The 72,089-nt window shown below is 39.2% G+C and overlaps 1 protein-coding gene across 1 annotated transcript; it reads left to right on the top strand.

Annotated features, from left to right (window-relative positions):
- The first annotated feature begins 36,376 nt into the window (after nt 1–36,376).
- LOC107825612 (imidazole glycerol phosphate synthase hisHF, chloroplastic) lies at nt 36,377–49,626 on the top strand. The gene is made up of 19 exons (XM_075223138.1): nt 36,377–36,763; nt 36,948–37,030; nt 37,615–37,709; nt 38,167–38,270; nt 38,699–38,868; nt 38,987–39,101; nt 39,507–39,562; nt 39,649–39,687; nt 39,779–39,877; nt 40,570–40,632; nt 40,715–40,777; nt 40,895–40,977; nt 41,179–41,287; nt 41,410–41,463; nt 41,762–41,849; nt 42,186–42,223; nt 42,373–42,478; nt 43,232–43,398; nt 49,370–49,626. Exons 1-19 carry the CDS (start codon nt 36,550–36,552, stop codon nt 49,427–49,429), a joined length of 1,806 nt encoding a protein of 601 aa, XP_075079239.1. The 5' UTR covers nt 36,377–36,549; the 3' UTR covers nt 49,430–49,626.
- Nucleotides 49,627–72,089: the final 22,463 nt, after the last annotated feature.

Raw genomic sequence — 72,089 nt, 5'->3', positions numbered from 1 at the left:
AGCCTTTGATACCCTTTCTTTCTAACCCTATCCAAAAGCCCACATTACGGTCCAAAGAAAGACCTTTCGATCAGTCTTCGAGAGATTCCAAGTCGAGCAAGTAAAGGTAATTCATATCAAGGGCAACACTCTGGTTCAAGCAGAAAAATAAAAAATGAGAGAGTCTTATTGGTGAAAATTTTTGCGGGCACCGTAAGGCGACGGGAGCTGAGCGAAATAAAAAATGAGAGAGTCTTATTGGTGAAAACCCTCACGGGCACCGTAAGGCGAAAGTGAGTTAAGAGATGAACAAATGAGAGAGACTTGTTGGTGAAAACCCTTCAGGGCACCACAAGCCGAACAAGGTCAAGGTTTTGGTGAAGAAATCATGTTATGGAAACTCCGGGGTAACAAAGTATGACAACTGAAAGTTGATTGGTTGGACAGATTGGGCTGATTAATCCGAAATGCATGTCATGATCATTGGTGCCAGCTGCTCCACTCAGATAAGTCTCTTTTCTTTTTCCCCTTCAGATAGTCTTCCAGTTTTTGATTTTTCTTATCCTTAACTCTGAAAGTCATTGCATTTCATTTCTTTTGGGTTTATTTCTCTAAGATGTTCCCAATGAGTTCTATTTAAGCAAATAAGAAGAAATTTCAAAGCTTACTCCCAACTTCCAAAGTTGCACAAGGCACAGGGCGGCCAAGGCATTGCTAGAGATAGTATCATTTGAAATGGGGTATAAAAGGTCAGAGGAAGTTCCATCGGTGAAATGGTTTGGTAATTTCATGGGAAATGCAGAGGTTCAAACAGATGGGCAGAGATGTAACACAACATTTTGGGTATAGAACACTCGGGTCATCCAATGTCAAGGGGTTTGAAAGTCAGTCGGGAAGTCAAGCGGTTCTTAGCCAGTTTAGGAGAAGTCAGTTAAATCAAAGCACGACAGCGGGGAGGTCATTTTCAGCAAGAATGCCACAAACTAACCACCACATTTTAAATTGACAAGATTTTTCTTTGATTGAAACAGGGGCAGGAAATTTTGATTGTTTCGGAGAAACCTACCGTAAGGAAAGGCAAGCACCAAACAGGTTTGACTGTAAATTTTCAGGATCCTCCTGGAAAATGGGACCTAGTTTAAAATTCAAAACAATCATGAGTAGCATAATCTAGCATAAATGTAACCCTAAGGAATATAAATTGGCTTCAAAGTTTGCATGTTTGAGATAGTATTCAATTAAGAGCTGTCAGGACCCTCCTGAATAATGGGACCTAGCTTTAAAATTTCTATTGGGTAACAAAATTTAGCGTAAGTTCTAGTGTAGGGTAATATAATTTAGCCGTAAAATAGTCACTCTTAAGATAAAACTTGACTTTTGATTTTCAGGACCCTCCTGGATAATGGGGTGTAGTCTAAAGATCGTCTTAGATAACAAGATATAGCAAAAGTAATACCTTTAGGAGATATAATTTAGATTTAAAACTCTCGTTTAACTAGGAGCTATCAGGACCCTCCTGGATAACAGGACCTAGCTTTCAAATTCTTAGTAATATTTGGTAATATGAGTCAGTTTAATACTAACATATGTACCCAGCTACCAAACTGGGGCAGAAAAATTTTCTTTGTTTTGTCTATTTTTGTTGAAATCAGGTACCCACTTAGAGAACAGGGAGAAACAGTTCAAGTTTAGAAGTCAGGCGCCCACCTGGAGAGCACGGGAATATGATTCAAGTCAGCAGTCAGGCGCTCACCTGGAGAGCACGGGAATACAATTCAACTTCAGCAATCAGGAGCCCACCTAGAGAGCACAGGAATACAATTCAACTTCAGCAGTCAGGAGCCCACATGGAGAGTACGGGAATACATTTCAAGTTCAGCAATCAGGTGCCCACCTGGAGAGCACGAGAATACAATTCAAGTTCAGCAGTCAGACGCCCACCTGGAGAGCACGGGAATACATTTCAAGTTCAGCAGTCAGGCGCCCACCTGGAGAGCACGGGAATACAATTCAAGTTCAGCAGTCAGGCACCCACCTGGAGAGCACGAGAATACAGTTTAAAGTTCAGCAATCAGGCGTCCACCTGGAGAAAAGGGAAAGCATATCAGATTACAATTCAAGTCGGCAAGATCAAGTTTGAAGATATAGTTAGGATTCTTGTAATTCATAGATCCTAGTCTATCCTAGCTTCTTTTATCATGGTGTAATAAGGAGTTCAGTAAGCAGCAGCAACAACAACAGTGAAATCACAGCGCATGGTAGTCCCAGCTACCAAAACTTCCCGAACTACACTGACCTGATTCCTTTATAGCCAAGGATATGTAGGCAACCTCGGAAGTAGGGTGCGGTCAAATCTTTCAGAAAATGTTTTCCACGGAGTATTCAAACGGGCAAAAATCGCTCGTATTCGCTCACTTTATCATTGCACAAAAACTCTTCATGTTTCCGAGAAAAGAGGGGCAGCTATGAGCACGTGATTTTTGCCCTATATGAATTACTCCCACAAATTCAAAACAAAATAATTTTTCCCATTGTTTGCAATTTTGTGGATTTTTGTGGCATTTTCTGTCAATTGTTTGCATTTGTCTGTACACGTTTGTTTTATTTAATTAATAAAAAATATAAAAAATATGTTGCATGTGCATTTAGGATTTAACTTTGCATTTTTAAGAATTAATTAGTAATTAGTTATTTTATAAAAAAAAGGAAAATCCCAAAAATAGTTTAATTTGCACTCTTTAATTTTAATTCTGAATTTGAGAAGTCCTATTTTAATTTATTTTTAATTAATTGTGATAATTTTTATTTAGGTTTAATTAGTATTTTTCAGGTTAATTAGGTTCTAGGTTTAATTTAGATTTTAATTTAATTTTGAAAAAAAGAAGAAAAAGAATTATTATGAAAAAAAAAAGAAATGGGAATTGAAAAGTTAGAAAGTTGGGCTGTTTTGTATTAATTTATCCAAGCCCAATGTGAATTCCCTCACCCCAGCCCAACTACGCCCAGACCCACGCCCCAAACCCGCCTACAGCCCAAAAAGACCCGTCTCGATCTGGCCCGAACCCAGCCAATACACATTCCAGCCCCACTTTCCAACCAAACGACGCCGTTTCGGAATTCCTTCATCTCAACCGTTGATCTCATTCGATCCAACGGACCGGAACTCGACCCCTTCCCCGTATAAAACTGTCCAAACCTAGCCCTACTCCCCTCAGACGCTCTTCCTCCCATCCTCGTCTCTGAACTCTGAAACCCTAGAAACGTCGCCTTGAAACCCTACGCTGGCGGCGCCGCTGCAAACCACTCCAATCAGCACCATCTTAACACCATAGAACCCTCACAACCCCCTTTTCCCCAATCTTTACTCCTTCTCCTTCGAATCACCCTAGATTCCGTCGAATCTTGATTCGAAACGATGAACCCTAAAACCCCGAATCGCTTTACCCTCAATCTGCGGCATGCATCAGCCTATGCTTTTGATTTTCACGTTTTGAAGCTTGATTCAATGCAAAATCGATGTTGTTCATTTGTTCTTGACAAAGAACAAGTGGTTAGCATCAATTTCGTTAAATCGAGGGTTCCAGTGCTAGTTTCGAGTTTTACTTGGTGAGTTTTCTTTCATTTTATGTCCGTTATCGTTCGTTTCATCTCTTGTTCTTCTTCTTTTCTTGTACGTCTGTTTGAGTGGCCTGTCCTCCGTCTGAAATTGTTCAAGAGTTTCGAACCTAATCTTTCCCTTTAGATTAACTTGGGGTTCATTTTTGTTCCGTTGGATTTTCAATTTTCTTTTTAAGTTCTTAATTGTTGTTCTCCATTTTTTTATGACATTTTCTGATAATTAGCTTAAGTTAGATTTTGTTAATTTGGTAACTTAGCTCCGGCTCAGTATTTAGGTCTAAAAGAAATCAATAGCTTAGTTAGATTTTGATGCTTAAAGTCATTTAATTGTTTCTCTTTTCTGTTTCTCATAGGTTTAGCTAAATGAGTTTTTTTTGGGCCTTAGGTTCAATTCTGGACTATTCATTTGGGGCTTAAACCATTGGGTCAATTTGACCCATGGCCCGTTTGGTTGCTTGAAAGTAAAAAGCAGGGGTTTAAGGGGTATTCTAGGTAATTGGCTTAGGAAATCTTGATGTAACAGCCCAAGGAAGCTTCCTAGAAGCTGGGGTGGGGGATTGTGTGAAAATTTGAACTTAACACTATGGGTGTCTAAGCAAAAATGAGAATTCCAAAAGGATTTAAGTGCAAAAACTGATTCCTCTAGGCTGCCCTAGTAGCTTGCCTATAAAGGCATCATTACTTGAGTTTCAAGGGGGATGTGGAAGAAAAAAAATCCTGAAAAGCTGAAATGGCTGAATCTTTTTAGAGACTCTGAAATTCCTGCATTCCCTTATGGAAGAACTATCAAAATTCTGCTCGTTTGGATTTCTGATTTCTCTCTGTTATCTAAAACACTAAAATAATATTCCTAGCTATACATCTGGTTGAGAAATGGCTTGAGCTTTGGTTTGAAGTTGGTTTTGCATTTGTTATTCCTCTACCGTTCCATCAATTGTTCTTGAGCTGATTTCACTGTTTCATTGACTGAATCTGGGTTGTTTTTCTGCTATTGCTGTGACCTTTTTCCAACTCATTTCATTTGTTCTGTTTGCTGTAACTAGGTACTCATCCAACCTCAAGTGGCATGTTTAAAGTGGGAATGAAATGAAGATGATATCATGTTTCATATCATTTTATTTTAGAGTTTTTGGTTTCATGTTCATTAAAGGCTTGTTATATGTCTATATGTCTATTTAATTTGTTATCATAGAGGTATCTATAAAGCTATTAAGTTCATATGGTAATTGTGTTTTGAGTTGTGGGTTGATATAGATTGATGTCAAATATATTTGACCTTTACTTTGGTCCTGTTGGTCACATGAGGAGTGTGGTATTCAGAATCTGAGCATGAGGCTTTTGTTAAGTGAAATGATGGTTGTCTTCCTTCGTTGGATATTAAGTTTAGGCCTTTGAATAAACTCAGCATAAGGGATTGTATTTTGATATGTAGACTCGAATGGTTGTAGTATTCTGTTGAAACCACTAAAGATGCTGCTTCAAAATGATAGTTAATGTTAGAGATATCCATGCAGTAACTACATATTTTCTTTCAGCTTTCTCTTTCTGTCTTCATGTGTTAAAGGAACATGTCCATGTGATTAAGAATCTGAATGTGATTTTAAGCTCCAAGTAATTTGTATGCTAGTTTTCTGGGGGTTCTGATAGTACTGAAAAGATGCTTGTTTAAGTTTAAGTTTATTAAGTAGTAGATAGTGTAAGAAATGCATGTGAAAAGAAAAGGGAAAATGGTCGAGATTAATTTTTAAGGTTAAGGCACGCATTAATTTACTTTGGTTGGCCTATGAACATGTTTTAAATTAAAATTGGTATCCGAATTTTCGAATGCTTGGTCAGTCTATTTGGGATTCAATTAGTTAGAAATGCAGAAGTAAAATGTCATGCCCAGTAGCATGTTTCATATATTCTTGTTGGGTTTACATTCCAAGTGGCTTGGTATCATTGTTTGGTTCTGAACATTGGGCTTAGTGCTGGCCCAATTGTTAAAAGTTCCACTTCAGGCACATGTGCCATTCCATGGGCGCCCCTTGCTTCTATAAAAAAAATGGGTTCATTTGAGCCCAAACCTGAATGTATTTGCAAATGCATTATTTTACCTTTTGGACTTGTTTCGTTTCAACAAAAATGCAGTTCTTTCATTTATTTGGGCTTTGGCATAAGTGCAATTAAAGTCTCTTTAGTTCTTTCTTTTCCTTAATTTACTAGTTTCTTAAAATGAATCTGAGGCGAGCCATATTAGATGAGTTATAATTTATGGCCCTCGAAAACTACGTTAGAAATACTTTGATAGAACAATTTGAGGTGTGTCATGCCAAATAAAACCTCAAAATGCATGGCCCTCATTTAATTATTTCTTTTAAATCCTTAGAATTCGAGGCGTGCCATTTAGCAAATTTTCCATGGCCCTCGCAAATTTGAAAGAGCGTAGTTGCTTTAGGCGCGTAATTTTAAATTAATTTCCTTAAACTTGGGTGTGCATTTCATGTGACCCAAATCCAAATCTCAACAACGTTAAATAAAATGTGTCGCGGACCGCGAGTGCATTTCATATGACGTGGTTCGAGGCGTGTTTTAAATAATGTTGAATCTTCCTAATAATTAATTAAAGCGGTTATAAAGTTAAAATTGAACCATATGTTAAAACATGTATTAAAATTAGATAATAGGCCAATTATAACAGTTGAGCGACCGTGCTAGAATCACGGAACCCGAAAATGCCTAACACCTTCTCCCGGGTTAACAGAATTCCTTACCCGGATTTCTGTGTTCGCGGACTCTAAAACAGAGTCAATGGTTTCTCACGGCACTTCAGGGGGTCATGGTTCTCATATGCAGTATTCGGATAAGCATCCCTACAGTGCACCACCAGCTTCTATCAGTGCACCTCCGCTCCAGAGTTTTTGAGGTGGTCATTTAGGCCGCCAGGGTCAGTCTCAGTTTCCTCCGCCGTAGCATTCTGGTGGATGTTTTGAGTGCGGTGAGTATGGTTATATCCGAGATTGGTGGGTACTCAGTTGCAGCAGCAGATTTCCCGTGCTATGGTTCAGGCACTAGGTGTTCCATCACCCGCTCCGCTAGCCAGGGGTGGGGGTACATGTGCTAAAGGTGGAGGTAGAGGTGTTAGAGGTGGAGCTCAGACAGCTAGAGGTGGAGGCCAACCTGCTATAGGCTGTCCCAAAGATGTAGTCTAGGGTGGTGGGGCCTAGCCCCGATGTTATGCTCTTCTAGCCAGGCCTGAGGCTGAGTTTTCAGATGCAGTCATCACATGTATTGTTTTGGTTTGTGGCAGAGATGCTTCAGTTTTATTTGATCAAGGGTCTACCTACTTCTATGTGTCATCTTATTTTGCACCGTACCTGGTCATGCCTAGTGATTCCTTGAGTGCCCCTGTATATATGTCTACACCGGTGGGTGATTCTATTGTGGTAGATCGAGTCCATCGCTCTTGTATAGTTGTGATTGGGGGTCTTGAGACTCGTGTAGATATGTTGCTTTTGGACATGGTTGATTTCGATGTCATATTGGGGATGGACTGGTTATCACCTTACCACGCTGTCTTGGACTGTCATGCTAAGACTATAACATTAGCCTTGACGGGTTTACCTCATTTATAGTGGAGAGGGACTCCTAATCATTCTACCGGTAGTGTTATCTCTTATGTGAAGGCTCGACGTATGGTCAAGAAGGGGTGTTTGGCCTATTTGGCATATGTTCGTAATTTTAGTGTCGAGGTTCCTTTTATTGATTCTGTGCCTGTTGTTCGTGTGTTCTCGGAGGTATTTCCTTCAACCTTGCCGGGTATGCCACCCTACAGGGATATTGACTTCTGCATTGATTTGGCTCCGGGCACTCAGCCCATTTCTATCTCACTGTATCGTATGGCCCTGCTTGAGTTAAAAGAGTTGAAGGATCAGTTGCAAGACTTTCTTGAAAAAGGTTTCATTAGAACTAGTATTTTGCCTTGGGGTGTGCCTGTGTTGTTTGTTAAGAAGAAGGATGGATCGATGAGAATGTGTATTGATTACAGGCAGTTGAACAAGGTTACAATTAAGAATAAGTATCCATTGCCGAGGATTGATGATTTGTTTGATCAGCTTCAAGGTGCCAAGGTCTTCTCGAAGATCTATTTAAGATTTGGATACCATCAGTTGAGGATTAGGGCATACGATGTCCCTAAGACAGCTTTCTGCACTCGGTATGGACATTATGAGTTCTTGGTGATGTCATTTGGGTTGACAAATGGCCCAACAACTTTTATGGAGTTGATGAACCGAGTGTTTAGGCCTTACTTAGATTTGTTCGTGTTAGTCTTCATTGATGATATTTTGATCTATTCCCGTAGCTGGAGGAGCACGGACAGCATCTTAGAGTGGTTCTTCAGACCTTGAGGGATAGTTAGTTGTATGCCAAGTTTTCGAAATGTGAGTTCTGGTTGAGTTTAGTTGCATTCCTGGGTCATATTGTATCCGCATAGGGTATTTAGGTTGATCTGAAGAAGATTGAGGCAGTCAAGAACTGGCCTAGACCAGCATCAGCTACAGAGATCCGGAGTTTCTTGGGTTTGGCAGGCTACTATCGTCGGTTCGTGGAGGGGCTTTTATCTATCGCAGCCCTGATGACCAGGTTGACCCAGAAGGGTGCCTAGTTCAGGTGGTCGGACGAGTGTGAGGTGAGCTTTCCGAAGCTCAAGACAGCTCTGACTACGGCACCGGTGTTGTTTTGCCCATAAGTTCAAGGCCATATACCGTTTATTGTGATGCGTCTCGTATTGGGCTTGGTGCGGTGTTGATGTAGGATGGCAAGGTCATTGCTTATGCTTTGGGGCAGGTGAATATTCATTAGAATAACTATCTGGTTCATGATTTGGAGTTAGCAGCCATTGTTCACGCGTTGAAGATTTGGAGGCATTATCTGTATGGCGTGGTATGTGAGGTGTTCATGGATCACAAGAGTCTGTAGTACCTGTTCAAGTAGAAAGAGTTGAATTTGAGGCAGAGAAGGTGGTTGGAGCTGTTAAAGGAATATGATATCACCATCTTATATCATTCGGGAAAGGCCAATGTGGTGGCCAATGCTTTGAGTAGGAAGTCAGCCAGTATGAGCAGTCTTGCTTATATTCCGGTCGGTGAGAGGCGTGCTTTGGATGTTCAGGCTTTGGCCAATCAATTCGTGAGGTTGGATGTTTCTGAGCCAAGTCGTGTATTAGCTTGCACGGTCGCTCGTTCTTCTTTATTGGAGCGTATCTGTGATCGGTAGTATGATGATACCCATTTGTGTGTCCTTAGAGACACAGTGTAGCACGGAGGTGCCAAGCAGGTTACCTTAGGTGATGATGGAGTTTTGAGATTGCAGGGTCGAGTTTGTGTGCCTAATGTGGATGGACTCCGAGAGTTGATTTTAGAGGAGGCCCATAGCTCCTGGTACTCTATTCATCCGAGCGTCGCGGAGATGTATCAGGATTTGCGGCGGAATTATTGGTGGCGGAAAATGAAGAAGGATATCGTTGTATATGTGGCTCGGTGTTTGAATTGTCAGCAGGTTAAGCATGAGCATCAGAGGCCTGGTGGTTTGTTCCAAAAGATTGTGATTCCTGTATGGAAGTGGGAACGGTTGACTATGGACTTCTTTGTTGGACTCCCACGGACCCAGAGGAAGTTCGATGTAGTGTGGGTTATTGTTGATAGGTTGACCAAGTCAGCGCATTTCATTCCTGTGGCAGTCTCCTATTCTTCCGAGAGGTTAGCCGAGATCAATATCCGGGAGATTGTTCGTCTTCATGGTGTGCCCGAGTCTATCATTTCGGACCGAGGTACGCAGTTAACTCGCATTTCTGGAGAGCAGTTCAGCGAGAGTTGGGCACACGGGTTGAGTTGAGCACAACATTTCATCCTCAGACGGACGGGCAGTTCGATCGGACTATTCAGATTTTGGAGGATATGCTCCGAGCTTGTGTCATTAACTTTGGAGGCTCGTGGGATAAGTTTTTGCCTTTAGCAGAGTTTTCCTACAACAATAGCTACCAGTCGAGTATTCATATGGCTTTTTATGAAGCTTTATATGGTAGGCAGTGTCAGTCTCCGGTTGGATGGTTTGAGCGGGGGGGAGGCTCGGTTGTTGGGCACGGATCTGGTTCAGGATGTCTTGGACAAGGTCAGGATTATTCAGGATAGGCTTCGTATAGCTCAGTCCAGGCAAAAGAGTTATGCCGACCGCAAGGTTCGAGATTTGACTTTCATGGTCGGTGAACGGGTATTGCTTCGAGTGTCGCCTATGAAGGGCGTGATGAGATTTGGGAAGAATGGCAAGCTTAGCCCTAGGTTCATTGGTCGGTTTGAGATTCTTGATCGAGTGGGAGAGGTGGCTTATAGACTTGCATTGCCACCGAGCTTATCAATCGTGCATCCAGTGTTTCATATGTCCATGCTACGGAAATATCACGACGATCCATCCCACGTGTTAGATTTCAGCAATGTCCAGTTGGACAAGGACTTGTCATATGAGGAGGAGCCGGTAGCTATTCTAGATCGGCAGGTTCGTCAGTTGAGATTGAAGAGTTTTCCTTCTGTTCATGTTCAGTGGATAGGTCAACCTGCTGAGGCATCGACCTAGGAGTCCGAGTCCAATATGCGAAGCCGTTATTCCCATCTTTTCCCCGACTCAGGTACTTCGTTCTTATGTCTGTTCGAGGACGAACGGTTGTTTTAGAAGTGGAGAATGTGATGACCCAAAAGGTCATCACTTGTTTTTAAAATGAATTTTGCGTCCTGAGGCCTTAAAGACCTCTTTTTGTCTCACCTCAATTTGCGTGCGCAATCTGGGCGCGTAACCGGAATGCCAATATGTGAAAATCTGTGAAAAATGATAAATTTTGACTATAAAATGAATTAAGTTGACTTTGGTCAACATTTTGGGTAAACGGACCCGGACCTATGATTTGACGGTCCCGGAGGGTCCGTAGGAAAATATGGGACTTGGGCATATGCCCGGAATCGAATTCCGAGGTCCCAAGCCCGAGAAATGAATTTTTAAAGAAAATTGTTTTCTGAAATTGTTCATGAGTTTGGAAATGAATTGTAATTAAAACTTGATGGTATCGGGCCCGTATTTTGGTTCCATCGCCCGGTACAGGTCTTATATGTGGTTTAAGGTAAGTCTGTAAAATTAGGTAAGAAACGGACTTGAAACGACGTGAATCGGATCATTTTTTAGAAAATTGGAAATTTAAAGTTCTTAAGAAAATTTTATGATTTTGAAGCTAAATTCATAGTTGTTGATGTTATTTTAGTGATTTGAATGCACGAGCGAGTCCGTATGATGTTTTTAAGTTGGTCTCCATGATTGGTTTGGAGCCCTGAGGGCTCGGGTGAGCTTTGGATAGGTCACGGGGTGGATTTTGGACTTGGGAAATTGCAGATTCTCAGCTGGTGTGATCAGGTCTGCAGGCTTCGCAAATGCGAAGCCTGGCTCGCAAATGCGAAGAGTGGACCTGGCAGCCTGAGTCGCAAATGCGACTGTATTCTCGCAAATGCGATGATGGCTGGAATGCTGAGTGTATCGCAAATGCAACATATGTTTCGCAAATGTGAAAGGTTCAATTTTCTGAAGGGTTGCAATTCCCATATCTACAACCTGCAATTTTTATACTTACCCAAAATCAACCATTTTTCACATCTTTTCAAAACATAAACTCTCTAGGGCGGTTTTTCAAGAACAACTCTTCCTCCAAATCGATTGTAAGTCAATTTTAACTCGTTTTCTTCAATCATTAACATCTTCTAACATGATTTCAACTCAAAATCAATAGTTTTCATGGGGGAAACTGGGTGTTTTGGGTAGAACCTAAGTTTTTCCAAAATTGGGAATTTGGACCTCGATTTGAGGTCCGATTTCAAAACAAATTACATATTTGGGTTAGTGGGGGAATGGGTAATCGGGTTTTGGTTTGAACCTTGGGTTTTGACCATGTGGGCCCGGGGGCGATTTTTGACTTTTTGGGTAAAACTTTGGAAAACTCATTTTCATGCATTGGGGTTGATTCATTTAGCGTTTATTGATGTACTTAAGTAACTTGTGGCTAGATACGAGCGAATTGGTGGTGGAATCAAGGGATAAAGCGATAATTGAGATGTGAATTGTGTTCGTGGCATCGAGGTAAGTGTTTGGTCTAACCTTAGCTTGAGGGATTAGGAGTTATGTCCTATTTGTTACTTGTTTCTTGTTGAGTACGACATATAGGCATGGTGACGAGTATCTATATGTTGGTGTCGAGCATGACCGTGAGTCTTAAATTGAACTTGTTGTGTTCTTAACAATTACTACGAATGCCTAAGTCATTGATTCTATGTGTTGAGCAAGGATTATGATTATCCTCGTGGAAATTACTTATGACTGAGTATTGGTGTTAGTGGAGGTAGTTAGATGTTGGAACAAGTCTGGCTATAGCTGTTGATTCCTTTGTCGGGACAGTGTAGTTCTTTATTAATCCCTTGCTGGGACTCTTGTTGTGATTGTTGTTGATTGTATATGTGGATCGGATTGCACGCCACAACAATGATATATTTGGATCGGGTTGCATGCCGCAACAATATTATATGTGGATTGGGTTGCATGTCGCAATAATGATATAATTGGATCAGGTTGCACGCCGCAACAATAATATATTTGGATCGGGTTGCACGCCGCAATAATATTATATGTGGATCGGGTTGCACGCCACAACAATGATATAATTCGATCGGGTTGCACACCGCAACAATAATATAACCAGATCAGGTTGCACGCCGCAACAATGATAAGCGATATGGATCGGGTTGCACGCCGCAACAATGTTGTTATAAGTTGGGATCGGGTTGCGCGGCGCAACAATTGATGATATAAAGTGTTTGTGGATTGGATACAAGTTCCTTATTGTTTTGTGTGAATTCCAAGTTGTCCTTATGCTTTTACTCTTGATTTACTGTTGATATTGATATACCCCCGCAGCATGTACCCCCTCCCGTCTTTACTTGTTTATTCCTGTTTTATTTTTCGTTGTATATTATATAACTACACAGGTTTATTTGGTAGTCTGGTCCTAGCCTCGTCACTACTTCGCCCAGGTTAGGCTAGGCACGTACCAGCACATGGGGTTGGTTGTGTTGATGCTACACTCTGCAATATTTGCAGATCCCGGAGCAGCTCTTGGACCATAGCATTTGGGTGGCTGCCTTCAGTCCATCTAAAAATCCCGAGGTAGACCTACAGGCATCCGCAGGCCCGGCGGTCTCGTCTATCTTATTATGTATTTTGTTTTTAGTTGTTTCCGAGACAGATTGTACTTTTTTTTCAGACATTTGCTTGTAGTATTCATAGACAGTCCGTGATATTGTGACACTGGATTCTGGGTAGAGACATATGTTGGCATTATCGTACTGGTTTTAGTTATTTTATCAGATTAAGTCTTCCGCTTGATTTTATTTATCGTTAATATTTCAATGTTGATTACCTGTTAATTCAAATTGTTAAAAAGGGCTAAAAATGAAGGAGTTAGTGATTCTTTATTTTGCGGCTTGCCTAGATTCTACGAGTAGGCACCATCACGACTCCTGAGGGTGGAAAATCCGGGTCGGGACAGTTAAGGTAATGGGGCCGATCCATTGTGAGATTGGTTGCTTGTGGGGAAATGGGGCACAAAATTGGGTCAGCTGATTTAGTATAGGTGGACTGTATTAGGGATGGATCCTTATCAGATAATATAGCCAAAAAAATTTATTAATTTTTTTTTTGGAGAATTTACATTACCACCCAGTTGAAAACCAGCGATATTGGATATATTGTGTGTAGGGTTAGAAGACATACCTGCTGGAGATAGCGGCGTCGATCTTTGAGTAATTTGCCTAAGTGATGAGTGTAATAGTGAGGGCTCTTTTGCATGCAAGATGTATTGTGTATGTTTGTGTTGTTTTTTGGGGAAAACAATTGTCTTCTATTCGTCTGGTTCACCTGGTGGTGGTGAGGAATACTGTTGGACATCAGTGGAAGGTGCGGCAGCACCAGTCGATGTGTGCGAGGTCGAGATTCATTTGGTGGAGTGGGGGCATCTGTTAGTGGGTTGGCCAATCCTGCCACAGTTAATACAAAGAAGTTCCAAGCTTTCATATTATTTGTTTATGCATTCCTATAGGTGTGTTTTAAGAGTGTAATCAAGAGGAACTTCCACACATAAACGGGCATATCTCCCTCATGATGTTCAGGAAGTGCAGTTGTCCATTTTTAGTAATTTTTTAATTTTGTTACCCACCCGTGTCAAGATATTCATATCATAAAATTCTGTTGGTAGTTCGAATAAACGCTCCCAAATGGTTGAGTAGGTTAGTGGGGTGTTTGATACTATAAATTTAGGTTCCCACCTGCGCACGGAAAGGAAATGGTTGAGCATAAACCAACAGCCATCATGAAGTGCTCTTAACATATTTTCCTCTCTTTGGAATTTGATGAGAAAATAATCTGATCCCAAGTCGATTAGTAGAAGATCTTCAGTGGATTTCCATTGAGCAAAAACCTTCTGCTTCAGTAGTTGGCGTCCAACCTTGATACCAACCACTTTGATGATAATGGAGTATCTCTAAGGTGAATAGAGACGAGTCTTTTCTTCATCAGTTAGTGGAATAAAATTTTTTGGATCCGTTACAGTAGTGAGTTCATCTGTTAGGTCTAGATTTTCGTGGGTGGACGATGGATAGCGTGTGTCAGTGGATATCTGAGTATGAGTGATTAGTTCTTGAAGAAAGGAGGGATTACCGGGATTTGGAGTAAAGCAATCAATTTGTATTAAGGAGGTGTCAGGCATAAAATTATTGGTCTTAACGGTGTTTGTCATTGGGTGAGCCATAAAGAAGGGGAAAAAGAAGGGAGTCCGGAACCCAATTGTTATTTTTTTGGACTCAAAGTACATTAATAAGTGTAAAAAAAAGTTACCTTTCTATATATAACATCAAAATACAAGACGATATACCTTAACGGTAACTTTTACCGTTAAGGTATAACGTCTTGTATTTGGACGCTATATAGCCTGACGATTTAACTGACATATATAGTGTTCTAAATTTATACGCTATACATATAGCGTACAAAAAAACGCTATAACCAAGGAAGTTGACAAGAAAGTGTAAAATGAATAAATTGCTCTTTTTCCCCTTTTTTGCCACCCTTTATGATTGTTGACACAGCATGTGTCTGAATTTGCTTTTACGGATTCGTGAATATTCTCAAATTTTCTGTTTGTGAAAATTACAATAAAGTGAATGCGAACCCCCTCATAAACAAGGGGTGGTCGCAAATGCGATATATTTCTTCGCAAATGCGAAGGTCTCAGCATTCTTAAGGGTTCGCAATTATAAACTCTGGTCGTAATTGTGACATCAGAGACCTGTAAATTCATAACTTAGACGCATTTCAACCATTTTTCACACTCTTTCAAAGCCAAAATACTTTAGGGCGATTTTTCAAAGGCAATTTCTTCTCCAAATCAATTGTAAGTGATTTCTAACTAGTTTTCTTCAATCTTTAACATCTTTTCACATAATTTCAACTCAAAATCAATGATTTTCATGGGAAAAATTGGGTTTTGGGAAGAACCTAGGTTTTTCAAAAATTGGTGATTTGGATCTCGATTTGAGGTCCGATTTCAAAATAAATTATATATTTTGGTTCATAGGGGAATGGGTAATCGGGTTTTGGTTCGAACCTCAGGTTTTGACCATGTGGGCCCGGAGGCGATTTTTGACTTTTTGGGTAAAACTTTGGAAAAACTTATTTTCATGTATTGACATTGATTCATTTAGCGTTTATTGATGTAATTAAGTAACTTGTGGCTAGATACGAGCGAATTGGTAGTGGAATCGAGAGGTAAAGGATAGTTGAGGCTTGAATTTTGTTCGTGGCATCGAGGTAAGTTTTTGGTCTAACCTTAGCTTTGAGGGATTAGAAGTCGTGTCTTATTTGCTACGTGTTAATTGTGGAGTACGACGTATGGGCATGGTGACGAGTATCTAGACGTCGGTGTCAAGCATGCCCGTAAGTCTTGTATTGTAATTGTTATGACTCCGTTGTGGTTTATTGTGCCGGGATGTTATTATCATTATTGTTCCCTTGCGGGGATGTTATTATCATTATTGTTCCCTTGCCGGGATATTGTCTTGATATTATTGTTCCCTTGCTGGGATGTTGTTGAAACAAAATTGTTCCCTTGCCGGAATTCTTTTGTGATTATTATTGATTTGTAAATGGGATCAGGTGGCATGCCGCCATGAAAAGATATGAAATGGGAGCGGGTTGCACGCCTACAACAAGATATATGAAATGGGAGCGGGTTGCATGCCTACAACGACAGATGTGAAATGGGAGCGGGTTGCACGCCTGCAACGATGTCACGACCCTGGTTTGCCCTCCGTGAACCATCGTGACAGCACCTAGTCTCTACGACTAGGTAAGCCTAAATTGCGGAAGATAACCGAAACTTGCGGAAGTAAATAATTTAAAACAAAAATAAAGCAATAACAGTGTTTAAATGTGCCGCTCGGCATACACCATATATAAATCTCAAATCCAATATCCAAATCCAAGACTCGGAAACCCTCGAATCACAAGCTAAGATCAATACTATATGGCTCTAACTCTGGAATGCCTAATACGAATAGAAAAACACATAAGGCTAAAATACTAAAAGTAGGAATAGAAAGGCACTTCTTGGTCTGCGGACGTGACAGATGTACCTCGAAGTCTCTAGAGCACTCTCCTCCTCAAGGATGATAGGCCTGAGTAGAAGTACCTGGATCTGCACATGAAAAACATGCGCAGAAGAGGCATGATACACCACAACGGTACTCAGTGTGCGCCAAGGCTAACCTCGGTTGGGTAGTGACGAGTAAGGTCAGGGCCCTACTGAGATAAAATAAAGAAGATGAGACATGATAGTATAAGATAAGCAGTACAGTTGAAAAACTACAGTAAGAATCTACACATGATAATAAGGAGTACAATAACGGAAATAGAAATAATGGCAAACACCAGGAAGTACCACTCATAACAAGGATGATAACCGGGGATCTCTCAGTATCCCGAGGATCACTTAGTACCCTCAATATATGCCAGGGATCTCTTGGTATCCCGAGGATCTCTCGGTATCCTCAATGTATGCTAGGGATCTCTTGGTATCCCGAGGATCTCTTGGTATCCTCAATATATGCTAGGGATCTCTTGGTATCCTCAATATATGCCAGGGATCTCTTGGTATCCCAAGGATCTCTTGGTATCCTCAATATATGCTAGGGATCTCTTGGTATCCCGAGGATCTCTCGGTATCCTCAATATATGCTAGGGATATCTTGATATCCCGAGGATCTCTTGGTATCCTCAATATACATGTCAGGTATCTCTTGGTATCCCGCATCTCAGTCCAGATCATAAATACATGCAGGGGATCTCCCTGGATGCCGTCCCGTAGTCCCAAAGTAAAAACACACAACAGCAACACAAGAATACCCAATTAAGCTAAATTTCATACCAAGTAAACAATTAATCCTAGCCTAACATACTTCACATAATGCAAGTAAGGCAGTTTAAGAAAATAGGCAATTAAGTCAACTAAACATGCTTTTCTAAACTAGCAACATGCAAAATTCATAAGTAGAATAAAACAGGAAAAAGAACTCAATTGAAATACTTAAGGAAAAACCGGATTTTCAATAATTAGCTCAAGTATGTGCTCGTCACCTTACATACAAGGCATTTCAATTATCAAATATATCATATCTTAAGGGGAAGGTCCCCCACACAAGGTTAGACAAGCCACTTACCTCGAACCGACTCAAAATCAACCCAACACCACGTCTTTGCCACGAGAACTCGACTCCAAATGACCCAAATCTATTCAATTCAATTGCATAATGTAAATACACTTCAAGTAACTGATTCTAAAATTAAATTCTAACTAATACGCGAAATTATGTAAAATGACCAAAACGCCCCTCGGGCCCACATCTCGGAATCGGGTGAAATTTACATTTTTAGAAACCTCTTACTCTCATGAGTCTATACATAACAAGAACATTGAAATCGAAGTCCAAATGACCCCTCAAATCCTCAATTAAAGGCCTCTTAAACTCAAGCCCTAATTACCCATTTTTCCTAAATTTCTCACCACGAATTAGGTCTTTAATCACATAAAAATGAGTTATGAAGTCAAGGACGTTACCTCCGAGTGATCCCCCTTTGTTTTCCTCAAAAATCTCTTTTAAAAGCTTCAAACCCGGATTAAAATGGTGAAAAAATTCCTCAAATTCGCGAAGGCAACGATTTATATGTTCTGCCCAGCAAATTCCACATTTGAGACCCTGGGACTGCATCTGCGGTCCCGCTTTTGCGGAACAAGTGTCACATCTGCGACTTTCACTTAAGGACCCAGCTTTCGCATCTGCGGAACTCTAACGGCAGGAGCGGTTCCGCTTCTGCGGACATTTCACTGTATCTACGGTTGCTGAGGAAAATCCCAAATTTGCTTTTGCGGTCCTCTATGCCGCTTCTGCGGCTCCACATCTGCGGTCCCCAAACCGCAGATGCAAAAATACCAAAAGCAGCAAAAATACAACAACTGCAACAATTTCTCAAACTTCCCGTCAACCATCCGAAATCACCCCGAGGCCCCCGGGACCTCAATCAAAAGCACCAACATCACCTAATACCTCATTCAAACTTGTACCAATCCTTAAAACACCAAAAACAACATCGAAACCTCGAATTAATCAAGGATTTGAGACTAAGAACTCCAATTTTCCTCAAAATACACTTTCGATCAAAAAGTCTATCAAACCTCGTTCGAATGACCTGAAATTTTGCACACATATCCCAAATGACACAACGGAACTATTGCAACTCTCAGAATTCCATTCCGACCCTTGGATCAAAATCTTGCTATCAAACCGGAAACTTCAAAAAATTCAACCTTCGGCGTTTCAAGACTAATTAGCTACGGACCTATAAAACACAATCCGAACACGCTCCTAACCCCAAAATCACCCAACGGAGCTAACGGAACCATCGGATTTCCATTCCAAGGTCGTCTTTACACTATTCTAACTACGGTCTACTTTCCAACACTTAAGCTCTCATTTAGGGACTAAGTGTCCCAAATCTCCCCGAAACTCAAAAACGAACATCCTGGCAAATCACATTAGCAGAAATAAACTTGGGGAAAGCAGTTAATAGGGGATTGGGGCGTTAATTATTAAGATAACCGGCCGGGTCGTCACATCCTCCTACACTTAAACATTCGTTCGTCCTCGAACGAGCATAGAGACATACCTGAAGTAGTGAAAAGATGAGGGTAACGGCTGCGCATATCCTGCTCGGTCTCCCAGGTCGCCTTCTCAACCGGCTGATCCCGCCATTGGACCTTCACTGATGCAATGTTCTTTGACCTCAGTTTTCTAACCTGTCTATCCAATATTGCCACTAGCTCTTCAATATAAGATAGATCATTGTCCAACTGGACTGAACTGAAATCTAACATGTGCGACGGATCGTCGTGATACCTCCGGAGCATCGAAACATGAAATACCGGATGAACTCCGACCAAGATGGGAGGTAAGGCAAGCTCATAAGCAACCTCCCCAACACGCCTCAATATCTCTAAAGGGCCAATAAATCTCGGACTCAACTTTTCTTTCTTCCCGAATCTCATGACGCCCTTCATAGGCGAAACCCGAAATAGAACCCACTCTCCTACCATATAGAAAACATCACGAACCTTCCAGTCCGCGTAACTCTTCTATCTGGACTAGGAAGTGCAGAGTCTATCCTGAATCACCTTAACCTTCTCCAAAGCATCCTGAACCAGGTATGTGCCCAACAATCTGGCCTCACCCGGCTCAAACCAACCCACTGAAGATCTGCACCGCCTACCATATAAAGCCTCATACGGTGCCATCTGAATGTTGGACTGATAGTTGTTGTTGTAAGCAAACTCCGCCAGTGGTAAAAACTGATCCAAATCCCTCCAAACTTAATCACACACACACGGAGCATATCCTCAAGAATCTGAATAATGCACTTGGACTGTCTGTCTGAGGGTGAAATGTTGTACTCAACTCTACCCGAGTACCTAACTCATGCTGAATGGCTCTCTAGAACCGTGATGTAAACTCAGTACCGCTATCTGAGATGATGGAGACTAGAATACCATGTAAACGAACAATCTCCCAAATATAAATCTCTGCCAACCACTCCGAAGAATAAGTAGTGCAAACAGGAACAAAATGAGCAAACTTGGTCAGTCGATCCACAATCACCCAAATAGCATCAAACTTCCTCAAAGTCCGTGGGACCCAACTACAAAGTCCATGGTGATCTGCTCCCACTTCCACTCCGGGATCTCTATCTGCTGAAGCAACCCACCCGGTCTCTGGTGCTCATACTTCACCTGCTGACAGTTGAGGCACCGAGCTACAAATCCAACTATATCCTTCTTCATCCGCCTCTACCAGTAATGTTGTCTCAAATCCTGATACATCTTCGCGGCACCCAGATGAATGGAATACCGCGAGCTATGGGCCTCCTCCAGAATCAACTCCCAAAGCTCATCAGCATTGCGCACACAAATCCGACCCTACATCTTCAATACCCTATCATCACCAATAGTCACGTATCTGGCATCACCGTGCTGAACCTTGTCCTGAGGACAAGCAAATGAATGTCGCTCCCTGATACGGCCAAATAAGGAAGATCGAGAAATCACGCAAGCTAGAACCCGACTGGGCTCCGAAAGATCCAATCTCACAAACTGGCTGGCTAAGGCCTAAATATCCATCGCCATAGCCCTCTCTGATGTTGGTAAACATGCCAAACTCCCAAACTCTCCGCCTGGTGACTCAAAGCATCGGCCACCACATTGGCCTTGCCCGGGTGATACAAAATAGTGATATCATAGTCCTTTAGCAACTCCAACCACGTCTTTTGGCGCAAATTTAGATCCTTTTGCTTAAACAAATGTTGCAAGCTCCGATGGTCAGTATAAATCTCATAGGGAACACCGTACAAGTAATGGAGCCAAATCTTTAGGGCGTGAACAATGGCAGCTAACTCAATGTCATGAATAGGGTAGTTCTTCTCATGTATCTTGAATTGTCTGGACACGTAGGCAATCACCCTACCGTCCTACTTCAACACCGCTTCGAGGCCAACCCTTGAAGCATCACAATAGACCGTATAAGACCTCAAACCTGTAGGCAGTATCAAAATTGGGGCTGTGATCAAAGCTGTCTTAAGCTTTTGAAAGCTCGCGTCACACTCCTCCATCCACTGAAATGGAGCACCTTTCTGGGTCAACCTGGTCATAGGGGTTGCAATCGATGAAAACCCCTCCACAAAATGACGGTAGTAGCCCGCCAAACCAAGGAAACTGTGGATCTCGGTAGCTAAGGATGGTCTGGGCCAACTCTGCACGACCTCTATCTTCTTCGGATCCACCTGAATACCCTCACTCGATACCACGTGGCCTAAGAATGCCACTGAATCCAACCAAAACTCACATTTCGAGAACTTAGCATATAACTTCTTCTCTCTCAAAGTCTGAAGCACATTCCTCAAGTATTGCTCATGATCTTCCTGACTCCGGGAATACACCAGAATGTCATCAATAAAGACAATGACGAACGAGTCAAGATACGGCCGGAACACACTGTGCATCAAATGCATAAAGGCTGCTGGGGCATTGGTCAGCCGAAATGATATAACAAGGAACTCGTAATGACCATACCGAGTCCTGAAAGTAGTCTTTGGGATATCTGGCTCCCGAATCTTTAAATGATGGTAACCTGAGCACAAATCAATCTTAGAAAACATACATACGCCCTGAAGCTGGTCAAACAGATCATCAATACGAGGCAAAGGATAACGGTTCTTAACTGTCACTTTGTTCAACTGGCGATAATCAATACACATACATATAGAACCATCCTTTTTCTTCACAAACAAGACAGGAGCACCCTAAGGTGAAACACTAGGTCGAATAAAACCCTTATCAAGCAATTCATGTAACTGATCTTTCAACTCCTTCAACTTAGGATGAGCCATATGATACGGAGGAATAGAAATGGGCTGAGTGCCCGGCAATAGGTCAATGCCAAAATCAATATCTCTATCAGGCGGTATGCTTGGAAGATCAACTGGAAACACATCGGGAAAATCCTGTATTACTGGAACTGAATCAACTGAAGGGGTATCAATACTGACATCTCTCACACAAGCTAAATACGCGTCACACCCCTTCTCAACCATACGCTGAGCTTTAAGAAAAGAAATAACTCTACTGGGAGTGTAATCTAAAGTACCTCTCCACTCAATATATGGTACACCTAGCATAGCCAGCGTCACGATTTTGGCGTGCAATCAAGAATAGCATAATGGGGCGACAACCAGTCCATGCCCAAGATAATATCGAAGTCAACCATACTGAGTAACAATAAATCGGCTCTGGTCTCAAAACCACTAAGAGCAACCAAACACGACCGATAAATGTGGTCCACAACAAGAGAATCTCCTACAGAAGTAGAAACATAAATAGGGGAACTCAAAGAATCTCGAGGTACACCCAAATGCGGAGCAAAATAAGAAGACACATAAGAGTAAGTAGAGCCTGGATAGAATAGATACGATGCATCTCAATGGCAAACCAATATAATACCTGTGATTATAGAATCGGAGGCAACATCCTTGGTGCAGACAGGAAGGGCATAGTATCTAGCTTGGCCTCCCCTTCGAGGGTGACCTCTACCTCCCCGACCTCCACCTCTAGCTGGCTGAGCAAGTGGGGTAGCAACTGGAGCTGTAATCATAGCCTGAGAACTCTGCGGGGCACTCTGTGGCTGAGAAGTCTGTGGAGGTGCACTCCTCCCAAGTCTAAGGCAATCCCTCACCACGTGGCGTGCGTCACCGCACTCAAAACAAGGAGGACGTGGCGGCTATGACTGGCTTGGGACAGGTCTGCCGGACTGACCTTTGAAAGCACCCCGCGCAGGAGACGCGCTAGAAACTGGAGGTGCATAATAAGGCTCCTGAGGCCTAGGAGGAGCTGGAGCACTACTGGCTACTAGAAGAGGTGAATGAACAGGGCGACTCATATAACCCCTACCATGACGACCTACAGCTGGGGTACAGGCACCAGAATAATGGCCCGACTCTCGAGACCTCTTGGCCTCCCTCTCCTCTCTCTCCCTAACATGCATACCCTCAATCCTCCTAGCAATGCTCACCACCTTCTAATAAGAAATATCCATATCTAACTCACGACCCATGCTAGATCTGATGCTGGGAATAAGGCCCTCAATAAACCGGTGAACCCTCTCGCAGATAGTAGAAACCAAGGCTAGTGCATTCCTAGCCAAACTGGTGTAACAGACAGCATACTCTGAAACAGTCATAGCACCTTGGAGCAAATGCTCAAACTCTGTGTGCATGCGTCCCTAAGGCTCTGAGGAACATACTCCCTCAGGAATAGATCTGAAAACTGAGCCCAAGTCAGTGAAGCAGCCTCATCTGGACTGTCTAACTCATAGGTGCGCCACCACTCATAGGCGGCTCCACGAAGCTGGAAGGTAGTGAAAGAAACCCCACTCGATCCTGAGATACCCATGGTACGGAGAATGCGATAACACTCATCAAGGAATCCTCCGATGCTAGACCACTAAATACAGGAGGCTTGTACTTCTTAAACCTCTCAAGCCTTAACTGCTCATCCTCGGAAGTCGATGCCCTGTCCTCGGGCTGAACTGGCACTGCAGGCGGTACAGGAATAATCTCAAGGACCTGCTCAACATACACTCACTGCTCAGGAGTGTGGGCAGCGGGAGTCTATGCTCCTCCCCCGGCCTGAGATGTAGCTGCAGTAAGGGGAAGCAACCCTCCCTGAGCCAAGGTGGTGTACATGCTCATGAACTGTGCCAAGGTCTCCTGAAGAGCTGGAATAGTAGTAGCAGTAGGCGTATTAGGTGCCTGGACTCCGGCTGGATCTACTGGTGGTACCTCAGCGGCAGCTCGCATAGGTGCCCTGACTGCACCACGTGCATGTCCTCGGCCTCTACCCGACCCCGGCCTTTGACGGATATAGTAGGGGGCGCGGGTGCCTGATCATCTTGGGTAGCACGTGTCCTCACCATCTGTGAGAGAATAGAAGACAAACGTTTAGAATTGTGATGTCAAAATACTGCACGACAAGGAAATCAAATGAAGTAGAAATTTTCCTAACAGTTACATAGCCTCTCGTAGATAAGTACAGACGTCTCCGTACCAATCAGGGAGACTCTAATAAACCGGCTTATGATCCATGACTCCTATGAACCTAGAGCTCTAATACCAACTTGTCACGACCCCAGTTCACCCTCTGTGAACTATCGTGACGGCACCTAGTCTTTACGACTAGGTAAGCCTAAATTGCGGAAGATAACCAAAACTTGCTGAAGTAAACAATTTAAAAATAGAAATAAAGCAATAACAATGTTTAAATGTGTCGTTCGGCATACACCATATATAAATCTCAAATCCAATATCCAAATCCAAGACCCGGAAACCCATGAATCACAAGCTAAGATCAATACTACATGGCTCTAACTCCGGAATGTCTAATACGAACAGAAAAACACAGAAGGGCTAAAATACTAAAAGCAGGAATAGAAAGGGACTTCTCGGTCTACAGACGTGGCAGATGTACCTCGAAGTCTCTAGAGCAGTCGCCTCCTCAAGGATGATAGACCTGAGTAGAAGTACCTGGATCTGCACATGAAAAACATGCGCAGAAGAGGCATGAGTACACCACAGCGGTACTCAGTAAGTGCCAAGCCTAACCTCGGTTGGGTAGTGACGAGGAAGGTTAGAGACCTACTGAGATAAAATAAAGAAGATGAGACATGACAGTATAAGATAAGCAGTACAGTTGAAAAACTACAGTAAGAATCTACACAGGATAATAAGGAGTACAATAACGGAAACAGAAATAATGGCAAACACCAAGAAGTACCACTCATAACAAAGATGATAACCGGGGATCTCTCAGTATCCCGAAGATCTCTTAGTACCCTCAATATATGCCAGGGATCTCTTGGTATCCCGAGGATCTCTCGGTATCCTCAATGTATACTAAGGATCTCTTGGTATCCCGAAGATCTCTTGGTATCCTCAATAAATGCTACGGATCTCTTGGTATCCTCAATATATGCTAGGGATCTCTTGGTATCTCGATGATCTCTTGGTATCCTCATTATATGCCAGGGATCTCTTGGTATCCCGAGGATCTCTCAGTATCCTCAATGTATGCTAGGGATCTCTTGGTATCCCGAGGATCTCTCGGTATCCTCAATATATGTTAGGGATCTCTTGGTATCCCGAGCTCAGTCCAGATCATAAATACATGTAGGGGATCTCCCGGGATGCTATCCCGTAGTCCCAAAGTAAAAACACACAACAGCAACACAAGAATACCCAATTAAGCTAAATTTCGTACCAAGTATACAGTTAATCCTAGACTAACATACTTCACGTAATGCAAGTAAGGTAGTTTAAGCAAATAGGTAATTAAGTCAACTAAACATGCTTTTCAAAACTAGCAACATGCTAAATTCACAAGTAGAATAAAATAGGAAAAAGAACTCAATTGAAATACTTAAGGAAAAACCGGATTTTCAACAATTAGCTCAAGTACGCGCTCGTCACCTCACGTACAAGGCATTTCAATTATCAAATATATCATATCCTAAGGGGAAGGTCCCCCACACAAGGTTAGACAAGCCACTTACCTCGAACCGGCTCAAAATCAACCCAACACCACGTCTTTGCCACGAGTACTCGACTTCAAATGGCCCAAATCTATTCAATTCAATTGCATAATGTAAATAATACTTCAAGTAACTGATTCTAAAATTAAATTCTAAGTTAATACGTGAAATTATGTAAAATGACCAAAACGCCCCTCGGGCTCACATCTCGGAATTGGGTGAAATTTATATTTTCAGAAACCTCATACTCTCACGAGTCTATACATAATAAGAACATTGAAATCGGAGTCCAAATGGCCCCTCAAATCCTCAATTGAAGGCCTCTTAATCTCAAGCCATAATAACCCATTTTTCCCAAATTTCTCACCACTAATTAGGTCTTTAATCACATAAAAATGAGTTATGACGTCAAAGACGTTACCTCCGAGTGATTCCTCTTTGTTTTCCTCAAAAATCTCTCTTAAAAGCTTCAAACCAGGATGAAAATGGTGAAAGAATCCCTCAAATTCGTGAAGGCAACTATTTATATGTTCTGCCTAGTGATTTCCGCATTTGCCACCCTGGGACCGCATCTGCGGAACAAGTGTCGCATCTGTGACTTTCACTTAAGGACCCAGCTTTCGTATCTGCGGAACTCTAACCGCATCTGCGGTTGCTGAGGAAAATCCCAAATTCACTTTTACGGTCCTCTATGCCGCTTCTGCGGCTCCGCATCTGTGGTCCCCAAATCGTAGATGCGAAAATACTAGAAGCAGCAAAAATACAGCAGCTGCAACAATTTCTCAAACTTCCTGTCAACCATCCGAAATCACCCCAAGGCCCCTGGGACCTCAACCAAAAGCACCAATATCACCTAATATCTCATTCAAACTTGTACCAATCCTTAAAACACCTAAAACAACATTGAAACCTCGAATTAATCAAGGATTTGAGCCTAAGAACTCCAATTTTTCTCAAAATATGCATTCGATCAAAAAGTCTATCAAACCTCATCCGAATGACCTGAAATTTTGCACACACATCCCAAATGACACAACGGAACTACTACAACTCTCGGAATTCCATTCCGACCCTCGGATCAAAATCTAGCTATCAAACCGGAAACTTCAAAAAATTCAACCTTCGGCATTTCAAGCTTAAATTAGCTACGGGCCTCCAAAACACAATCCGAACATGCTCCTAACCCGAAAATCACCCAACGGAGCTAACGAAACCGTCGAATTTCTATTCCGAGGCCATCTTCACACTATTCCGACTACGATCAACTTTCCAATACTTAAGCTCTCATTTAGGGACTAAGTGTCCCAAAACTCCTCGAAACTCAAAATCGAACATCCCGACAAACCACATTAGCAGAAATAAACTTGGGAAAAGTAGTTAATAGGGGATCGGGGCATTAATTCTTAAGACAACCGGCCGGGTCGTCACAAACGAGATATGTAAAATGGGATCGGGTTGCATGCCTGCAACGAGATATGTGAAATGGGATTGGGTTGCACGTTTACAATAAGATATGTGAAATGGAATCGGGTTGCATGCCTGCAACGAGATATATGAAATGGGATCGGGTTGCACGCCTGCAACGAGATACATGAAATGGGACTGGGTTGCACGCCTGCAACGAGATGTGAAATGAAAGTGAACTCTGCATTTGTTTTCCCTATCCTTGTTAGTGATTGGATTTTGGTTTTTTTATATTCCTCTTGATATTCTGTTGTTATCTGTTACTCCCCGCAGCATGTTTCCCCCGCCCAATTTTAATTGTGATTATCTGCTTCTATTTTTTATGTATATGATTTAACTGCACAAGTTTATTTGGTAGTCTGGTTCTAGCCTTGTCACTACTTCGCCGAGATTAGGCTGGGCACTTACTAGCACATGGAGTCGGTTGTGCTGATACTACTGCACTCTTTTGTGTAGATCCCAGTGCTGTAGACTTCGAACCGTAGCGGGATTGTTGTTACCTGTTCATCAGGCGACCCGAGGTAGTCATGCAGGCATCCGCAGGCCTTGGCGTCACCTCCTATCTTTCCTTTATCTTGTTTCCTTTACTTATTTTAGAAACAGTTTATCTTGTATTTCTTTCAAACATTTATTTGTAGTACTCTTAGACTTTCTGTGAAGCTGTGACTCCAGTTCTGGGTAGTCTTATTTAAATAGTTGTATTGGTTATACTTAGTAATTTTATTATTTTTCTTCTGCTTGATATAAATTCCGTTGTCTTTAAGTTATTGCTCATAATTTCTTGTAAAGGATTAAAATGGGAAAAATGTAATTTGATCAAACAGTCGGCTTGCCTAGCTCACACTAGTAGGCACCATCATGACTCTCGAGGGTGAAAAATCCGGATCGTGATACTTAACCCTAGCTATGCTAGGTCTAGACCTTTCTTGCGTGGCCTTATCAATAGCAATGGGCTTACCTGCTGCGGTGGAGATGAACGTTGTGGGAGTGGGAAGGTGCTGGGACTACTCCTTTACCGTCTGCTTCCATTTTTGTTTAGAGGAGAGAGAGGAGAGAAGTTATTTGGAAAACTGAAAGGTTAAATACCCATCATTTTCTTCTTCTTCTTCCTTAGTTTCCTTGTTATTCTTCTTCTCCTGAATCTCTCGAAAGAACACTCTAGTAATGGGCAAGTATATATAGGAGATGAATTGAGACGGTCTGATGTTAACTTGATGGAGAGGGTTGCGCATCCATGACAGCCTATACTACACCATGTCGCCCTAGAGAGAGAGGAGAGAAGAGAGAGCGTGGGTTTTTTGACTAATGGTAGGTGGTGTGAGTGAGAGGAATTTTGAGATTGAGCATCGTGTTTTCAGGGAATGGGGGAAGAGAATGTCATGTATCAAAGTAGAGAGAAAAAGAAAATAGTGTAACTGAATAGCGTATTAAGTGGCTTAGGGATAGGAGGTAACCAAAATTAAATATTTTGCTATAAATATTAAAAGGTATCTATAGAATATAATTTTTTAAAATGACATTTATTTTAAATAAATAAGATATTAACCTTTGGTATAGGAGGTAAAAATTCCAAAATTCTTTTGGATAATTGAAATCGGAAGCTGATAGTGTTAAATGGTGTGCATAATTTACACTTTTTTATTTTATGTTTAATTGTATTAAATTATAGTAGCCTAGTCGATGACAAATAAACCTGCATGATGCAACAAAATGCTTTTGCATGATACCCTTTGGCATATTTTATATTTAGCAAGTAATATACTCTTTAGGATAGCAGCATACATTTAATATTGGAAAATATTTGTCATATTATTAGTATACTATTTAGTATCCTGGTATACCATTGATTTAGGTTTATGCTATAAAATAACATACTATTTAGTATTCCAGTATACTATTTAATCATGAGATTCTCATATTTTTTGTATATTACACATTAGTTATACCATAAATACTGTTAAATCATGGTATTCTTATATTTTTGATATAATATATATTGGTATATCATGATTAGTGTTAAATCATGGTATGCTTTGTTTGAGTATACTAAATGGTATACCTAATATTATTGGTATACTATATATTGGCATACTATAATTACAGTTGAATCATAGTATTCTCATATTCTTGGTATACTGTATATTCTACTATAATTAGTGTTGAATCATGGTATATTTTGTTTGAGTATGTTAAATAGTATAACTAATATTCTTGATATATTACACATGGGTATACCATGATTAGTTGATTACTGTTGAATCATGTTATTCTTATATCTACACATTTGATATACTATGATTAGTGTAGTATACCAAATTCTAGGATTTACCGATTTAACTATAAAAAACAAAACAAAAAATGAGAAGAGACAAAAAAAATTAGTATAAAAAAACCTAATTTTTTTAGAAAATTGAAAATATTCATCTACAAATATAAAATAAAAAAATCAAAAATAATAAAATTCAAAAAGGCTGATACGATATATCTCTGTAATTATAACGAATAATAACTATGAAAAAGGCACTAATACTAATTTTAAAAGTCAGTTATTTATCTAGAAAGAACAGAAATAAACAGGTGATAGAAAGCGACAATAGTTTTCGCTAAAGAATTTTACTTACCAAAATAATAGAAAAACTAAAATAATAATAATAATAATAATAATAATAATAAGGAGAAAAAGTGACAAATATTATGGATGAAGAGATTTTACTAAAAATAAAATTAAGAAAAATAAAAAATCGAGACAAAAAAAGTAAAAAAGAGTGAGAGAATATTAATAGATAGAACAAAAACGAATAAAAATAAAAGAAATAATAATTACTAAAAAAAGGCTAAAAAGAGTGCTGAATTTTATTATAAAGAAAAAATAAAATGAAATAATAATAATAATAATAATATAGAACAAAATTAAAAAAAAAAGTGAAAAAGTAACAAAGATTTTGGACGAGGAGGTTTTACTAAAAGGAACAAAATGAAAAAAATGAAAAATACATTTACAAGACATAAAAATTTTAAGATAAGAAAAAAATAAAGTGAAAAAAATACGAGGTTGTCACTAGAAAGAACAAAAGTGAATAAAAAAAGAAAAAAATAATTACAAAAAAAAACCTAAAAAAGAAGGCAATATTGTATTAGAAAAAAAAAGGAAAAAAATAAAAGAAAGGCAAGAAGATAAATAAAATAAAGTTATAAAACAAAAAAAAATAAGGAAAAGAAAGAAAAAAGCGAGGGCCTTTTTGGAGCTTAGACAGAAGAAGAAAGGTAGAAATGACACCAGATAGCCACTTTAAAGGGATGCTATTTAGGAATTAATCAGTGCGTCCTGAATTTCAGTTTTTCAGCTCAATTTTTCAGGACAAAAATATCATGAATTGTCATGAAGTTAAAATTTTTAATTTAAAATTTCAAGGCAAAACAAGTATTGGCTAATCTCTAAATAACGTCCATGAAAATGACTATCTGTGCACTTACCCCAGAAAAAAGGGGTATCTAGATAATAAAATTTTCAAAATAGGTATATTTTGTTATTTTTCTTAAAAAAAAACATTTTGGTCATAAAGTCTTTAAAAGGGTTCTTTAGTGCCTTTTTCCCTTTATTAGAGACCCCAAAAATGGCTACTGGTGAACTTCGGGGCGAAGTGCAGCAATAGTTACTTTTAAGCCCGTTATTTAAAATATATTTACAATTTATAATGTATTTAAAGATTAACCAATTCACCCAAACTTTAGGACTAAGTATCCTAAATTTTCAAATTCAGGGATTAGTGTCCTGAATTTTTGACATGCTAATTTGAAATTCAAGACTAAGTGTATTGAATTTCAGAACAACTAATTTAAAATTTAGGACATAATTTTTGAACTTTAGGACACACTCTCCTGAAGTTTGAATTTTGAGGTTTAAACTCTAGGATTTTGTGTCCTGCGGTTTAAGTGAAATTGGTTGATCTTTAAATACATTGTAAACAACATACTTAAAAGTGACTTTCTGGTGTCATTTCCACTGAACTTCACCGGTTCAAGATGAAAACTTGGTATTATATTGTCACGACCCAAAAATCCCTCCGACGGAGTCGTGATGCACCTAGTCTCTAAACTAGGTAAGCCTAACATAAACTGAAATAATATTGATATTTACTAACTTTAAATTAAATTACTCTGAACAAATTACAATTCCCAAAACCGGTGGTACAAGTCACAAGCCTTTCTAAGCGTAGTTATACAAAATAGATACATCACTGCTCTGAAACAAAAGGAACAAATGGAAATAATGAAGGTGACTCCAAGGCCTGCGAACGTTGTAGCAGGTTTACCTTGAGTCTCCACGACAACGACCTGCACAGCTACTACCGATCAAATACCTGGATCTGTACACAAAAATGTACAGAAGTGTAGTATGAGCACACCACGGCGGTGCCCAGTAAGTATCAAGACTAACCTCGGTGGGGTAGTGACGAAGAACAGTCCAGACACCTACTAGTCAAATAAATTGAACAGGATTTGATAATAAACTATCAACCTAAAAATTACATAGTAATATCAACAGTAGGGAAAGAACAAACTATAATCCGTAGGAACAATAAAGAGAAATACGGATGGAAACAAAGATAACCAAATAATTTAACACTAACATAGCTGGGACACAGACGAGTAAAAATATACTTAAACAAGGAAGGTGATGTCAACTCAATAAATCATATCATTTCAGATGCACAATTCCCAGTCATCTCAAACTCGATGTCTCATATCTCAACCTTAATTGCCAAACTTTTAGCACACCCGACACCTTATGCCCACATATTTGTATCTCTCTTTACACAACAATGTTCTCATGTTACTCAGTACACATGGTCCATAATCAATGCAGTTAAGATGTTCAAAGAGTCTTGTTTACATAACATAAAGTAGAGTACAACTTCTAAGCTATTTAGGAACTCAACAAGAAAAGATGAAATTATTTTTAGAAATTATTTGAATAAAGAAAGTACCATTTTCAATTAAAATACAACATCAAAAGAATTATTACCTTTATCATGAGAGTTAAATAATTTAAAACTTAGTAGAAATTTCTTTTTAAGTAAAATACAACCTCAGACGGTTTAAGGGAATATAATTGAGAAACTATTTGAATTAAAGATGTAATAATTATTGAAGATTGATGTAACAATTATTGAAATTTTTAGTACTGGAATGTATACATATATAAATACGGTGAGGTATTGAAAACACTGTAGGTTCCAACACAAAGGATCACAACAATAAAGGAATTTAAACAGTTAAAACACTTGAATTGATAACAACAAATAAACACAGCAGCAGAAAGTGCACGACATCACCCTTCGTGCTTTTACTCTCGTTCTCACCATACGAATCAATATTCACTTTTATTCTTTCTTGTTGTGGCATGTAACCCGATTCCAATCATATAATATTGTTGCAGCGTGCAACCCGATCCAAATCATATAATGATGTTGCGGCGTGGAACCCGATCCAAATCATATAATATTGTTGCGGCATATAACCCGATCCAAATCATATAATATTGTTGAGGCGTGCAACCCGATCCAATATGATATTGTTGCGGCGTGCAATCTGATCCAATATGATATTGTTGCGGCGTGTAACCCGATCCCATATAATATTGTTGCGGCATGCAATCCGATCCCAATATACAAATCAACACCAATCACAAAAGAATCCCAAGCAATAACATCCCGACAAGGGAACAATAGTATAACAATAATATCCCGACAAGGGAAATAATATCGTAAGCAATAACATCCCGGCAAGGGAATCAACAAGTACATAATAAGGATCACTGAAAAACCAAGAAGTACGATAACCTCAACAAAACAACAAGACATAATAAGTACGTGATAACTATACCGGTAACCACAACAATTGGACATGTAACCTATTTGCACGAAGTCATAGAGGAACTCACAATCAAGAAGTATCAAAACAATAAGGAAGGCAATCACTTCAATTAAGGCAATTAAGGGCCAATGTAACACGTAGGAATTAAAGGAAAGCTAACAACATCATATGGAGCACATAAAAGCAATTTAAGCAATTATTAAACCCAATCATAACAGGATACTTTCCACATAATGAACATAAGGACCTAAGAACCCTAGAGCAAAATTCCTACAAATAAGTCCGAGCACACACTTGTCACCTCACATGCACAAACTACAATTAACATAGAAGACTCAAATCCTAAGGGTAAGTTCCCCACACAAGGTTAGGCAAGATACTTACCTCAATCCGGCCAATTCAATACTCAATTTAGCTTTCCTTTACCAATTCATCAATGCTCGGCTCAATCTAGCAAAAAACGACTTGAATACATCTAACAATGCAAGAGAAAATAATTCCAATTAACAAAACTATGATTCTTATACAATTTACAAAAAGTCAACTCTCCGGGCCCACACCTCAGAACCCAACAAAATTTACAAAAATCGAATACCCATTCTGATACGAGTTCACCCATACAAAAATATTCCAATTCCGATACCATTTGGTCCTTCAAATCATCATTTTACATTTTTGAAAGATTTCACAATTTTCCCAAATTCCATCCCAAATCACGAATCAAATAATGAATTCAATGATAGATTCATGTATTCACTTACCCCGATGAATTTCTTGACAAACCTTCGAAAAATCGCCAAGATCCGAACTCTCTAGGTCAGAATATGAAATAAAACCTTAAACCTCATATTTATAGTGCACCTCCCAGATTTTCATCACTGCTGACCGCGGTCCATCACCGCTGACCGCGGTAAATCCACCGCTACCGCGGAGAATGTTGACTGCAGTGACATAATTTAGTATTTTGACCATAACTTTCTCTACAGATGTCCAAATTATGATTTCTTTACCTTTCTAGAAACTAGATACGGAGGGTTACAACTTTAGTTTTTGAATCATCTCAAAATTCCTTGTAGATCAAAAGATATAGGCTTCCGAAGTCAGACCAATGCACCTGCGGATTCTTCCTCACCGTGGACCGCGGACCATTTTCTGCTACCGCAAAAATTCCACTGCTGTAGCAAAATATCACTGTTGACCGCGGTCCTCTCATGATCCGTAACAACTTCCGAGTGCCGAAATATCCGAACTCGCTCAAAACTCACCTCGAAACTCATCCGAGGCCCCCGGAACCTTAACCAAATGTACTAACACATCCCATAACATCATACGAACTTAGCTCCACTTTCAAATAACTTCAAACATCGCTAAGACCACGAATTAGATGCCCAAATGCATGAATATCACTATGAACTTCAAGAACCTCTAGAATTGCAACCAAGCATCCGAACCATATCAAATCAACTCCAAACGATACCAAATTTTGCAGGCAAGTCCCAAATGACATAACAGAGTTGTTCCAACTTTCGAAATCGCATTCCGACCTCGATAACATAAAATTCAACTACGGGTCAAACCTCTCCATTTTTCAAACTTCAACTTTTCCAACTTTCACCAAAAATGCCTCAAATTATCTTACGGGCCTCCAAACCCAAATCCGAACACACGCCCAAGTCCAAAATCACCATACGAAGCTACTGACATCATCCAAAACTCATTCCGGATCCGTTTACTCAAAAGTCAAATTCCGGTCAAATTCTCTCCGCTTAAACTTCCAGGACTATATTCCTTTTTTCCAATTCGACTCCGATTCATCCGAAAACTGAATTCAACCCTGCACACAAGTCGATATATATAATGTGAAGCTGCTCTTGAACTCAAGCTGCCGAACCGGATGCAGTTGTTCAAAACGACTAATCGAGTCGTTACACTTATAACAACATATAATATGAATTGGCAAATTTTTAGCCTTATATTAGGTTTGACAAAGATAGCCCCAAACAATTGGTATTACATATCCAAATCCTAAAAAAACTATTCTCTTATATATTATCTCTCAAACAATTGGCCCCGAACCGTCTGCTTACCACCTTCTTCGCCACTCACTTCTCTTCTTGTTCACTGCTTCCCTCCTCATTTCTCTCCTTATATTTATTCTTCTATCTCCTCTTTCTCTCTCATAGTCTAGAAAAAATTCTTGAAAATTATGCAAAAAATCAGTAGGATGAAAAGGTAAGATTGATCTCACATAAGAGAAAATCAGAAGCAAAAACTAAAAGAGAAAAAATACATTTCAACTTTATTTTTCTTCTCTCTCTCTCTCTCTCTCTCTCTCTCTCTCTTGTTGGATTGAACAAGTGAATGTGATTGAAATTGATTGAAAATACCTATACGAGGATATACAAAAAATTTGAGCAAGATTAGAAGTGATTTAGACTGGTTTCAGGTAAAAAAATCAGACCTAAAAATCCAACCGCGACATGTGTATATCACATTATATATCTTGTACGTCAGTGTATATCACACACACAATTTTAAGGACCTCTGTGTATAGCGTGTATACAACACAATTTTTTTATGGGCGCCCGTGTATATCACATTGAATATCGTATATATTACACAAATTTTCATGGATATACATAGATACACATGATATACATGAGATATCACTGATGTTCATAGAGATATACACGGGATACAATAGGGAATACACACGTGGAGTCGTTTTGAACTTGAGTTTTCAATCTGAAATGTGTTATACAAATAAGAAAAATAAAATTTTAATATACTTTTTTGATATACACATTATTATTATTTTATACACTGTAATATACAAATAATATAATTATTAATGTGTTATATATATTTGGATATACAGATAGAAAACTAAAAAAATAATTAAAAAAATATTTGAGAGTTTTTTTGGATAAATAATTTAAAAATATTTGGGAGTTTTTTCGGATACTACTATGAGAGAAGAGAGATAAGATTTTAAATATTTCTTTTGCTATTTTTAAGGAAAATAATTTTGATGGGACTTATTTTTAGGAGTGGCCATTAGAAGAGAGAGAATAACTATAGGCTACCATATGCCAAATCCTAAAACGTTAGCTTTTTATGCCAATTGTTGGACTTAGTTGTCATGCCATGCAGGGAGAAATTCAAAACTAGCCAGATTTATATGTGGTCATTCAAAAATAACTACAGTTTCAAAAGTAATCGAAATTTAGCCACTTTTCATGTAAAGATAAATCTGAATAAAATTACTGTTCAAAATTCGGAAAATATTTCAGCATAATATATTGGAAATCCAATATAATATACTGGAATTTCAGTATAAGTTCCAATATAATATACTGGAGTTCTAGTATAATATAATGGTCCAACATAAAATGGTGAAAGTTCATACAAGGGTGCTCCAATCTCCAGTATATTATGCTAGAACTTTCCGTATGTTGGAGTTCCAGCATAATATACTAGAAGTTCATACACAGGTATACCGATATTCAGTATATTATGCCGAAACTTTCCATGTTATAATAAAATAATGACTAGTTTTTAGTGACTTTGTAAATACTGGCTATTTTTAAATGACCAATCCAAAAACTGCTATTTTTAACAAATCCCCGTTCAAGATTATGAGTATGCCCAAAACACCATACACGACCGCCAATACTGAAAGATGGACTCGAAGCCCAGGAGCGTGTCGGGGGGCCTATGTCGACCACCAATCGAATCAATTGTCAGAGTAGCCGTTTATTGAATTCCAGCTACATAACAGTAAACCAGAAATAGAGCTTGCGGAAGAGAAATGGAGGCGGCGAGTTTCACTTCAACTTCACAGTTCTTAACAGCTAAATCTTCTTCTTCTTCTTCCTCTTCGTCGACAGCATCGTATTCGTCCTATTCCTCAACTTCTCAATCTCTTTGTTCCCTACGTTACAAGCCCAATGCTAAAGCTCTGAATTGCAAATCTTCCAGAAGCTTCTCAGTCCGCGCTTCTGCCGGCGGCGCCGATGATTCTGGTATTCTCTCACTTTCTCTTTCTAATATTGACAATTAAACAATGCGCAAAATCACATACGCTGTTAATTATATCTGGAATGATATTTTTCAATTCTATGCTGGCATCGTGACGCCCCTTGTTTTATAATCATATTTTGACTGTTAAGGTTGAGTTTTTTTTTTTTTTTTTTTTTTTTTTTGCAGTGGTAACTCTACTTGACTATGGTGCTGGCAATGTGCGAAGTCTCAGGAATGCAATTAAATATCTCGGTTTTGACATCAAAGATGTACTCTCTTCACTTTTAATTTCCTGTTACTACTTTTGTGACTTTTAGTTATTTTGAAGTACTTAAATTAGGTCTATTTGTAGGAGATTAAGAGAAATACTATTAAAAAAAGAATGTATATATGGCACTAAATACTTCCATATGCACATCACTAACATAGTTCAGAGGTACTCTTATGTTCAACCTTAACTGTTTATACGTTGAGAATCTGAGGATAAGCATGCCCCTTAATAGCTGTGTAGTCAACCGATGAATCATGAAGTAACAAGGCATGAGGAGTGATTATATAGCCAAGGCATATGGGTAACAAAACCGATGCTATTGTCCCCCTTATTTGTACACTTCCTAATTGTTGTATTTTTCTTTTCTTTTATTAATAAAAACTAGCCCTAGGCGCTTGCCTAGCGGATTGCCAAAAAAAAAAAAAAAAAGAATCATGAAGTAATTCTTGGGCTTTATTTTTATTTTGAGGAGGTGTGGAAAGTTTTTTACAAGAGCAAGCCAGAGCCAGAAAGGAGAAATTATCCATGTATCTTGAGGTTTTGTTGCTCTTTTCTTACCTTTATTATTTCAATGTCTTCCAGGTCCAAACACCAGAAGACATTTTGAAAGCAAAACGGCTCATTTTTCCCGGAGTTGGTGCATTTGCTCCTGCTATGGATGTGCTTAATAAGAAGGGGTAAAATTCTCACACATAATCCATAGGGATGGAATTGTTTATATGTTCAGTTGTTTTCGTTGTAAATAAACAAGTAAATTATTTTATCAATAATTTTACCCATATGAGAACTTCATAACTTGAGCATGGTTATGGGATAATACAGTCTCTCGCTCCATATATGTGCAAAATATAAGTTGTTTATTTGCTCGAGAGTAATCAAACCAGTAAATACTTACTGCAAGACGTTTTCCTCAAAAAGGTACTAATAAAGGCACAAACAAAAATATTAGAACACCAATTAAAAATATATTGTACTAATCTATTTTGGTTAAAGCTTTTGCAAAGATAAGAACATGTTTATGGAAAGTTCGTCCCTCTTTTTTGGTAATTGGTTCTCGTGTTTTATTTTTCTCGCTCCATATAAATTAGGTTTTTTTCCCTTCTCTGAAAATTACGGGGAAGAATTGTTATGCAGAATGGCTGAAGCACTTTGTGCTTATATTGAGCAAGATCGCCCATTCCTAGGCATTTGTCTTGGGCTGCAACTACTTTTTGAGTCAAGTGAAGAAAATGGACCAGGTCAGCTACTAACATTGACCTCCTAAGTTTATCGGCTTTAGACATTTCATATCAACTAGTTCTAGTGAAGTCGCTTTTATCTAACTGTAAAAAGAAACCTCATGCAGTGAGATGCTTAACTTATGGACTATGAGTTTATTGTATATTTGTAGCTATAAGAATTTATCTATGGTAAAATGAAGTTGGGCCTTCCACCGGCTTTACATTGTTACCTTGTTGATGTTATACGTGAGTCCTTTGGTTTCACTTTTCCAGTTGCAAGTAAATTTGGATGTCAATTTCTATTGCATAATCTATCTTCCAAATTCATGTCATTGTTACGTCTCCATGGCAAGAGTATAGATTTGTTTGTTTGCCTGCAATTTCATACATTGTTTTAACAGATAGCTCCTTCATTCGAGGAACTGACTCTCCAACATGTTTATCAGTAAAGGGTCTTGGTTTGATTCCTGGAGTAGTTGGACGTTTTGACTCTTCTAAAGGGATCAGAGTACCTCATATTGGCTGGAATGCACTTGATATAGCAAAAGATACTCAGATATTGGATGACATTGGAAAGTCCCATGTCTATTTCGTACATTCTTATCGGGCAACGCCGGTACTACTTTTCATTGCATAAATATATATTGATGGTGACTCCATCCTCTTTTTTCTCAGTTGCTTTTTCATTTAGTAAATTGCCAAGCAACTTAATTCAGACATTTCTCCTATTTTAGTCAGATGATAATAGAGAATGGATATCATCAACTTGCAAGTATGGTGACAATTTCATAGCATCCATTCAGAGGGGAAATGTCCATGCAGTTCAGTTTCATCCCGAGAAGAGTGGTGGTATAGTGACCTCTTTATAACTTTTTTTATGTTGGATCAATCAAATTTTATGTTTTATCTGATGAATATTGCATAGAAGGCATGGAAGCGATCATAATGTAAGCACAACAAGCCAAATGTCATTGGAGAATTTGTTAAGGAGATAGCCGATTTTTTTAATCATTAATAATATAGCCCTTTTTACCTTTTGCATGTTATTCAAAGATACTTTAATTTGTTTTTCTCATCTTTAAAGAGTTCAGAAATAACCCTTTTAAATTTTAGTCCATTATGCTTAATCACAATACATAATATGTAAATAAAAAACGTGCACACATACACACACATATATCCCCTTAAACCGTTTAGTTTTTTTTTTTTTCCTTTTAATCACTATCTCCTTTAACTGCTGGGTAATGTTTCCAGATGTTGGCCTTTCTGTATTGAGGAGGTTCTTGAATCCAAAATCTGGGAGAACACAGGTATTAATGATGCTTATGACTTAATGCGGTACTTTTCAAGTTAATTGTTCAAAGTATCTAACACATGAAAGCTTCATGCAAGACAGAAGCTAGTCCAAGGGAATGCCTCTAAACTTGCAAAGAGGGTAGGTCACATTCATCATGTAGTAATTTGATTCCCGGAAACTTTTATTTAATTATGTAACACTGAAGTTTGTAATTTTTCTGACTACTCAGGTTATTGCATGTCTTGATGTAAGGACTAATGATAAAGGTGATCTGGTTGTAACCAAAGGAGACCAATATGACGTTAGAGAGCACACAAAAGAAAATGAGGTCAGTATTCGTTATTCATTAGTTAACCATCAGCTGTTCAATGTTGGAGATGGTTTTCAAACAGTTGAGAGCGGACACTATAAATTATATACATTACATAAAAATCAGAGCCAACAAAATTTATTTAGAAAAGGAGATCGTTTACGTTATCAAAAAAAGAAAGAAAAGGAGATCGTCAAGAGACGTAAAAACTAAAAAGGATTACGAGGACAATTAAGTATCGTTATTATTTTGTAAAAAAAATAAAGGGTTGTTATTCTTCCGCTAATAAAAAGGAAAAGAATTTCTAGTTCTTATTTGTTTGTCTAGTCTATTGCCTCTGAGGTTAGAAAATGGAAGCTAAAAAGCTGTAAGTTTTTCGGCTAGCAGACCTGGTGGCATAGTGAGATAAAGGTTTATGCTCGTACTTGTAAGTTGTCTAAAGGAAAAGAAAAGGAACAACAGAAAATAATGACGAAGCATGTTAACTAGATGGTTTATCGCCTCTTAAGGTTCTTGGTGTCAGGTACTTGATCCACTTGGTTAATAAATTTAGATCAGTAATCTAACTATGTACTATATGGCTATTCTGGAATACTCTGGTTCTTTGACATCTAGAATTTATGGCTCTTATGCTGAAGCCATGTGGATTTCGTACTTGATTTTAATCTTCCAAAAATTGCTCCTTTATTTGAACATTGTCTTTCCTGAAGGTGAGGAACCTTGGCAAGCCAGTGGATCTTGCTGGACAGTATTACAAGGATGGAGCAGACGAGGTTTACCTTAGCATTACCTATCCCTGCCTCCATGTTACTCTATCCCGATGATAAACTAATCAGTTGTTTTCTCTGGTTTTAGGTTAGCTTTTTAAATATTACTGCTTTCCGAGACTTCCCCTTGGGCGATCTGCCAATGTTGCAGGTCTGTTCTGTACTCTTCTTTTAGTGTTATGTAGTTAAGTATTCTGAGTAATTATTAAAATCCTTCCCAATAAAGAGAAAGGTTATGATAATTTCTGCTCCTTGATTTGCCATTTAGGTATTGAGGCATGCATCAGAGAATGTTTTTGTGCCATTAACCGTTGGAGGAGGTATTAGAGACTTCAAAGATGGAAATGAAAGGTTTATGTTTTTCTCCATAATTCTCACTTTCTTTTCCTTACTGTATGGCTATTTGCTATCCTTTTCACGCATCACTATTCGTTTGCTTTGAATCTTCCAAATTGGTTCCCTAAAACTGAGTTGAGAAATTGAATAATGTTCTTTTTGGGAACATGGATAAGGATCAAAGTTCACTAGTTGATAGATGGACTTACTTCGCAGATACTACTCTAGTTTGGAAGTTGCATCAGAATATTTTCGTTCTGGAGCAGACAAAGTTTCTATTGGAAGTGATGCCGTTTATGCTGCGGAAGAATACTTAAAATCTGGAGTATGTGATACTCATTTGTATGAAAATTACTGCTTACTTTTCCGGAGAAAAAATGCTTGCTTCCTTATTTTCTTTTATATTAACGGTACTCTGTCCTTTTGTTTGGCTTACTTTCTTTGAAGGTGAAAACTGGAAAGAGCAGCCTAGAGCAGATCTCCCGAGTTTATGGAAATCAGGTTTGGTTTGAAGCCATGTATAACTTAATGCTATTTCTTCAGATAGTTATGTCCGCTACATATTTGTTGCGTCACTATCCTAGGTTAATATCTTAGTTTGGAACTACCAAGATTTGATTTTTAATGTGTAAACTACCTTTTTCTTCTCTCTTCACGGATGAAGAGTGACTAACATAGTAGTCTATAAGTGCTTTCCCTTGTCTGCTTGCTTGCATATATGAATAACATACTCATTATTTATTGGGCAAATTGGGCAAAAATGTTATTGAATTTTGTGGTTGTATTGTGATTTTTGTAGGCAGTAGTTGTAAGCATTGATCCTCGAAGGGTGTACGTGAAGGACCCCAAAGCTGTAGAATTCAGGACTGTAAAAGTGAGAAGCCCAGGTAAATGCATTCAGATATTCTCTTCCAAGGTAATTTAGTGATTGACCTTGCATCTGGTGTTTCCGCATAGAGAGAAAAATCTTTTAAAGAAAAGAGCCTGTGGGGTATACTAGCTTGGCATTTGTATATCCTTGTAATGTCGCATTACTTTATTCATGCATACCACTGTCTTATCAGACTCGTGCCGCCAGTGAGGAAGTAAAAACAGAATCTCCTGCTTCATGTCATCTCACACTCTCACTCGACCAAGATCAAATGGCGGCAAGATGACATGAAGCAAGAGATTCTCTCAAGAAGGGAATGTTAATTCGACTGAAGTGTGTCTACTGGTTTCAGGTCCAAATGGAGAAGAATATGCGTGGTACCAGTGCACGGTGAGCAGTGAATCTTTGTGCTAAATTGCAAACCGTTATTCTTGTAATATCATTCTCTTATTGGTGTTACATGGAACATCAAGATTGTTTTTCAGGGTTGATAATTTTTATGTTTTCACCTAAAGTTCACTTCAATTCTCTATTTCTAGGTGAGTGGTGGGAGAGAAGGTCGCCCTATTGGAGCTTATGAGCTTGCAAAAGCTGTTGAAGAATTGGGAGCTGGGGAGATACTTCTAAACTGCATTGATTGTGATGGTACGTTCTTCCTGAATTTGACGCATATTTATCCTACATTACAGTTCGTGTTAGAATGAGTCTGAAGATGGTCAATAGCGTAATTTGGTGTTTCTACTGTAACAGTTGCCAAGCAACAGTAGGATATGTCCTGTTTTAAGCCTTCGTTGGTCCAGAAATTTTTCCCATTTCACAAAATGGGAAAAGTTTTCTATATAGTATTCCCAATACTCACTTTTAGTGTATTAGAAGTTCAAATTTGTGAAAAGTTAAAGAAAGCTTCATTTTTGGACCCACTTATGTTATCTTACATTGTATTTAAAATATGGTAGGAGTACTTGCTATGTTAGGCTTCTTTTGTCTGTGTAATGGTTTTTATTTTTTCTCTTTTATGTACTAATACTTTGGTAGGATCAAGGTTAGCTATTTCTATCCTTTAATTAACTTGCCTGGTGTTGTGATCCATAGTACTTGTGAACGAAACTATACCAAACCTGCATAGTTGTTCACTCTTGATTTGTAGGGATGGCAATGGGGCGGTACGGGTGCGGGGCGGTGTGTTTTTAAACAATGATATGACTTCTTTCTTTGCCTTATCAGGACAGAATTTTCATTCACCCATTAGCTCTACTCCAAAGCTTGCTGTCCTGTGGTTTATCATTTCTTCTTAGGTTAATAGATTGGTCATACAACCCGAGGGTTCCTTTTTTGCAACAATCCATTTCATGTATTAGGGCAGTAATGCCTAATATTGCTCTTTTGATATATTTTCAGGTCAGGGAAAAGGATTTGATATAGACCTAATTAAGTTGATTTCAGATGCTGTAAGCATTCCTGTGATTGCAAGCAGTGGAGCTGGAACTGTTGAACACTTCTCAGAGGTCTTCACAGAAACAAATGCATCTGCTGCTCTCGCTGCTGGAATTTTCCATAGAAAGGAGGTTAGTTGAGACCTTGTGGTGGTGTTGGTTTTTTTTGCACAACACCGATGTAAATTGGTTTGACGAAAAACAGCCTAAAAAGATTGCCGAAATTGAAGCACGGCGACTTTCCCGAATATTTTCTCACTGCTGCTCTAATACCATGTGAGAAAGCACGGGAGAAAATACTGTGATATTATTGACATATGTTAAACACGATACAATGAGCCCTATATACATAACATGTCCTACTCCTAATACATATGGGATTAGGGTTATTTTTCCTATTTACATAACTATTCTAACACTCCCCCTCAAGCTGGTGCATATAAATCATATGTACCGAGCTTGTTACATATGTAGTTAATACGAGGACCAGTGAGGGACTTGGTGAAAATATCTGCAAGCTGATCATTTGACTTCACAAACTTTGTAGCAATATCTCCCGAGAGTATCTTTTCTCTGACAAAGTGACAGTCAATCTCAATGTGTTTAGTTCTCTCATGGAACACTGGATTTGACGCAATATGAAGAGCAGCTTGATTATCACACACAAGTCCCATCTGACTAATCTCACCAAATTTCAACTCCTTGAGCAACTGTTTGATACAAATTAGCTCACATGTCGCCATAGCCATCGCTCGATATTCTGCTTTTGCACTAGACCGAGCAACCACATTCTGTTTCTTGCTCTTCCAGGACACCAAATTTCCTTCTACTAAGACACAATATCCAGACGTAGAACGTCTATCAGAAGGTGATCCTGTCCAATCAGCATCTGAGTATCCAACGATCTGTCATGGCCTCGATCCTCAAACAATAAACCTTTGCCTGGAGCTGATTTTATATACCGAAGAATGCGAACAACTGCATCCCAATGACTATCACATGGAGAATCCATAAACTGACTCACAACACCCACAGAAAAGGAAATGTCAGGTCTTGTTACTGTAAGGTAATTTAATTTACCAACCAACCGTTTATATCTTGCAGGATCGCCAAGAGGCTCCCCCTGTCCTAGCAGAAGTTTAGAATTCGGATCCATCGGAGTGTCAACAGGTCTACAACCTGTCATTCCTGTCTCCTCAAGAATATCTAATGCATACTTTCGTTGTGAGATCACAATACCTGAGCTAGACTGAGCGACCTCAATACCCAGAAAATACTTTAGTTTGCCCAGATCCTTAGTCTGAAAGTGTTGAAAGAGATGTTGCTTCAATTTAGTAATACCATCCTGGTCATTGCCGGTACTAACAATGTTGTCAACATAGACCACTAGATAAATACAGAGACTCGAAGTAGAATGCCGATAGAATACAGAGTGATCAGCTTCACTCCGAATCATGCCAAATTCCTGGATAATTGTGCTGAACTTACCAAACAGGCTCGAGGAGACTGCTTTAGACCATAAAGTGACCGACGCAAGCGACATACAAGGTCACGAGACTCCCCCTGAGCAACAAACCCAGGTGGTTGCTCCATATAAACTTTATCCTCAAGGTCACCGTGTAAAAAAGTATTCTTAATGTCCAGCTGGTAGAGGGGCCAATGGCGAACAACAGCCATGGATAGAAAAAGGCGGACTGATGCTATCTTAGCCACGGAAGAGAAGGTATCACTGTAATCAAGCCCAAATATTTGAGTATATCCCTTGGCAACAAGACGAGCCTTAAGACGATCAACCTTACCATCCGGACCAACCTTGACTGCATACACCCAACGACAACCAACAGTAGATTTACCTGAAGGAAGAGGGACGAGCTCCCAAGTACCACTCGTATGTAAAGCAGACATCTCGTCAATCATAGCCTATCGCCATCCCGGATGAGACAATGCTTCACCTGTAGACTTAGGGATGGAAACAGAGGCTATGATTGACGAGATGTCTGCTTTACATACGAGTGGTACTTGGGAGCTCGTCCCTCTTCCTTCAGGTAAATCTACTGTTGGTTGTCGTTGGGGTGTATGCAGTCAAGGTTGGTCCGGATGATAAGGTTGATCGTCTTAAGGCTCGTCTTGTTGCCAAGGGATATACTCAGATATTTGGGCTCGATTACAGTGATACCTTCTCTCCCGTGGCTAAGATAGCATCAGTCCGCCTTTTTCTATCCATGGCTGCTGTTCGCCATTGGCCCCTCTACCAGCTGGACATTAAGAATGCTTTTTTACACGATGACCTTGAGGATGAAGTTTATATAGAGCAACCACCTGGGTTTGTTGCTCAGGGGGAGTCTCGTGGCCTTGTATGTCGCTTGCGCCAGTCACTTTATGGTCTAAAGCAGTCTCCTCGAGCCTTTTCCCAAACTAACATGTCTGGAATTGACGGAACAAGGGCATCAACTTGGAATTAATAGATCGCCACAGGATACTACATAACTGAGCATCGACCTTTTCCTACAGTGTTTTTTGGCCTTTTCATCACCTTCGCTAGCCTTTTTTTTTTAAATGATCTTGAACTCCTTGACCTTTACACCACAACTCGACAGACGAAGCCCAAGCTAAGTAGTTTGAACCCGAGTTTTTGGACCCGAAAGCATCGACTCCCAAAGACATCGTTGGATTATCACCAAATAACAGAAAGAATCAACTGACAACTCGCTTAAACAGATGAAGGAAACACTGTTTTTGTCGGAAAATTACTGTAGCTGCCGGAAAAAATCAGTGTAGTCGCCGGAAAAACTCAAAGTGGTCGGAATTAAAAAATAAAAATATGGATAGGGTCGGAATTTGAGGGCGATCCAACTGCTCTGAAGGAACGAAGTAAAAAACTGCCCGGAAAGTGCTCCACGCGCCGGCGCGTGGAGTAGATCTCGCCGAAAAAAAAACCTTCTGATCGGCGCGTGGAGGCGCGCGAGACGGCTGCCGGAGGAGGTGTTTATTGGGGTTTGGTCACCGGGGGTTGGGGGACCTTGGGGTGGTGTTGGTTTTTGCACAACACCGATGTAAATTGTTTTGACGAAAAACAGCCCTAAAAAGGTTGCCGGAATTGAAGCACGGTGACTTTCCCAGATATTTTCTCACTGCTGCTCTAATACCATGTGAGAAAGCACGGGAAAAAATATTATGATATTATTGACACATGTTAAACACGATACAATGAGCCCTATATATATATACATAACATGTCCTACTCCTAATACATATGAGATTAGAGTTATTTTTCCTATTTACATAACTATATTCTAGCAGAAAGGATGAAAAAGAAGTAATGTCAACATGTTGTAACAACATGATAAAAGAAAACCGAAGTAAAGGTAGCAACTAAATGGTAGGTAATAATAGCAATCTAAGAGTAGAAAGATATCAAATTAGCTCTAATGCTACCGAACAGAGTAAGACAAAGGGAAACGCTCCCCTACCTACTAATTTTCTATCCTAATTCTTGACCTCCACAACCTCCTATTAAGGTTCATGTCCTCGGTAAACTCCAGTTGTGCCATGCCCCGCTTAATCACCTCTCCCCAAGACTTCTTAGGCCTACCTTTACCCTTCCTCCTCCTAACATGTCCGACCCATCTCAAGCTCGCCTCCCGCATCTTATCTTCCACAGGGTTCGCTCCCACCTTCACCCGAATAACTTCATCCTAATCTTATCTAACCTGGTATGCCCGCACATCCATCTCAATATCCTTATTTCAGCTATTTTCATCTTCTGGACATGAGAGTTCTTAACCGGCCAACACTCTGTCTCATAAAATATAGTTGGTCTACTGCTTTGTAGAACTTATCACACAAGACACCAGAAGCGAGCATCCACTTTATCCACCCTGCTCCAATGCGGTGCGTGACATTCTCATCAATCTCCCTATAACCTTGTATTATTGACCCAGGATACTTGAAACTTCTTCTCCTTGGGATGCCTTGTGTCTCAAGCCTCACATCCATGTCCGCTTCCTGGATAGCGTTGTTGAACTTATCAAGTACTCCGTCTTGGTCCTGCTCAACTTAGAACCTTTAGACTTTAGAGTCTGTCTTCAAACCTCTAGCCGCTCGTTAACACCACCTCGAGTCTCGTCAATTAGAACTATATCATCTGCAAATAACATACACCATGGCACCTCCCCTTTTATGTGCCGCGTCAAAGCGCCTATCGCCGAGGAAAATAAAAACGGGCTAAGGGATGCAATCCCATCATAACTGGGAAGTGTTTTGAGTCTCCTCCCGCTGTCCTCACCCGTGTCTTAGCTCCATCATACATGTCCTTAATCACCCTAATGTAGGCCACATGCACACCTTTCGCCTCCAATTACCTCCATCTCGGGACTTTGTCATATGCTTTCTCCCGGTCACTGAACACCATATGCAAGTCCTTCATTGTCCTATAATGCTCCACCAATCTTCTCACCAGATAAATGGCTTCCGTAGTTGAACGACCCGGCATGAAACTGAACTGGTTCTTGGAAATAGACACTCCTCCTCACCCTTCCACCACCCTCTCCCAAACTTCATCGTATGGCTTAGTAGCTTGGTACCTCTATAATTGTTGCAATTCTGGACATCACCCTTGTTCTTGTACAACGGAATCATCGTACTCCACCTCCACTCTTCAAGCATCTTCGTCGTCCTGAAAATGACGTTAAACAACCTAGAGAGCCATTCCAAGCCTACCTTGCCTGTGCTTTTCCAGAATTCTACAGGGATTTAGTTTGGCCTGGTCGCTCTATTCTCATCCTACGCATCGCCCCTCGACCTCCCCCACCCTTATACAATACCCAAAATCTTGATGACTCATGGAGTGCTCCAAATCTCCCAGCACAATGTCCCTCTCTCCCCCTTCATGCAAGAGTTTATAGAAGTATGATTGCCATCTCCGCCTAATATGTGTCTCATTCATCAAAATTCTACCCTCCTCGTCTTTTATGCACTTCACTTGATCTTGATCACGGCCTTTCTTTCTCTCACTTTGGCCAGCTTGTACAACTTCTTATCCCCGCCTTTCTCCCCAATCTCTTCATACAAATGTCCAAATGTTGTAGTCTTAGCCGCAGTAACCGCTAACTTCGCCTCCTTCTATACCTTCTTATAACCCTCTTCTCCACTCATCTATGCTCTTTACTAGCTTCAAATACGCCACTTTTTTGGCTTCCACTTTTCCTTGGACCTTTCATTCCACCATCAATCCCCTATGTGGCCACCGGAGAAACCTTTCGAGACACCTAACACCTCTTTTGCAGCTTCTCTAATACAGTTCTCTGTCATGGTCCACATACAACTCGTGTCCCACTACTCCTCCAGGCCCCCATAGCTAGTAACTTCTCCCCTAACTCCTGAGCTTTATCCTTAGTCAAGGCAACCCACCTGATCCTCGGTAGACTAGACACAACCCTCTTCTTCTCTGCCTTTTAAGTTATTTTAATATTCAGTACCGGTGTTAGCTCGATAACAATGTTGATAGATTAAAGAAGTTAGATGAAAAAAACACATGAATCTTGGATAATCAATGAGAGGTGGATGCTAATGTTTCTGAAAGCCATGCACCTTCTCGAAGAAAGCAGATATCTTCTGTTTGAGCCTCACCTAAAGGGGCGTTTTTTATCTTCTAAAATGGATCTAAGAGATATCTGCCGCTTGTGAGCATCATTAACCTCACTTAAAAAGTGCTTTTTATTTCTTCCGGAAATGCATCTATTGCTTGTGTTAAAGGAAGCTGAATACAAAAAAAGTGATAAGCATTTAATGAAATGCCTATGCTTACACCTTAAAACATTGTAATTAGTGGAATCTCATTTATCAACTACTAAAATCTTTTAGGCTATCAAGCATCCGAGGAAAGATTGAGTGAAGTTGCATATTTTGCAGTACTTTTTAGTTTCAGCAATACACTTTGATAATATTTGTTTAGGTTGTGTCGCCAAAACCCTTTCATGTCCGCACTTAAGATAGTCTATGAAGTTACATCCAGACACCCTACCCCTGCTACGGAGTAATATACATACATGTAATATGGATCTCTGACTGACCTGGGCTGTATAATTTGTCTCCTGAATTTCAGGTTCCTATTCCATCCGTGAAAGAGCACCTGGTAAAGGAAGGCATAGAGGTTAGAATGTAACAAAATATTGCTCCTCAGCAACTCGATCTGTCAATCCTTATCGGTAGATGTCTATAAAATAATTTATTGTCTCTACAAGGAAAGCCTCTTTCAGTATCTTGCACTTTTCGAGTCTCATGCCAATTTTGAGCAGGTTATTATTTGTATAATTATCATTTTTGTAAACGTCTTCCTTAAACAAAACATCAGGTTTTACTTGAGCATGTCTGTGTGGGTGTTAGTCCAGAATGTCATGGCGGTTGATTGTGACTTAGAAGGCTTAGTGATTCAGAAGCTCTTGATTGCATCCTGGAAATGAGAGGCAATGTCATCGATCCAATTAATAGCTATAGCGAATAAAGTATCAACTAGAATAAAAATACGTTTCTTAGGTACTGCCATACTGTCTTTTGATCTTGAGCCCTTGAGAATGAGTTTATTCCCCACAAAATGAATTTGTCTTAGATTATTAGGGAGCTGAAATGCAAAAGTAAAGGTCCAACTTTTACGTGTTAAAAGCGAGTTAGACAGATGTTCACTTGGGTAAGGAAATCAGAGGATATTGTCGCTTCAGGGGTTATTCCTTATTTCTTCTTTCACTGCCTTAGAATTATGCATTTAAAACCATAGCTAAGTTCGGACATTCATCAATCTTGATCCTCGTAAGTTGCAAGCCTAGAAGACAAGCGGGCTGTGCTATCAGCTATTTTCTATCTTTTGATGCATTAGAGCATATCAAGCGCTTAAATATTGAAGGCCAAAATGATTGGTTAACCTGCAGGGAATTCATATTTATTGTATACCATCTTCCGTTTTCCTCCTACCATACAACCATAGAGGCGCAATTAATATAAGAGCACCATCAACCTTTTCTTTTTGTGAACAAGAGTAACAGTGCAAAGTATTAAAAGCGGGGCAATAGCCTCATGGCATGAAGAACATATGCAACAACGGATGAATTTTCAAATAGTGGGGCCAACTAAGGATGAATTTTCAAACGTGTATTAATTCCAATGCACAAGAAAATACTGAAGCCAAAGAGCTGAAGGGCAGAAATGCAAAAAGTCCCAATTCAAATACAATTAAAGTTGGTATAATAATATATTCAAACAAGAAATAAGCATCCTTCAGCATCATGAAAAGCAAATGGATATTCTAAACCCACTATTATTTGTAGGGGTGGGGTCAAATTGGATATTATGATAATTTCGGTTTGGATTTCTTATTTTTGGATTGAAGATTCAATCCAAATAAGCTTGGATTGGATATTTAAAGTTCGGTTTCGGATTAATCCATTTGAATATTTCGAATTTTCAGTTTTGAGCCTATAAATTGGGTTTTCTTCTTCCTATAAAAATATTCATGTAAATTGGTAAGAATTGCACGGAGCATCCTATTTGGTCGCCCCATTTAACCTATATCTATTTTTTTAATTTTTTTTTAATTTGTACTCACTTTTCTTCTTCTGCTGCTGCTTTTGGTGCTGCTATGAAACCTCAGTTCATGGGGTGATTGCCATAAATATGTTTATCAGATTATTTAAAAATAAATTATAAATAATTACGTAAGTTAGCAGATAATAATTGGTGAATATTTCCACGTATGTAAGTTAGTAGACAATGATAATTCTATTCTTTTCACGTTTATTGTTTCTAAAATTTATGATTTAGATATTGTTGACAATCTTATTATTTATCTATTATGTTGCTTTTGAGCCGAGAGTCTCCTGGAAACAGCCTCTCTACCCTTCGGGGTAGGGGTAAGGTCTGCGTACATATTACCCTCCCCAGACCCCACTTGTGAGATTATACTGGGTTGTTGTTGTTGTTGTTCTTATTATTTATCTAGTATGTTAGAAAGTTTTTTCAAAAACTTCAGCTTATATAGTGCTAAAGTTTTTACAAATGAACTAAATAACTTCAGCATCTTCTGCTGAAGTTTTTGAAAAAGCTTTATGACAAAACTAATGAATTCAGGACAAAAAAATTTCAGCTTTTAGTGCTGCAGTTTTTACAAATGAACTAAATAACTTCAGCATCTTCTGCTGAAGTTCTTGAAAAAGCTTATCCAGGACAAAAAAACCTTCAGCTTATTTAGTGCTGAAGTTTTTATAAATGAACTAAATAACTTCAGCATCTTGTGCTGAAGTTTTTGAAAAAGCTTAATGACAAAACTAATGAATTCAGGACAAAAAAACTTCAACTTATTTAGTGCAATTACAAACAAAAACTTCAGCAAATGAACAAAACTTCAGCTACTATGCTTAAGTTCAGTAATTACAAACAAAAACATCAGCAAATAGAGAACAAAACTTCAGCTACTATGCTTAAGTTCAGCAATTACAAACAAAAATATTAGCACACTTGCTACTTCAGGCCCGTCTACTAGAATGCTGAAGTTTTGCGTGATTGCCTTTGCTACTTCAGCCTCCTATGCTGAAGTTACGCGAAAAAGTAGGTATGCTTGCAATTTTTTTTGCAATGCGGACACAAGTTAAAACGTGACCCAAAATAAAGGCATAGATGCAAATGCCCCTGCAAATTGCCTTAATAGTTCCTCGTTCCCATCAATCATTCAAACAATCGTGCAAGCGAATAAACCATTATTAAGGAAATGCAACAGAAGCATAATAAAGCATAATATGGCCCTAAGAATTAAAAGTCTAACATAGTATATCATATCGAAATATAAAGTATTCAGACTGCGACTTAGCAATTAGTATTGGATATATAAGTTAATATCTAGAGAATTAAAGAATTTTGAACATTAGACAAAAATTTTGTACTATTACGATGAACTATGTGCCAAGTGTCATTACTATAACATGTCAAATTTAAATTTTAGGACAAAACTCCAGCAAAAGTTTCAAAGTTATTTTTGAAATAAAAGATAAAAAATTAAACCTGCCAATTTTTAGAAATTAATACGTCCTCCCACGATTAAGAAAAATCAATATTTTCTCCCACGTTTGTTTGGTAACTTTTTTGATTTATTTGTTAAACCTTCCAATGTCAAAAGAAATTAGTATTTTCTCCCACCGTTTTTTTTCTTGTAGTTTGTAATTTATTTATATACTTAGTATCTTTTTACACAGAAACAAGAAAAAAGGAAGAAAAAATAAATCACCTAAAAATTTAACCCCATGATTGATGTCTTCCTGGGCTTGGAACAACAATTCTAACCTAGCTTCATAATTGATTCTTATTCATGTTCTCCTATGCAAATAATTTTTTATGCGGTTTCTTCTTTCAAGTATTCACATTAAGCCAAATGACAGCTGTAGGCATATAAATTTTATTAAAATTAAATTCATTATATAATTGAGATTATATTTTAAATTCAAGATATATTAGTCCAAATAAATATTATGAGCTAATATAATTGAATTAATTATATAAGTGCAATATATATAGATTAAATAAATAAGTTTTAATCCATTGGGCTTGCCCATTTAATTGGGCTACAAGTGATGAGCCCACTTCATTAGGCCCAAAATATCATCTTTCTAGAGGCCCAGTTTGGTGCCACGCGTGAAATGATTCGGCTAGCCAAGTCAAACAAAAGAGTCAATAGGATCATGCCACGTGTCAAAATGACAAGGCATGCCAAGTCACACTAAAAGGCCAATGAAATCGCGCCACATGTGCAAGTGACATGTTCTGGCCAATCAAATGCGGATATGTTACACTTCAATTTTTGATTGGTCGAAAAGAGTTTGTTCTTGTCATGACTCCTCCCTTCCACAACTATAAATAGGTGTCTTCATAACTCAGAAAAGACACCAGAAGTTATAACAAGAAGCAAGAAAGAGTTCGTGGATCAAACGCTGCAAATTCCTCCACAAGTTTCAAGCTTCAAGTTTTAGTTCAAGAAATCAAGTTCAAGCTCAAGAATGAAGAAGAAATCAAGTTCAAGTTCAAGAACGAAGAACAAATCAAGGTCAAGTTCAAGCAATCAAACTCAAGAACAAGATCATCGTTCGAGGCAACAAATATATATTCAAGATCAAGCTCAAAGGCCCTTGAATTTATTTGCTACTGAAAAGAAGAATAAGAGGATTCATAGAGATTGTAACACTCAAATATTTGAAATAAAATACTACGATTGATGCGATATTTTTCGGTCTTGATTTTATTTTCTCGACGCAATTTATTGTCTACAAATTCTGGCACGCCCAGTAGGACAATCTCTACCTCTCATCTCAACTTTTCAATCACCAAAGTTCAAGAACATCGAAAATGTTTTCAAAGAAAACCAACTCCAGATCAACTTCCACTAAAGCTGCTAATTCCAAGTTCTATGCTGATGTGGAAAACATCCTCAATATTACCTTTGGAAGATTTGGGCAAGTTACAAGGAGCAAAGTAAGCTCTTTAGGACAACAAACACTTCAAGTGTTGTCCGCATCAATCCCTGTTGCTGGATTTTCATACTCAAAAGGAACAAGATCCTCTACAAGCACGACCCAAAAAGGAAACGATGTCATCGAAAGAATCGAAAAGGTTCTTGCTCAACTTAGTTTATCTAAGTCCAAGAAACCTTTCATGCAAGCTGATGATGATGACTTGAGCATTGGATCTCCTCTAGTCTCCATTAATGCGACCTCTAAGCTCTATCCCAGCAATGATCTATATTATTCTTCATCCTCTATGATGATCATGCAAGCAATAGTTATTGAAGCTTATACTGTAGAAGAACAACTTGCAAATTTGACGAAAGCAGTTGAAAGCCTATCAAAGTGCGTGAAAGATCAAGATGCTAAACTTTCCAAGTTAACAAATACATTGGATAGCATAGTAGAGGGAGAATTTACACAAACACCTTTAAATCTTCAAACATCATAAGAGAAAGAAGACTCCTCCGAAAAGCAAGCAATAACAACCAAGGAGATTCAAGTCTCCGCTGAAGGTCTGATTCCCGTTGAGAAATTAAAGGACTTCATCATGGAAGCTATCAAAGATAAGCCTGAGTCGTCCAAATTATCTCTCACATATGCAAAGCCGTACACGTAAAGAATCGATAACTTGAAGATGCATGTTGATTATCAACCTCCTAAGTTGCAACAATTCGTTGGCAAGGGAAATCCCGAGACAACCTGTAGCACACTTTGTTGAAACTTGCAACAATGCTGGAACGTATGTCGATTATCTTATTAAACAGTTTGTGCGATCTCTCAAAGGTAATACATTCGATGGGTACATAGATCTCGAATATGGTTCCATCGATAGTTGGGAGCAGTTGGAGCAAGAGTTTCTTAATCGTTTCTATAGCATAAGACGCATCGTAAGCATGATCAAACTTACAAACTCTCATTAACGGAAGGATGAGCCGGCTATTGACTTCATCAATCGGTGGAGAAGCTTAAGCCTCAACTGTAAATATCGCCTTAGCGAAACATCTGCCATCGAAATGTGCATCCAAGGCATGCATTGGGGTCTTCGTTATATCTTACAAGGCATAAAACCCAAAACATTTGAAGAACTAGCAACTCGTGCTCATGATATGGAAATAAGTATGGCCATAAGTGGAGACCAAGGGCAACTTGTCTTTGAGCCTTACGGCGAAGAGAAAGAAGAACAAGAAGGCGAGGATGGGGGCAAGTTTTCATCCAAAAATAAAACTGAATAGTCTGTGCATGTCACTATGCTCTTCAATGCACGAGCCTAAACTCCAGGTTATAATGCTCCTCAACGCAAATTTATTGTCTACAACAGCCTAATAATAAGTCATACGACATTGATCAAGAAAATTGGTAATATTAGAATAAGATAAATAAATAATGTAAAATGGAATACATTATGTGCTGGGTCCCAAAATGGTATCAAGGCCTCAATTATGTCCTTTCTCGGCTTAACTTTCAAGAGCCCGACAAGACCGCCCAATGCTTTTATCACAATTTTCTGCTATCTTCCCCCAAATCATGCCACCACATATGTAGCTCCAAAGGGATCTCTTCACGGACTGAGAAAGGTTCATTTTGAGTTGTGCTCATCCTGCACATTTATTAGGGTGATTTTCATTAAAAGAAAATTATGACTCATTTTGACTCAAGAACAATGATCATTTGTTTTCAAAATTTTCACAAAAATATCCGGCTTTACCAATACGGCCTTTCAGCACTCCGAAAACGAAGATTTTAAGGTTGCGTTCGCTAACCGGCAAAAACCTTGAAAAATGAACAAAGGTGGCTATTCTTGCAAAAACGGCCTTCCGGCGCCCTTTTGGGGACACTCGACTATTTTAAACAAGAATGTCATCACCTTACTTATTTGCAATAAAATTAAAATTTTTGTTCTTTTTGGGCTATTTTTTGCAAAAAGGAAGTTGGACCCGATGGAGGTTGCCTACGTATCTCACATCCTGTGAGAATCAAACTGGCGTAGTTCGGGCAAATGAAACAAAACCAACTGTTTTTGAAAACAAGACTTTTTTTTTCATCTTTCTCAAAAATTCGGTAGAGTTTCAGTACCATTTGGACATTAATCTTTTAAAATAGGTAAGTAGCTCCCTTAACCCTCACACTGCTATTTTCTTTTTCCAACTTTCTCCTATTATTCAGAAGTCGGTCAGCATGCAAATTCGAAGCAAATAAATGCACAAGTAGCAAGTAAGATGCATCAGGATGGTCTTTTTCATTTTTGGTACACCTGCCCTAGACAGACCCAACCCCTGTGTTGAGTCTCCAAAGTCAAATACATGAGATACAAACAAATGTTCCTACTAGGGATCTGGTGTGAGGTCTTGTTATACTAGGTTTGAAAACCTGGGTTTGTTGTTCTAGACCCGGCTTATCCGAGCGGACGGCTCGAGCCGGGGGGGGGGGGGAGCAGCGTACCGGGAATATAGAAGCTTCACCAGCTTTGCAACTTGTCCGAACCTCGTTCTAAATTTGGGATATGACTCTAACGGAAGAGAAGTCACACGAAGTGTACCCTTCTCAAATTATTTAGAAGACTCAGAGAGAAGAAGGGTTTCGTAGCAGTTTATATACAGTTCACAGAATATCAAAGCGGTAAAAGCAACACTTAGCACATTAGGCCCAAACATGTAACAAAATCAGATAATAAATAAAGCCAAATATAACAATTCATCTAAGCTCGTGTTCTGAACCCTGAACCAAAGATTCTGGGTTCGATCCCCAGCAGAGTCGCCAGAGCCGTCACACCTCCTTTTTACCTGCACCCCCAGGAAGGGTATATAAGGGAGTTTTTCTAATTAAAGTGACAATCGAAACGGGATTATTTATTTATTAAATTCAGAGTCGCCACTTGGGATAATTTATGGTGTCAAAGGTCACCAGTTTGGAATCCCGAATCGAGGAAAAGATTGACTCTATTTTAGAGTCGCGAACACAGAAATTCGGGTAAGGAATTCTGTTAACCCGGGAGAAGGTGTTAGGCAGTCCCGGGTTCCGTGGTTCTAGCACAGTCGCTCAACTGTTATAATTGGCTTATTATCTGATTTTAATACATGTTTTAACCTATGGTTCAACTTTAACTTTATAACCGCTTTAATTAATTATTAGGAAGATTCAACATTATTTAAAACATGCCTTGAACCACGTCACATGAAATACACCCGCCGTCCGCGACACATTTTATTTAACGTTGTTGAGATTTGGATTTGGGCCACATGAAATGCACACCCAAGTTTAAGGAAATTAATTTAAAATTACGCGCCTAAAGAAACTACGCTCTTTCAAATTTGCGAGGGCCATGAAAAATTTGCTAAATGGCACGCCTCGAATTCTAAGGATTTAAAAGAAATAATTAAATGAGGGCCATGCATTTTGAGGTTTTATTTCGCATGACACACCTCAAATTGTTCTATCAAAGTATTTCTAACTTAGTTTTCGAGGGCCATAAATTATAACTCATCTAATGGCTCGCCTCAGATTCATTTTAAGAAACTAGTTAATTAAGGAAAAGAAAGAACTAAATGTACTCTAATTGCACTTACGTCAAAGCCCAAATAAATGAAAGAGCATTTTTGTTGAAACGAAACAAGTCCAAAAGGTAAAATAATGCATTTGCAAATACATTCAGGTTTGGGCTCAAATGAACCCAATTTTTTATAGAAGCAAGGGGCGCCCATGGCATGACACATGTGCCTGAAGTGGAACTTTTAACAATTGGGCCAGCACTAAGCCCAATGTTCAGAACCAAACAATAATACAAAACCACTTGGAATGTAAACCCAACAAGAATATATGAAACATGCTACTGGGCATGACATTTTACTTCTGCATTTCTAACTAATTGAATCCCAAAATAGACTGACCAAGCATTTTGAAATTCGGATACCAATTTTAATTTAAAACATGTTCATATGCCAACCAAAGTAAATTACTGCGTGCCTTGACCTTAAAAAGTAATCTCGACCATTTTCCCTTTTCTTTTCACATGTATTTCTTACACTATCTACTACTTAATAAACTTAAACTTAAACAAGCATCTTTTCAGTACTATCAGAACCCCCCAGAAAACTAGAATACAAATTACTTAGAGCTCAAAATCACATTCAAATTCTCAATCACATTGACTTGTTCCTTTAACACATGAAGACAGAAAGAAAAAGCTGAAAACAAATATGTAGTTACTGCATGGATATCTCAACATTAACTATCATTTTGAAGTAGCATCTTTAGTGGTTTCAACAGAATACTACAACCAATCGAGTCTACATATCAAAATACAATCCTTTATGCTGAGTTTGTTCAAAGGCCTAAACTTAATATCCAACAAAGAAAGACAACTATCATTTCACTTAACAAAAGCCTCATGCTCAGATTCTGAATACCACACTCCCCATGTGACCAACAGGACCAAAGCAAAAGTCAAATATATTTGACATACCTATATCAACCCACAACTCAAAACACAATTACCAAATGAACTTAATAGCTTTACATATACCTCCATGATAATAGATTAAATGGACATATAGACATATAACAAGCCTTTAATGAACATAAAACCAAAAACTCTAAAATAAAATGATATGAAACATGATATCATCTTTATTTCATTCCCACTTTAAATATGCCACTTGAGGTTGGATGAGTACCTGGTTACAACAAACAGAACAAATGAAATGAGCTGGGAAAAGGTCACAGCAACAGCAAAAAAACAACCCAGATTCAGTCAATGAAACAGTGAAATCAACTCAAGAACAATCGATGGAACAGTAGAGGAATAACAAATGCAAAACCAACTTCAAACCAAAGCTCAAGCCATTTCTCAACCAGAAGTGTAGCTAGGATTTTTTTTAGTGTTTTAGCTAATAAAGAGAAATCAAAAATACAAACGAGCAGAATTTTGATAGTTCTTCCACAAGGGAATACTGGAATTTCAGAGCCTCTAAAAAGATTCAGTCGTTTCAGCTTTTCAGGATTTTTTTTTCTTCCACATCCCCCTTGAAACTCAAGTAATGATGCCTTTATAGGCAAGCTACTAGGGCAGCCTAGAGGAATCAGTTTTTGCACTTAAATCCTTTTAGAATTCTCATTTTTGCTTAGACACCTATAGTGTAAAGTTCAAATTTTCACACAAGCCCGCACCCCAGCTTCTAGGAAGCTTCCTTGGGCAGTTACATCAAGATTCCCTAAGCCAATTACCTAGAATACCCCTTAAACCCCTGCTTTTTTACTTTCAAGCAACCAAACGGGCCATGGGTCAAATTGACCCAATGGTTTAAGCCCCAAATGAACAGGCTAGAATTGAACCTAAGGCCCGAAAAAAACCCATTTAGCTAAACCGATGAGAAACATAAAAGAGAAACAATTAATTGACTTTAAATATCAAAATCTAACTAAGCAATTGATTTGCCGGAGCTAAGTTACCAAATTAACAAAAATCTAACTTAAGCTAATTATCAGAAAATGTCATAAAAAACGGAGAACAACAATTAAGAACTTAAAAAGAAAACTGAAAATCCAACGGAACAAAAATGAACCCCAAGTTAATCTAAAGGGAAAGACTAGGTTCGAAACTCTTGAACAATTTCAGATGGAGGACAGGCCACTCAAACAGACATAGAAGAAAAGAAGAAGAACAAGAGATGAAATGAACGATAACAGACATAAAATGAAAGAAAACTCACCAAGTAAAACTCGAAACCAACACTGGAACCCTCGATTTAACGAAATTGATGCTAACCACTTGTTCTTTGTCAAGAACAAATGAACAACATCGATTTTGCGTTGAATCAAGCTTCGAAACGTGAAAATCGAAATCATAGGCTGATGCATGCCGCAGAATTGAGGGTAAAGCGATTCGGGGTTTTAGGGTTCATCGCTTCGAATCAAGATTCGATGGAATCTAGGGTGATTCGAAGGAAACAAAGTAGAGATTGGGGAAAAGGGGGTTGTGAGGGTTCTATGGTGTTAAGATGAGGGTGATTGGAGTGGTTTGCAATGGCGCCACCGGCGTAGGGTTTCAATGCGGCGTTTCTAGGGTTTCAGAGTTCAGAGACAAGGATGGGAGGAAGAAGGTCTGAGGGGGGTAGGGATAGGTTTGGAAAGTTTTATACGGGGAAGGGGTCGAGTTCCGGTCCATTGGATCGAATGAGATCAATGGTTGAGATGAAGTAATTCCGAAGTGGCGTCGTTTGGTTGGAAAGTGGGGCTGGACCGGGTATTGGCTGGGTTCGGGCTAGATCGAGACGGGTCTTTTTGGGATGTAGGCGGGTTTGGGGCGTGGGTCTGGGTGTAGTTGGGCTGGGGTGAGGGAATTCATATTGGGCTTGGACAAATTAAAACAAGACAACCCAACTTTCTAACTTTTCAATTCCCATTTCTTTTTTTTCAAAATAATTCTTTTTTTTTTCAAAATTAAATTAAAATCTAAATTAAATCCTAGAACCTAATTAACCTGAAAAACACTAATTAAACCAAAATAAAAATTATCACAATTAAGTAAAAACAAATTAAAAGAGGACTACTCAAAATCCGAATTAAAATTAAAGAGTGCAAATTAAACTATTTTTGTGATTTTCCTTTTTTTTTTTATAAAATAACTAATTACTAATTAGTTATTAAAAATGCAAAGTTAAATACTAAATTCACATGCAACATATTTTTTGTATTTTTCATTAATTAAATAAAAAAACGTGCATAGACAAATGCAAACAATTGACAGAAAATGCCACAAAAATCGACAAAATTGCAAATAATGAGAAAAATTATTTTGTTTTGAATTTGTGGGAGTAATTAATATAGGGCAAAATCACGTGCTCACAACCCTCTCTGTCTCTCGGTGGGAAGCATGATAAGATCATGACGAGCCAAGTTGATGAATCTGGTCTCATACTGGGTAACAGTCATAGAACCCTGCGGGAAACGCTCAAACTGCCTCCGATAGGTCTCTCTCTGAGTAATGGGAAGAAACTTCTCCATAAATAGCTGAGTAAACTGCTCCCAAGTCAAAGATGGTGATCCGGCTAGTCTAGCCAAACAATAGTCTCTCTACCAAGTCTTAGCGGATCCCGACAAGAGAAAGGTAGTAAAATCGACCCCATTGGTCTCTACTATCCCTATGTTCCTGAGAACCTCATTACAACTGTCTAGATAATCTTGGGGATCCTCAGAAGATGCACCGCTAAAAGTAGTAGTGAAGAGCTTGGTGAACCTGTCTAATCTCCACAAAGCATCGACAGACATAGCTGCTCCATCACCGGTCTGAGCTACCACGCCCGGTTGAACTGCTCCAACTGGCTGAGCTGCTGGAGTCTAAAACTAGGGAGCCATCTGCTCCGGAGCGTGACTAGCAGGAGTCTGGGCTCCTCCTCCGCCTGAGAGACGGCTGGTGCTACAGGAAGCAAGTCTGCCTAGGTGACACTCTCCATAAGGCCCACTAGACGGACTAGAGCATCCTGGAGTACCGAGGTAGCAATAAACCCCTCTAGGACCTGAGCTAGGCCCACCGAAACTGTTTGGGCCAAAACCTCATCATCAAAGTCAACCCGAGGTTCCACCGCTGGTGCTGCTGCTCTAGGCTGAGCTCTGCCCCTACCTCGGCCTCTAGCATGGCCTCAGCCTCGCCCTCTGCCCCTCATGGGAGTTGCTGCTGGGGGCTCGGGCTGCTGATCGTTGGATAAGGAAGCGCGTGTTCTCGCCATCTCGAAAGAACAGAGTAGAAATTCAATTAGCATTGAGAAACCAAACTATATGACAAGAAAGAATAAATGTGAAGTTTTTCCTAACTCTATAACCTCTAGGGGATAAATACAGACGTCTCCGTACCGATCCCTCAGACTCTACTAAGCTTGTCCGTGAATTGTGAGACCTATGTAACTTAGAGCTCTGATACCAACTTGTCACGACCCGTATTTCTCACCCTTGGGGGTCGTGATGGCGCCTACTCGTAGAAGCTAGGAAAGCCGCGAAATAAAGAATCACTAACTCCTTCATTTTTTAGCCCTTTTTAACAATCTGAATTAACATGCAATCAACATTGAAATATTAACGATAAATAAAAATCAAGCAGAAGACTTAATCTGATAAAATAGCTAAAACCAGAAAGACAATGCCAACATACGTCTCTACCCGAAATCCGATGTCACAATATCACGGACTGTCTATGAATACTACAAGCAAATGTTTGAAAAGAAAGTACAATCTGTCTCGGAAACAACTGAAAATAGAATACATAATAAGATAGACGAGAACTCCGGGCCTGCGGACGCCTGCAGGTCTACCTCGGGATCTCTAGCTGTACTGCAGGCACCTAGTCCCCATATGCTATGGTCCAAGAGCTGCTCCAGGATCTGCACATAGTGTAGATTATAGTATTAGCACAACCGACCCCATGTGCTGGTAAGTGCCTAGCCTAACCTCAGTGAAGTAGTGACGAGGCTAGGACTAGATTACCAAATAAACCTGCGCAGTTATATAATATACAACGGAAAATAAAACAGGATTAAGCAAGTAAAGACGGGAGGGGGGTACATGCTACGTGGGTATATCAATATCAACAGTAAATCAATAGTAAAGGCATAAGGACAACTTGGAATTCACACAAAACAATAAGGAACTTGTATCCAATCCACAAACACTTTGTATCATCAATTGTTGCGGCGCGCAACCCGATCCCAACTTATAACAACACTGTTGCGGCGTGCAACCCGATTTGGTTATATTATTATTGCGGCATGCAACCCGATCCAATTATATCATTTTGCGGTGTGCAACCCGATCCACATATAATATTGTTGCGGCGTGCAACCCGATCCAAATATATTATTGTTGCGGTGTGAAACCGATCCAATTATATCATTGTTGCGGCGTGCAACCCGATCCACATATAATATTATTGCGGTGCACAACCAGATCCACATATACAATCAACAACAATCACAACAAAAGTCCCGACAAGGGATTAATAAAGAACTACACTGTCCTGGCAAAGGAATCAACAGCTATAACCAGACTTGTTTCAACATCTAACTACCTCCACTAACACCAATACTCAGTCATAAGTAATTTCCACGAGAATAATCATAATCCTTGCTCAACACAGAGAATCAACGACTTAGGCATTCGTAGTAATTGTTAAGAACACAACAAGTTCAATTTAAGACTCACGGTCATGCTCGACACCAACGTATAGATACTCATCACCATGCCTATACGTCGTACTCAACAAGAAACAAGTAGCAAATAGGACACAGCTCCTAATCCCTCAAGCTAAGGTTAGACCAAACACTTACCTCGATGCCACGAACACGATTCACGTCTCAATTATCACTTTACCCCTTGATTCCACCACCAATTCATTCGTATCTAGCCACAAGTTACTTAATTACATCAATAAATGCTAAATGAATCAACCCCAATGCATGAAAATGAGTTTTCCAAAGTTTTACCCAAAAAGTTAAAAATCGCCCCCGGGCTCACATGGTCAAAACCCGAGATTCAAACCAAAATCCGATTACCCATTCCCCCCACTAATCCAAATATGTAATTTGTTTTGAAATCGGACCTCAAATCGAGGTCCAAATCCCCAATTTTTGAAAAACTTAGATTCTACCCAAAACACCCAATTTCCCCATGAAAACCATTGATATTGAGTTGAAATCATGTTAGAAGATGTTAATGATTGAAGAAAACAAGTTAAAATTGACTTAAAATCGATTTGGAGGAAGTGTTGTTCTTGAAAAATCGCCCTAGGGAGTTTATGTTTTGAAAAGATGTGAAAAATGATTGATTTTCGGCTAAGTATAAAAATTGCAGGTTGCAGGTATGAGAATTGTGACCAGGGTTCGCAATTGCGAACCCTTAAGAAAATTGAACCTTTCGCATTTGCGAAACATATGTCACATTTGCGATACACTCAGCATTCCAGCCATCATTGCATTTGCGGGAGGCTGTTCGCAAATGCGAAATCACATTTGCAAGAATACAGTCGCATTTACGACTCAGGCTGCCAGGTCCGCTCTTCGCATTTGTGAAGGTTTGCGAGCTCGCATTTGCAAGTCAGGCTTCGCATTTGCGAAGCCTGCAGACCTGATCACACCAGCTGAGAATCTGCAATTTCTCAAGTCCAAAATCCATCTTGTGGCTTATCCAAAACTCACTCGAGCCCTTGGGGATCCAAACCAAACATGCACACCAACCTAAAAATATCATACAGACTCGCTCGTTCATTCAAATCACTAAAATAACATCAACAACTATGAATTTAGCTTCAAAATCATGAAATTTTCTTAAGAAATTTAAATTTCTAATTTTCTCAAAAAATGATCTGATTCACATCGTTGCAAGTCTGTTTCTTATCTAATTTCACAGACTTATCTTAAACCACATATAAGACCGGTATCGGGCGCCAGAACCAAAATACGGGCCCGATACCATCAAGTTTTAATCACATTTCATTTCCAAAACTCATGAAAAATTTCAGAAAATAGTTTTCTTTAAAAATTTATTTCTCAGGCTTGGGACCTCGGAATTCGATTCCGGGCATACGCCCAAGTCTCATATTTTCCTACGGACCCTCCAGACCGTCAAATCAGAGGTCCGAATCCATTTACCCAAAATGTTGATCGAAGTCAACTTAATTCATTTTATAGTCAAAATTTATCATTTTCACAAATTTTCACATATTGGCTTTCCGGCTACGCGCCCAGACTGCGCATGCAAATCGAGATGAGATAGAAAGAGGTCTTTAAGGCCTCGAGATGCAGAATTCATTTTAAAAATAAGTTACAACCTTTTGGGTCATCACATCAACCAGTAGGCCTATTAGATAATTCTTCTCTACAACATATCCCACTAGATTATTCTCCAACATTACACGTGCCAACTACACCAACTCAATACACCTTTCCCATGCAAACTTTACCTGGTTCAGCAGTCCTACACACCCTACCACATACTAATCATGTGCCACTTTCTCCACCCGACAAACCCACCAAAAATTCCTCTAGCACCATATCTCCTCTAATGGGATTATCTCAAGTAGCCTATCCTTTGCCTCCATCCTCTTCTATTAATTCCCACCTCAGCTACACATAAGCCCAACAACAACGCCTTTTAATAATACTATACTTTCTAATTCCCATAATATTATACAGTCCACACACAACTCCCTTACTCTGTTATATCATGCCTTCCCAATTTCAATTTTACCAGAGACGTCGGCACTCCTCCAGAATATCTCTAACACCCACTCAACCCTAGAATATACATAATCTCGACATGAACCCCCCAATCCCAAACATGAATCCTCTATAGAGGATTTTCATCGCGCAAACTCCGCATGCAACCTCTGACCCCTAGCCGTGGCTCGAATTGGCATTACAAAATCAAGCCTCGACCTTCACAATAGAGGTCAATCATTAGGAGGTCATGATTCTCCTTCCAACCCGTCAGACCTTACCCAGATAGTGACGGAGGGCATGCGGTTATCCATGGACCTCTACAGTCAATACAATTTGTCCCTCACTACTAACACGACCACTCATGCCAACCTCTATCTCCCACAGCCTCTCAACCTCTATTTCTACCCAACTCTGTGGAGTCCATACCTACTACATTGAATAAAAGAAAAAGAAAGAGGAGTGATTGACTCACATACTACATTGAATAAAATGAAGAGGAGTGATGGATGGAAGAAAAAAACTTCAGATTTTTCAAGATTGGGCTGCTAGAATTTGCACATTGATTAACCAATCAAATTGGTTTGGTTGGTGAAAATGTGCCTATAAATAGCAGGCTTCATTTCCCCTTTAAACACACCAAAATAAAGAGAGAAGCAACATATAGTTAGTGAGAGTAATCCACAGATTATTGTCTGTGAGATAATTAGTGAGTGGTAGTAATATTGTAGTGAAGTGTGTTAAATAAAGAGTGTTATTTCTTTCAAAGTTGTAGTAGTTTCTTGACACTACTAAGTTGCAATATTATAGTGATATTATTGCTCCACTCGGGTATTGTATTTTACCCCGCTAAAAATTTAGTGTCATTGTTACTCTCTTGTATTATTATTATTTGATGTGGATATTATTCCTGTGCGAGATTATTTTTTATCCCAACAACGTGGTATCAGAGCCATGACAAATAATGGTCCCCTATCTTTTCAGTACCCCCGTCTGACAAAAGATAATTATGAGAAATGGTGTCTACATATGAAAGCCATCCTTGGCTCTCAGGATGTATGGGAAATCGTATTCAGAGGGTATGCAAAACCCGATAATGAGGAAGCTCTGCCCCAAAATGAAAAAGAGGTCTTGGAAAAGACAAGGAAGAAGGATCAACAAGCCCTCACTCTCATCCACCAATGTTTGGATGATGCCATGTTTGAGAAGGTGGCAGATGCTACCACCTCAAAGGAAGCTTGGGAGATTTTACAAAATTCTCTTCAAGGAGTTGACAAGGTGAAAAAGGTAAAACTTCAAACTCTAAGGGCTGATTTTGAAGTATTAAAAATGAAAGAATCCGAATGCATCTCGGATTATTTTTCAAAAGTGAAGGCTGTTGTAAATCAACTAAGAAGATACGGGGAGGACATAGAAGATGTCCGTGTGGTAGAAAAGATCCTTCGCACTTTAACACCTAAATTTGATTTTGTGGTGTGTGCTATTGAGGAGTCTAAAGATTTAGACTCTATGATGGTGGAGCAATTGGAAGGTTCTTTACAGGCCCATGAAGAAAAGATCAAAAGGAGACAAGAAGTGCCATTGGAGCAACTTCTTAAAACTCATGCATCCTTCAAGGATTATGGAGGTGAAACAAGCTATTGAGGAAACGGACGAGGACTAGGCCGAGGTTGAGGAGGTCATGGAAGAGGAAGAAGTAAGGGTAACAACTTCAACAATGAAGTTAAAATCCACCAAACATTCAGAGGTCGTGGTCGTGGACAAAGAGGAGGAAGAGGACGTGGATACTACCAAGAAAATAATGGACAAAGGTATGACAAATCAAAAATTGAATGTTATAATTGTCATAAATTTGGCCATTACTCTTGTGAATGTCGTAGCAATGTTGAATAAAAGGCTAACCTTGTTGACGACAAGAAAGAAGAAAATGAGTCAACGTTGTTGATGACACTCAAGGAAGAAGACAGAGATAATTGCAGCTCGTGGTATTTGGACAATGGAGCAAGCAATCATATGTGTGGATGCAAAGAGAAGTTTGTGGAGATCAATAAAACAGTGAGAGGTAATGTGTCCTTTGGAGATACCTCAAAGGTTCAAATCGAAGGGATAGGTACGATTCTGATCTCCTGTAAAGATGGTAGTCACAAGTTAATTCAAGATGTTTATTATGTGCCAAAATTAAAAAGTAATATTTTAAGTTTGGGCCAACTTCTTGAAAAGGAATATGACATCCACATGAAAAATATGCATCTTTGGCTTAGAGATTCAAGTGGAATTCTAATTGCTAAAGTGCATATGGCAAAGAATAGATTGTTTTCTCTGAATCTTAAAACAATTGATGCAAAGTGTTTGAAGGCTAATGTGCAAGATGAATCATGGTGTTGGCACATGCGATTTGGGCACTTAATTTTTGAAGCGCTCAAATCAATTGGAGAAAAGAACATGGTGCATGGGATACCATCAATTAACCATCCCAATCAATTGTGTGAAGCTTGTCTTCTTAGAAAACATGCAAGGAGGAGTTTTCCAAAGGAGGCCATGTCAAGATTAACCAAGCCACTCCAGCTTGTCCACACTGATGTGTGTGGACCAATCAATCCATCTTCTTTTGGTAAAAGAAAATACTTTCTGCTTTTCATTGATGACTTCAGTAGAAAGACTTGGGTTTATTTCTTGAACCAAAAATCTGAAGCTTTTGCTGTTTTTAAAAATTTCATACTTGTGGAGAAAGAAAGTGGCTATGAAATTAAAGCTCTAAGGTCCGATAGAGGAGGCGAATTCACCTCAAACGAATTTAATGACTTCTGTCAACTTCATGGAATTCGTCGCCCTCTAACGGTACCTTATTCACCTCAACAAAATGGTGTTGCAGAGAGAAAGAATTGAACGATTCTTAATATGGCTAGATGTATGTTGAAAGCTAAAAGTATGCCTAAGGAATTTTGGGCTGAAGCTGTTTCTTGTGCAGTTTATTTGAATAACAGGTCTCCAACAAGAAATGTTAGAGATCAAACCCCTCAAGAAGCATGGAGTGGAAGAAATCCAAGTGTCAAGCACTTAAGAATCTTTGGGAGCATAACCTATGCTCATGTGCCACATCAAGGGAGAGCAAAGCTTGACGATCGAAGTGTCAAGCATGTGTTTGTTGGCTATGATACGAGTTCAAAAGGCTACAAGCTATACAACCCAAGCAGCGGCAAGGTGGTGGTAAGTCATGATGTTGAATTTGATGAAGAATTGGCATGGAATTGGGAAGCTGAAGAAGAAACTTCATATGATTTTCTTCCATACTTTGGTGATGAAGAAGAACCAGAAACCGTGGAACCTGTGCAGGACACAACTCCACCTCCTTCTCCAACAAATGTTGCATCTCCCTCTTCTCAAGAAGGTTCAAATGAACAGCCGCAAAGGACAAGGAGCATCAAGAGCTCTATGAGGACACATAAGAAGTTACTAATTTTGATTTTTTTATGTTGTCTCTTTACTGACAGTGAACCAATGAACTTTGATGAAGCTGTTACAGACAAAGGTGGAGACAAGCCATGGAGGAGGAGATCAAGTCAATAGAGAAGAACAACACTTGGGAGTTAACAACTCTTCCCAAGGGTCATCGAGCAATTGGAGTGAAATGGGTATACAAAATAAAGAAGAATGTTGATGGAGATGTGGAGAAATACAAGGCACGACTTGTGGCTAAAGGCTACAAGCAAAGGCAAGGCATTGACTATGAAGAAATCTATGCACCTGTTGCCCGCATGGAGACGATTCGTTTGCTGATCTCTTTGGCGGCGCAAATGAAGTGGAAAATTCATCAACTAGATGTCAAGTCAACATTCTTGAATGGCTATATTGAAGAAGAAGTCTATGTTGAACAACCATTGGGCTTCGTGGTCAAAAACCATGAAGATAAAGTGTTGCGGTTGAAGAAAGCTTTATATGGATTAAAGCAAGCCCCACGAGCATGGAATAGTTGCATCGACAAGTATTTTCAAGACAATGGGTTTACTCGTTGTCTCCATGAATATGCTCTTTACCTTAAAGTTCATACTAATGGAGATATCTTGCTTGTTTGTCTTTATGTTGATGATCTTATTTTCACGGGTAATAACCCAAGTTTGTTTGAAGCTTTCAAGAAAGATATGTCCCGTGAGTTCGAGATGACAGATGTAGGGCTCATATCATACTACTTGGGCCTAGAAGTGAAATAGATGGAGGATGGAATTTTTATCTCTCAAGAAAGCTATACAAAGGAGATATTGAAGAAGTTCAACATGCTCGATTGCAACCCCGTGAACATACCAATGGAAAGTGGGACAAAATTGTCCAAGTTTGATGAAGGAGAAAAAATGGATCCCACATTCTTCAAAAGTCTTGTGGGAAGTTTGAGGTACTTGACTTGTACCAGGCCAGATATACTCTTTGCAGTTGGAGTAGTTAGCCGGTTCATGAAGGCTCCTACCTCTACTCACTTGAAGGTCACTAGAAGAATTCTTCGCTACCTAAAAGGTACGATTGACTTTGGGCTATTTTATTCTTCTTCTAGTGATTTCAGTCTTATGGGATTTTGTGATAGTGATTATGCGGGAGATATTGATGATAGAAAAAGTATAATTGGTTTTGTATTTTTCTTGGGTGATTCTGTTATTTCTTGGAGTTCAAAGAAACAGTCAATTGTTACTCTCTCGACTTGTGAAGCCGAATATATAGCAGCAACACCATGTACCTATCATGTTATTTGGCTAAGAAGATTATTGAAGGAGCTCAATTTGCCACAAATGGAAGCTACAAAGATTTGTATTGATAACAAATCAGCACAGGCACTCGCAAAGAATCCAGTGTATCATGATCGAAGCAAGCATATAGATACAATGTATCATTTCATCAGAGAGTACATTGCCAAAAAGGAAGTCAAGCTCAAATATGTGAAGTCTCATGATCAAGTTGCATATATCTTCACAAAGGCTCTCAAGTTTGAAGATTTTCAAAGATTGAGATCAAGACTTGGAATGAAGAAGAAAAATCAAAATTAAGGGAGAGATTTGTGGAGTCCATACCTACTACATTGAATAAAAGAAAAAGAAAGAGGAGTGATTGACTCACCTACTACATTGAATAAAAGGAAGAGGAGTGATGGATGGAAGAAAAAAACTTCAGATTTTTCAAGATTGGGATGCTAGAATTTGCACATTGATTAACCAATCAAATTGGTTTGGTTGGTGAAAATGTGCCTATAAATAGCAGGCTTCATTTCTCCTTTAAACACACCAAAATAAAGAGAGAAGCAACATATAGTTAGTGAGAGTAATCCACAGATTATTGTCTGTGAGATAATTAGTGAGTGGTAGTAATATTGTAGTGAAGTATGTTAAATAAAGAGTGTTATTTCTTTCAAAGTTGTAGTAGTTTCTTAACACTACTAAGTTGCAATATTATAGTGATAATATTGCTCCACTCGGGTATTGTATTTTACTCCGCTAAAATATTTGATGTCATTGTTACTCTCTTGTGTTTTTATTATTTGCTGTGGATATTATTCCTGTGCGAGATTAGTTTTTATCCCAACAAACTCACCTCCAATTCCTCCAACTCCATGGATACAACCTTATGTCCTAGACCTATTGCCCCTGGACACACTCACCATCTCCTATCAGCCCACACGACCTCTTCTCTCCACCCAGCAACCTCAACCCTACTCCAGACCCACATCATCCCAATCCCAATGAACCAGAAGACCCCGACCCATAAAAACTGCTGCAATAATTCACCAATACTGAGAAACAAGAACGGAGGTAATATATATCCGAGAAATCCAAGTCTATGTCCTCAAAGATCAGTATGCAAAAAATCTGTTTCTCATATGTCCTCCAAATCTACGTCGTTGCTCAATAATTCTACGTCCAACTACCAACCCGGAGGTGGGAAAATATGCAATGGCTCTGATCCCAACGCTGCATATAGAGGAGCCACCATACCCCCTTCTCCCTAATATGAATTTCATCATTTGGAACTGTCTTCTCACCCACACTACTTTCGTAGAAACTTCCGTTATCTGTTAGATTACTATCGCCCAGCCCTAGTAGTGCTTTTAGAAACCCATCTCATAGATTATGCTGCTATTAGGGATGATTTTAGTTTTACTAACATGGCTTAAGTGCCTGCTGAGAGGAACTCTGGAGGCATTATTGTTCTTTGGCTTAGTGACTTACTTACTATTGACGAAGTATCTATGACGCACCAAGAAATACATTGCATGGTCCAGGTACTGTCTCTTCCTACTAAGTGGTTATTTACTGCAATATATGCTAGTAATGTCTATACTGATAGATGTCTACTATGGAAAAATCTCAAATGTATTTATGATACTTATAAAGGCTCTTGGCCCATAGGAGGTGTTTTTAATGAAATCATACATGCAACTGAAAAATTCGTTGGTAATGGGCTATGTATCTCTAGATCTAATAATTTTTTAATTGCATAAACTATTGTGGCCTCTGTGATTTAGGCTTTAAAGGGAGTAAATATACGTGGACCAATAAACGCTCGAAAGGCCATACAATATTAGAAAGTCTAGATCGATTGTTTGCTAATTATGACTTTCTATGGAAACATTTTACGGGATTATTTACTACGGAATTCATTTCTTCCCACAATACCTTCTCCAAAGACCCTCACCATTTTCTTACATCAAAAGTATGTTGTTCTCTTAATAAACCACTAGAGGATAGGGAAATTATTTATGTAATACTCTCCTTTCAGGCACTTAAGGCACCAGGGCCGGATGACCTCTGCCTTTACTTCTACCAACACTATTTGCATGAAACTCAACGACCTGTCCCTGAGAATATGAATTCAACTTACCGATGCCTTATTCCCAAATTTAAGATTGCGACAACAACCCACCAATTTTGTCCTATTAGTTTTTGTAAAATAATTTATAAAATTATCACCAAAATTATTGTCAATCGCATCAAGCCGTTTATGGACACACTAGTACATCCCACTCTAACTAGCTTTCAAGAACACAAAAGCGCATCGGATAATGCTATCATTGTCTAGGAGATAGTCAATAAATTTCGCACAATGAGAG

Source organism: Nicotiana tabacum, chromosome 10 (assembly GCF_000715075.1).
Source record: "Nicotiana tabacum cultivar K326 chromosome 10, ASM71507v2, whole genome shotgun sequence".
Taxonomy (NCBI): Eukaryota; Viridiplantae; Streptophyta; class Magnoliopsida; order Solanales; family Solanaceae; genus Nicotiana; species Nicotiana tabacum.
This window is presented reverse-complemented; position numbering and strand designations above follow the sequence as displayed.

Coding starts and splice junctions, on each gene's coding strand:
- LOC107825612 (XM_075223138.1), top strand. CDS start 36,550: ATGGAGGCGGCGAGTTTCACTTCAACTTCACAGTTCTTAACAGCTAAA. Junction 37,031..37,614: donor TCGGTTTTGACATCAAAGAT/GTACTCTCTTCA, acceptor AATGTCTTCCAG/GTCCAAACACCAGAAGACAT. Junction 39,563..39,648: donor CAAAATCTGGGAGAACACAG/GTATTAATGATG, acceptor CATGCAAGACAG/AAGCTAGTCCAAGGGAATGC.